Here is a 65,418-nt window from a genome sequence, read left to right on the forward strand (position 1 = left end):
GGAAAAAATATCCTTGGGTGAGGACTACCAAAACAACCCCCCCCCCAAAAAAAAAAAACAACAACAACAGGTTAACATAAATGTGTACCCAGTTAGTAGCAAGTCACAGAGAGGAGCCATACTAAGTAGGTTTAAGTCACAGTACATTGAGCATACGGGCCCAGCAGGAAAGACTGTACTCCCAAGAACAAAAGAACTGCAAACAAAACTTTAACCTGCCTTTTGTTATTCTGATACTGCTGTGCAACATGGGATAAAACCATCGCGTACCTTTGATGTTCTAATTTTACAATTCAGGATACATATGAGAACTGGGATTCTTAACATTGAGAAAAATATACAGATGTGAGAAGAGTTCAGGAAAATTTTTGAAGTCTTGAATTTGAATAGAAAATATCAATGTGTTTTATGTTTAAAAAGGTGTTTTATCTTAAAAAACATATCCTAGCTCTGTGATGTGCACCAAAAAGGCTAGAAACATGACCAACACAGCAGCAATGGGCATTCCAGATCCTAGATTTTGGTATCGCAATGCCATTCACCTCTAAAAGAAAGCAGGATTTCCCGCCTGCCCCCCTCCCACCCCAGAAATAGTCGACTCCAGATCTGGAGCAGGAAATGTACAAGGTAAGTCAGGAACATCCTATCATACTTGATAGCAAGGAGCAGGGAAGTTACCAAATACAAAAGGGTTGTATCAAAAGGACTCAGAAGCCAAACTGAAGAGGCCTCCACTGGACAAAAATAAGGACAACTTGAGCATCATTAAGTGTAATAACCGCAATGAACAAAAAAACATGATAAAGTTAATTCAGTGATCATGATGCTAACACACTAAAAACCCATCCACTGGTCACTTTGGAGGATGCTAGTAAACCAACTCATTACTTTGAAAACTGGCAAAAGGCTTGGGCATTTATCTTTTCCAATAAACTAACTCTGGGTACCAAATAACAGATGAGTGAAAGTTTCTCTTTTATAGGTATTTCGGGTATTATATGACGAAGGAATGGAATAATTAAAAGATCACATTTTGCAGCCTTTGATAAATTAATGGATCTAGGCATTTAGCTTCAAAGGCTGCAACATATAAAAAGAGACAGACATGATGTGTCTCCTGATGAAAACATACAACACTATAAAGTTTTGCCACTAAGTCTGAATGCAATTACATCTATCTTCTTAATGAACAGAAATACAAAGGATAGAGAAACCTGTTAAATGACACTGTAGAGATAAAACAGCAAAATCCGACTGGGAAACGGAGGTGAAGCTCAAAGAGATTCCAAGAAACATGCCAACCACTTGCATTATTACTATTTCTTAATTTTTACTGAATTTATTGGGGTGACAATGGTGACTAGCATTTGCATTATTTAGAACCTGTTTGAATTTTCAAAAAAAAAAAAAAAAAACAAGAAACAAAACAGGCAATTAAACTTGAGTATTTCATATTAAGGAATTAATATTAATTTTTGGGTATGCTAATGCTATTGTAATTGTTTTTTTTTTAAATATATTTTATTGATTTTTTACAGAGAGGAAGGGAGAGGGATAGAGAGCTAGAAACATCGATGAGAGAGAAACATCAACCAGCTGCCTTCTGCACACCCTCCACCGGGGATGTGCCCGCAACCAATGTACATGCCCTTGACCGGAATCGAACCTGGGACCCTTCAGTCCGCAGACCGACGCTCTATCCACTGAGCCAAACCGGTTTTGGCTGTTTTTTATATATACATATATTGATTTCAGAGAGGAAGGGAGAGTGAGAGATAGAAACATCAATGATGAGAATCATTGATCAGCTGCCTCCCGCACGCCCCCTACTGGGGATTGAGCCCACAATCCGGGAATGTGCCCTTGACCAAAATCGAACCTGGGACTCTTCAGTCTGCAGGCTGATGCTCTATCCACTGAGCCAAACCAGCTAGGGCTGTAATTGTTTTTTAAAAGTCCATATATAGCCGAAACCGGTTTGGCTCAGTGGATGGAGCGTCGGCCTGCGGACTGAAGGGTCCCGGGTTCGATTCCGGTCAAGGGCGCGTACCTTGGTTGCGGGCACATCCCCAGTGGGGGCATGCAGGAGGCAGCTGGTCGATGTTTCTCTCTCATCGATGTTTCTAACTCTCTATCCCTCTCCCTTCCTCTCTGTAAAAAGTCAATAAAATATATATTAAAAAAAAAAAAGTCCATATATAGTCCTAGCCGGGTAGCTCAGTTGGTTAGAGCATTGTCCCAATACACCAAAGTTGTGGGTTCAATCTCGGTCAGGGCACATGTAAGAGGCAACCAATGAATGCATAAATAAGTGGAACAAATTAATGTTTCTCCCTCTCAAATCAATAAAAAACAAAAAAGTCGATATATATAAACATTTATGGATGAAATATGGCAGGTTAAAGGTTTGTCTGGCCTATGTGGCTCAGTGGTTGAGCATCCACCTATAAACCAGGTCATGGTTTGATTTTTTTTATTGATTTCAGAGAGGTAGAGATAGAAACATCAATGATGACAGAGAATCATTGATAGGCTGCCTCCTGCATGCTCCCTGGGATCAAACCCACAGACAATCTGTGCACATGCCCTTGACCAGAATCGAATCTGGGACCCTTCTGTCTGCAGCCTGATGCTCTATCCACTGAGCCAAACCAGCTGGGGCAATAAAAATATTTTTAAAAAATTAAACAAGGTTGGCCATGAGTTGATAATTGCTGAGGCTGTGATAGATACATGGAGGTTAATTATATTCTACTTTTACACATACTTGAAATTTTCCATGAAAAAACAATTTTTCACCCCTAAGTCAGCATGATTTAGGCCTTCACTAGAAATGTGTGATCATGAAAAACAAGGTATCTAGGGTAACTTTCAGGTTTCTTGCTTGAGGGATGGAATGGTGCTGAGGAGTGAGGATATTTTTTCCATTGATTTTTGGGAGTGGAAGGGAGGGGAGAAGAGAGAAACATTGATGTAAGAGACACATCGATTGGTTGTCTCCTGTTTGCATCTCGACCAGGGTTGGGGAATTGAACCTGTAACTGAGGTATGTGCCCTTGACCGGAAATCAAACAGGACCCTTCACTCTGCGTGCTGCTGCTCTAACCACTGTGCAAACTGACTAGGGCAATAGTGGTGCTTTTTACTAGATCTAGGAAAGCAGGGAGGTGGGTTTGTGAACAAGATGGGTTCCATGTGGGTGCTGAGGCACATCTGCATGGGACTGCACAGGTTGGTAGAAATACTGAACTCAAGATGTGGGCAGGAGATGAAAGTGTGTCACTGAGTGACATCACAGGAGAAACTGTAGAGAAGGGATCTCAAAGGGATTTGAGGAAGATCACAGAGCCTAGAACTAGACAAATGATGTCCTAGAAAGTGGAAGGCCCAGAAAGCAGTCTAGAACAGTTTTTTTAAAAAAATACTTTTTATTTACTTTTATTGATTTCAGAGAGGAAGAGATAGTAACATCGATGAGAATCTGATAGGCTGCCTCCTGCACGCCCCCTCCTGGGGATCAAGCCCACATTAGAACCCTCATGTATCGCTGGTGGGAATGTAAAATGATGTGGGAAAATGGCCTTAAGTTTCTCAAAATGTAAACACAGAGGTACTCTATTACCCAGCAATTCCACTCTGAGGTCTATGACCACAAGAATTGAAAATAAGTCCACATGAAAATTATATGTAATACTCATAGTATTTATAAACGCCCCCAAAAGTGGAAATGATGCAAATGTCCATCACCTAACTCAGTGGTCGGCAAACTGCGGCTCGTGAGCCACATGCGGCTCTTTGGCCCCTTGCGTGTGGCTCTTCCACAAAATACCACGTGCAGGCGCGGACGTACAGTGCGATTGAAACTTCATGGCCCACGCGCAGAAGTCGGTTTTCGGCCTGGGCGAGTCTATTTTGAAGTGGTGTTAGAACACTCAAGGGGCCAAAGAGCCGCGGTTTGCCGACCACTGCTCTATCCAGTGAGCCAAACCAGCTAGGGCAAGTGACTTACTTTTTGTATGGGAATTCTTTTTGGAGTGATGAAAATATCCTGGAATTAGTGGTGATACTAAAAACCATTCAACTGTATGCTTTAAAATAGTGAATTTTATGGTGTGAATTATAGCTCAATTTAAAAAAAGTGTGGGGCTTGTGCTCAGCAGTGGTAAATGCTGCAGTGAAGCCAAGGTGAGGCCTGGAGAGCATGGGATCCGAGCATGGCAGGAAGCTTGTCCGCTCAGTTAGGGTAAGATAGCCCTTCCCCTCTTGTCCATCATCTGCCCCTCCTTTATTTAATTCCAATAGTCTGAACCTGAACAGACTCTGGTTTCATCCCTCTTGCCATGATTGGTTTAGGAGTACACAGGCAACTCAGTTATGCCTAGTGAAACTTGGGTGGCTGAGGGGCCTCTGGGAAATTAAAAAAAAAAAGATTTTTAAAATTGCTTTTTAGGGAGGGAGGGAAACATTGATGGGCTGTGGGGCATGTGCCCTGAAGGGGAACTAAACCAGCAACCTTTCAGTGCAGGAGGATGACACCAATGGAGCCACACCAGCCAGGGTTCACTCTTCTTAAGAGAAAAAAAAGGGAAAGAAGTCTTCTGTCTCTGGACATTTTTGTCAAGCTGAGGCCTGAAGCAGACTTGGTGAGGTAGGTGGACATACTGAGGTTGTAAAGAACCCTAGAACAACCCTACCTTGTCTTGAGATAAATCCTCCTTAACACCCCCCTCCCGCCCCCACCAAAGCATCCTAATGTAGGTTACTGGTGACTCTTCCTGAGATGGGTAAGAATGGGCTTGAGACCGGACCGAGAGGAAGGGAGTCCACTTCTACATTTTTCTTTCTATGACCAGACTTAGTTCAGGCCAGGGCTGGCACTGAGCACACTAAGATGGCTGTCTTAAATATCCTTACCATATTTTCATGTCTGGTTTCTTGGTTTTTAAGCCTAGGTACTCTTGTGATCCACAGCCAGTCACATCAGTAGACATTTTCCAGGAAGTAAAAACAACAAAAAGTTAAGCTCAGCCCAGCCGGCGTCTCAGTGGTTGAACCAGGTCACGGTTTGATTCCCCATCAGGGCACATGCCTGAGTTGTGGGCTTGATCCCGTGAGGAGCGTGCAGGAGGCAGCTGATCAATGATTCTCTCTCATTGTTGATGTTTCTATCTCTTTCCCCCTCTCCCTTCCTCTCTGAAATCAATAAAAATATATATATTAAAAAAAAAACTAAGCTCACCCTACCCACCCTAATTTCTAGGTAACAGAAAAAGAGGGTTACTCATGAGTTTAATCTCAGCCAATTATGAGTTTGTTTCTTAATTATACAATGAGGGTAATTTATATATGATTGACCTAAACATCAGATGAGCACATGGCAGAGCTTCTAACATAGTCCACAGGCTCACCACATTTTACTGAATCTGAATTCATACAAATATTGATAAAGCCCCATTTCCTCAAATCCTGCAACTTCTGCTCAAATACCAAGCTACTGAACCCCTACTCCTAACAGCTGTAATGGTTCCACTCTGGAAGATACCCCCCGCCCCACCAAATAAAAATTAATCATTATAACCTGAAACTATTTCAAGAATGAAGGCAAATGGCTGAAAATTACTTAAGTGGACAAATTATACTTTATACAAAGGGGCCTCCCAAGTAGAAGTCAGAAATTTTTGACACAATTGGGGGTCTGAATCCTGACTACTCATGAGATGTACACATAACCGCTACTCTTTAGATGTACACATAACCTTGAACAAGTTTCTTCATCCGAGCCTGTTTCCTCATCCATAAAAATGGTCTTAACTTACATTACACAATTGTCCCAAGACTGAAGATCAGGTAGAAAACCTACCAAGGAGGGGCTTAACTGGTATGAGTTTTGACTAAGCAGATAAAAAAAAACCCCCAGCAATGTTAAGGTATTTTTTTTTTTTTGGGGGGGGGGGTAATGTTCAACTTACTTAATTCCCTCAAAAAAAAAAACGGAAGTGATTTGTGATGAATTTATTACAAGTTCTATTTCCTAACAGATTAACTTCCTATTTCCCTGGAGGAAAGGGGTTCTCTGCAGAATCTCCAAACTAAAGCAATCCAAGTCTCCATTAATGGCTTCATTTTTGGAGCTACAGTTCACCAGTGACAAGAGTTTAATCAATTCACAGAAGACTCGAAGGTCTGCTTGAAAACAGACTGCCATCTGCGTTCATCTTATGGTCAAGTGTACACAGACACAGAAGCACTTTCTCCTGACACAGGACTATAATTGGATCTACTAACGTTAATTTTACAGAAATTTTAAACGTTAACTGTAGAGGCTATTTTGCTGTTAACTACCAGGCTGAAATCTTACGTCTACCCAAAAAGTACACCGCAGATAATGCTGCACGACCAAGTACAAAAACCCCGTCTGGGCGCCCAGCCTTGCACCACTTGTGTACTTACTACTTCTGGGATCTTTTCTAACTCCACCTCAAACTGTATTGTCACCAGAACAGCACTGTTCACTATTATAGGCTGGCTGTACATGGAACCTTTACACCTCACACCAGAATGGTCCTGTCCTTAGACTTGGAGAAACTAGGCTCCCCCACTAATGGGAAAAGATTAGAGGCAGCATTCCAAGCCAAACTGTATCCAGCTTTATTAAAGATACTTTTCATAAACAATCATGGTATTTCAGGCAGGACATGGGCAGACAATCGTTAACAGTATACAACAATTTTCAAACTCCCTTCTTCAATGAACTACCAAAATCAGAAAGCCACTATAAAACCCAATGAAGTCTTAATCTGATGCTCTGAACAGGGAAAGTTTAGAGTGAGGGTTGACATTTCACATTAAGCATGTTGTTTAACAACTTTTCACAAGCCGACCCTGACTTTCAGGAAATGAAATGAAAATGGCAGAGAATATCAATCTGTAGATCCACAATCTAAAAAGGAACTGCTGCTCTTTTGAGGAATGCCATCTCAGTGGTGACACTGGAAAGTCCAGATCGCCCAACATACTGGAAATCAATTTTTTGGGGTCAGGTCCCAATAGGTCTCTGGGCTTAAGACAGCCAAAGTCTATGCTTAAAGTGGAGAGGGAGAAAAGGACATAAAAACGAATTTTAGTTTTCCCACACGACAAAGTGTTTGTGCCAAGATGGCTAATGTGTGTCAACATCAAGAGATCCCTCCTCCCAGGAACCAAGAGGAAATTTCTCAAAACTAGAAGGGAAAGGTATTTCCCCCCCATGTCAGTCCAGCTTTGGAGACATTCTATTAGTACTATATGTCCTTCCCCCAAAAAATAACAATGAAGTGTTCTGTGTGCTAACAACATAGCTTAAAAAAAAAAAAAAAAAAAAAAAAAGTAAAACAAAATTCTGCATTTTTATAAAACTTGATAAAAAATAGTATTTCAAACTGTACAGTCACCAGAAATACACAGTTATCAAAAATGCACACACTTCACTTGGCATCTCCAGCACCTTCAGCTTTCTGTGCCTAAAAGAAAAATAGACAGATTAGTACAACACTTAAGAGTTTGAGACTATCTTCACTCGTATCCCATATATAATATTATTTTGCTCTTGGGCCAGCCAAAGTTCAGGTTTCAGATACTTTGAAACTGAGACTTAGTACTTCTTTTGAGAATTACTTGGTAGGAAACTTTGCTAAAATCAGGGTAGGGAACAAATCAGCATTAGGCCTGAGGTTATTCTCAGCTTCAAAACTCTATAGGGCAGCAAAAGTGTGACACCTAACAGGACAAAGATCAACACCCAGTGCCCTTTATTGAATAGCAAAGACTCCAGGAATCCAGGATTTAAGTGAATAGAAAATCACAAGCAAATTCTAGACTGAAAGATACACTTGGAATGATGTAGATGCAGGAAGAAGGCAACTAAGACCTCTTGGGATCAGTAAACAAAATCAAATGAGCAAGGCTTCGCAAAAAGTGAGGTAGCAGTTGTACCTGGTCTGTTTTGGCATCTCCATTTTCTGCAGGATTATTCCCATCTTTGCCAGCATCAGCTTTCCCCTTTTTCCCTTTCGGTACCTTCTCTCCCTTCTAAAAGATGGGAGAAAGAAAAAAAGCTGTTTCTCCTAATTCCATATTACCAATGTGTGGCCTACAAAGTTCTGTACAAGGCAGGATTATTTATTAAAGATAACATACAAACTATAAACCCTCTCCCACTGATAAAACTGGTCAAAACTAGGCCAAATGATTTATAATTTGCTGTGGTCCTAAGTATACAGAATTTTTTATCTGAGTATAAGTAATAGGATAGAATAAGATAGCTTAAAACTTGGATGTTAAATAATGAAGACGTACAATTTTCCCTAACTAATGATAGTTCTTGATATACAAATCTCAGGGATAAGTCAAGCTATCAAAACAATTCAGAATACCCATTAATGGAGTCACCATTATGCTGCATTAAGATACTGAAGGACAGTCCTCATTCTGTGAAAGTGAACAATTAGGGCATAATTATATAAGGCCCAGTCCTGTTAACTTTGTCATATCTAACTTTGTGCCAACAGATGAAGTTGTTATATATAGCAGACCTCCCATAAACATGAAATCCTGCTCAGCCTTATATGATCCTAGAAACACCTTGTCCCCAGTCCCACTCACCTTTGCAGGGGCCTTTTTAGGCTTGGGCTCTGGCTTTGGAGGAGCAGGTTTCTTTTATTTGGAGGAGAGAGGGGAAGACAATATTAGTATGATGAGCCAAAAAAAACCAAACTACAACCAAATCACAGTACCACCAAATTAGAGATTTTCCACACTTCATAAAGATTTTGTGGCCGACTTCCCATTAAAATTTCCAATCTTCAGAAATTCACACAAGTAACAATCAGGAGTGTTCCACTTTGACTATAAGCCATGATAATTTCCCAACCAGTGAATCTCAAATGGGTGAGAGTCCACAGTGTAGCAGCAGCTCATTTAAACCAGCCACTGACCATTACTCATGGGAAGCTAGTTTCAGGAATAAATGTGAAAATTTAAAAGCAGACATACTTACAGCTGATAACCTGGCAGATCTTCTCTGTGGCTATTTAAAAAAATAGAAAAATGAGAAAGTTAGAAATAAAATAGTCCAACCACTTAAGAAAAACAAAAGTCTTAATGCCAATCTGTTCTATACTATATGATGTGAAGAGAACTTAGGCAAATGCAGTAATAGGGGTATGGTTAATTACCACCAGAGAAACCCAAAGCTTTTTAAGACTCCAAAAGAAGAGAATAAACAAGACTTACTTCGTCCTTCACCTTGGTTTTATCTCCTTTAGCATCCCCTTCAGCCTATAAGAAACAAAACAAAAACTCAGAAACCTGCAGCCTCAGAGGCAGTTTTTAATGACCCACTAAGCTTAACCCAGTCCAAAGGAAAATTAAAAGTAGTCTTGCACACAACTTCTGTAGGATATACAAATCGTCAGTGTTTAGCACCCGTGCCTCCTATGCAAATACCCGAAGTGCTAGAAACTGTGGGCGTGCTCATTTGTGCACACATCATGCCAAATCCAGCCCAAGCTCGCGGGGTGTCGGAACCTCAGCCTTCCCAGTCTCCGCCAAGTGGCCCGAGGGAAGCGCGCTAAGCTGGAGCAGGAGTGCAGCGCCGGGCAGCGCAGCCTGCGCCACCGCGCCAGGCAGAGGCAGAAGCAACAGCTGCAGCTGGTGCAAACAAACCCGTTCGGGGGCGGGGCCCGAGCGCCGTTGCCATGGCAGCCGTCGAGGGCGGGAGACGTGAGGCTCGCGCACAGCCCGGGGAATTCGTGGGCGGCAGCGTAGCGAGTCCCGTGCGCCCCGGCCGTGGGAGGAGGCGGGGCTACACCGCGAAGCCCCGCCTCCTCTCGGCGGCGGTTTTTTTGGCGGCAGCGCGTTACCCCGCCCGCCAACCCCAAGCACCGCCTTCCCGCCTTTTCGGATTTGAATTGCCCGCCCGCGGGGAGGGGGGGTGCTGATGGGGGAGGGGGCGCGGGGCGGGCACGTCTAGCCCGAGGGGAGCGGGGTAAACAGCCACCAACATGGCTCCTCCTGCCGCGGCCGCCGCTCCTCCAATATGGCCTCTGGCGCCCGCGGGCAGCCGAGACGCGCAGGGTTACCCGGGGGCCGCCTGACACCGTCTCGAGTGCCGGCGGTGGGGGCAGAGCCTGCTCCAGCCCAGCGCCGATCCTCGCGCCCCAAAGCCCGGCAAGCGGCGGCGGCGGCGACAGCGGTGAAGGCGGCGGTAGTGGCAGCCCGGCGCCTGGGGCCCTCGCGCCACGTACCTTTCTCTTGGGCATGATGGCGATGGTGGCGGGACGTCCGAGCGGGACGCAGGGATGCAGCAGCGCGCGGGCCTTGCTCGGTCCGGGGGTCGATCTCGTCTCCTCACACTGCTAGGGCTCCGGGGGGTTTATAAAGTTTTTATAGCGCTGGGAGCCCCGGACCGGTTAGAACCGGATTTCACCTCCCGCCGCCGCTCATTGGCCCAGCTGGGGTCACGTGGGCGGGGTTTAAACTCACCTCCTCTGGAGGGAGTGAGGAGGGGGGTATAGGGGGAGGGCGCGCGAGACGGTGGCGCGCTTTGGGGGTGGGGGCGCAGTGGGGGAGGCGCGCGTAGAAGGCAATAAATGAGGGGGGGTGAGTCCGCGGGCTCTGGATTTCGGTATCTCAAGAGCCGGCTTTTGCAAACTACCAAGTTCCTTCCACCTTATGCAACCGAGCTACCCACTTCTCCAAGCTGTGCGACACTTCGAGCCATCTCAGCCGCTTTCCTTCCTGTTCCCGCTGGGGGCCCCAGAAGAAGGGTTTTCAAGGCCTGGCCGCACCGCCCGTCTCCGCCGGAGGCGGGAGAAAGCGCGCGGCTTGGAGGCACAGGCTGCAGTTCCCAAGGCCAAAGCTAACGCCGAAGTGGCAAAGAGCGGGGAAGCCAGCTTGGCGCAGCCGTACGTGCATCGTTCCAAGCTGCCACTCGGAGGAAGCTTTCCGTGCATCTCACCTGGAAGTCAGCCCACCAACATGGACCTGGAAGGTGGAGTGGGAGTTCGTAGGGAGACCACACGGAGAGGTTACTTTCGGGTGCAGTGGGGCAGGTGGGAGCTGTCCTTTCAGCACCCGTTGCCTGCTGCCTCCCCAAATATCAAAGAAGCCCCCCGCCAAAGCCTCGGGTAGCTCCTAGAGGTTCCAGTATTCCCGACCTCAGGACCCTGTCACTGAGTGATGGAGATCCGCCGCCTGCCTACCAGCACTCCCCTCCCCCTACGCTCCACCCGCTTCGGAGACAGCAAGCTCAGCTGCCCCCACCCGACGCGGCCACCAAGCCTGGGCGCTGCAAACGCAGCTGGCGAAATCCCTCCTTCCACACTGGCAGGCTGGCTTCCTTTCACTTGCGCGAGGAAAAGGAGGGTGGAGGAAAGCGTCCCGCGATTAGGAAACAAGTAGAGGAACAGGTGGTGTGATGGCAAAAGGGTTCTTCCATTGGCTCCCTTACCCCACACGCCCCCAAAAGCTAAGGATCCTGGAGGTAGCCAGGTGCACCTGAGGGAAGGTAGACAATTGCAGCAGCAAAACAAGGTGTTCTTCTGTCACACTGTTAGCAAACAAGTTTTACATCGAAGAGTTCTTAAATTCCTATGTGACACCCAGGAGAACACAAGAACACGATCAGTATCCTCAAGTGGGGGCTTAGCTCACGGGTGGGAGGATATTTAAATAGGTCCCACTTAGTTTATTGAGGCGAGGGTTGAAGCTGGTTGGTACAAATATCTGTAGAAAGCAACCACAATGCGGCCAAATCAACTATCTGCACCCCTGCTCCTGGGCAGCTGAGGCCCCTCAGTCTCTTTCCACCTCGGCAGTGCTCCTGGGGCATCCCCTGCCCATCCCACTCTGCATACCTTTCCCAGAATACAGGACCTCAGGCCAAAGAGAGATACCAGCCCCATTAATCACTTCTGCACCCCAATCATATTAGGGGAAACCCAGAAGAGACAAGACTCAGCCATGCTCACAGGGCAGGTTCCGCTTGCTGCCTCCAGTCCCATTCCCTTAATTGTAGGGCTCTGCGTTATAGCCCCATAATTCATGCCTCCCTAATTAAGGCTGTCAACTGCCCCATTGTAAAGATGCAAAATGCACAGCACCTGCTCTCTGGGAACCCTGTGCCAGGTGTGAGGGAGGCTTGCCAAAGGGTGCATCAATCCAATTCTCAATCGCAGTGTCTGCCATTTAAACTTGATTCTCTTGTACCAGGTATTTAGGTAGAGGAAGGCGGGGAGACTAGAGTATAGGAAAGTCAGGGGTTCGAGAATATACTGGCAGCACTGCTTGCAAGACCCCAACCCTCCCCTAGAGGGAGGTGGAGAAACAGTTTGCAGAAAGTAAAAAGGGAAGACTGGAGTAGCCATTGGTTGGTATTACTGGCTGGTGCTGGCTGCTCTGGGGCACCTGAAGCAGAGGTGTGCTCTTCAAAGGCATGAATCCTCTCAGCATCTCTGCAGCGAGGCCTGGCAGGAGGTAAGGGAAAGGACACAGCTCTTGACTCAACCCTCTTCTTCCTTATGGGCAGCCATGCCCTCACAAGCTGACACTTTGACATGCTAAGAATAAATGGTCTCAGGGCCTACTTAGGAAGCCAGGCTCAAAAGACAGGAGGTGGGAGACAGAGTCTGAGGTGGTGAGGGCAGGAGGCAGTCATTTGGGAAGTGGTTCTTTCTGTGTTCTTGGTTCTGATGTGTTCCAGGCAAGAGGCCTGTGCTGGACTAGATTCACCAGGGCCTATAAGGCCCTTCTTTTACCCTGGAGCCTGGCCCCGAGCCCTGCAGGAGGAGGAGGAAAGCTTGTGTGGGCTGAGTCGACAATAGGTAATTGGATTGTAATCACCCGCCAGGCTTCTGTGCCATTGGGGGCGCTGAGCCTTTCAGTGAGCAATCAGCACTGCGTGGTGGGAGGGGGTAGAGATTCAATAGCAAATCCCAGGTGGAGAGCCAAGGGGGAGGACCAGCAGATGGGCAAATTTTCTTTCCATCTCTCCTTCCTTGCCCAAATGACACTGGCTGCCCATTAGCTATTTACCAGCAGATCTGAGGTGGAGCCAAATCTTTTGTGAAAGTCGATGGAAAGCTAAGATGGATGGGTAAAGGGTGAGGGTCTGGGGAGACCTCTTCCCCACAACTGGGTGTTGAAGGATGTGCTGGGGAAGGGGGGGAGGAGGAGTGCATCTAGAAGCACAGGTAGAGGGGGCAAAGGCGGAAGGAGCAGGCAGCAGAAGACCTGGCGCTCCCTGCTCTCCAAACCTATTGGTGATGAGAGCTACATTTAGTGTATTGGTTGGAGACTCATCCTCAACACTCCCAAGGGGCCACTGTCCCAGGCAACCCAAAGGTATCTATGGCCACCACAAACTGGGCTCCCTGCCAAGCCAAAGGAACACAATTCATCAGGAGGGAGGTACCCTTCAAGAAAAGAAAGGGGAGTGGGGCCCTAGAGGTGGAGGGCAGGGCAAAGTAGCAGGAGGCCAGCCTCACTCAGGCTGATGCAGTGCCCAGACGTGCCAGCCAATCAGCCCGCTTGAGTTCCAAGGCCTGCAGGAAACCTTGGACTCGCTCTTCCCGTCTGGCTGAGAGTTTGTGCAAGCGTGTCCGTCGGAGCTGGGCGTCCCCACTGGCCTGGAGCCCCTCTTGCAGCAGCTGCTCTGTCACTGCAGCCTGGTCTCTCTCCAGCTGCTGCCTCTTCCGCTCCTCTGCATACATGTCTCGGGCCTTCTGCTAAAGAAAAGTGGGAGTTGGGGGAGATCACTGGGGAGACCATTTTTAGGTGTGGGTGGGGCACAGGGCAGGCCAAGTTAAGTAGAACAATGGGGAAACTGTACAAGATTTGGAAAGGTTAGGCAGTAGGTGTGTGATGGGTGGTGACCATGTTGTACAGGGAGGGTAGTGGAAGTTCTGGGTCCATCTTGGTTTGTTTTGGGTGGAAGCATCTGTATTTCTTGAAATTATCAGGTTTGCACTTAGGGAACCAGAAAATATGGATGGATCTGGTTTCTGGTTTCCCCAGCTAGCTTTGTGGCTTTGATTAAATCCTCTCCTAACCTCATTTCTTCATCTGTAAAGTGGGGGGTTGTGCCTACCTTGAAGAGTGATTTTAAGGATTAGAGCTAATATATGCAAAACCTTCTCTAGCATATTAGCAGGCTTTCAAACAAACAGCAATTTTACCGTTATTACTATCTATTCTCTACTGTAAGGAAGGTTCTATTTCCTGCTTGGGGCATATCCATGGCATCATTTCCTTTGGTTTCCCAGGTCACCCTAAGGGTGCCATTCTCCTAATTCTTGAAGCTATTTTTTTCAGAGTTGGGCTCCAGACTTGCCTACTGTATGGGGACCAGCTGATTCTTCCAGCAAATGACCTTTCTGTTCAGCACTCTTAAGCCACTTATTGATTTTTGCCTAGTAGAGTAAGTATTGATGTCCATAGTCCACAATCTACTTTTCCTGTTAGAAAATAAGCCCTTGAAGGTTCCATTGAGCCCTAAGGGCTCCTGGAACTCGCTCTGACATCAGGTAGGCGATCATACTCCCAGCAGCACTTCTTATACCCTGTGTGTGTCTCCAAATAAATCATAAACTCTTAGAGGGCAGAAACTGTGGCTTTTCCTCTGGCACTTGGGGCATCCTGTATGTGTGAAATAGTCAACTGACTGACCATGTGATCCCAGGAGGGCACGGAGGATGGCCGTGGGGAGGGGAAATCCCTTTGGAGCAGAACCAAGCCCCTCTGTTCCTCACTGATGCACTCTGCTCCTGCCACTTTAACGGGCTGTACCTCGTGCCAAAGCCAAGTGAGAAACTGCTTTGCTGCCAACTTGGTATCCTATACTCTGGTAACCCTTACCACATAACTCCACCTTATATTATTGTATTTTTGTACATGTCTCTGTGCTACTCAGCCTGTAAACATCTGGATTGCTGTCTTCATCTTTTAAGGAATACAGTTAAACCTCAGTTCTCGAACGTCTCCCATCTCAAATAATTTGTTCATGAAAGAAATGTCTTGGTTGTTGAACAAAACTTGGATTTCAATCTGACAGCCCTTTCATGCTAACACCTGTATGATCACTCACAGTTTTCTTATGCAACAAACAAAGGAGAGAATTCAAGAGTATGAGTCAGTTTACCACTAAACCTCCTGTTGTTAACATCTCAGGAAGTTGTGCTGTAAATATTTTCATATCTTTTTGATTTTGTTGCTGCTTATTATTATTAAATACATACAGTAAGTCACCATGGGTCCTAAGAAGTTTAGTGATAGCAGCAATGTGAAAAAGAAACTTGTGAGAGCAATGATAGAGCTTAAAAAAGGAAGTAAGCCCGGCTAGTGTGGCTCAGTGGTTGGGTGTAGACCCATAAACCAAGAAGTCACTGGTTTGATACCCCGTCAGGGCACATGCCCAGATTAGGGGATTGATCCCTGGTAGGGGGTGTACAGGCGGCAACTGATCGATGCTGATGTTTCTCTCTCACGGATGTTTCTATCTTTCTCTCTCTCTTCCTTCCTCTCTCTCTAAGATCAATAAAAACATATTTAAAAAAGAAAAGAAGTAATTGCAAGTATGACAGAGGTATTCTCATGTCTAATCTGGCTACTGAGTTTGGCATGGCAAAATTGACAATTAGAACAAGTTTAAAACATTAAGAGTCCATCAAGAGTGCTGATGTTGCTAAGGCAGTGAAAGTGCTCATGAAACAATGATCAAAAGCAATTGAGATAGATTAAAATGGAATCATTTGAGGGACTAGAATGGATTATTTCAATTCACATTATTTCTAATGGGAACTATATTCAGTTTTCAAACAAACTGCTTCTTGAACAGCCTTCCAGATCGAATTAAGTTCAAGAACCAAGGTACCACTGTATCTTCCATGTGCACAAGCACTTGACTCTTGCAACAAAGCTACAAAGGTTCTTTCTGCTGGAGACAGACATGGAGGTTGAGAATAGGAAAAAGTGGTTTGCTAAGGCCTCTCAGTAATAAAAATTTACTGCATAAATGAAAATTCTGGAATATTCTCCTCTAGGTATTCAAGGGTTCTCTTCTGCTATGATAATGAACTCATACGTGGAGCTATGAAGACTAAAACGGGCTTGAGAAGTTGCCTTGGTCAGGAGAAACCATGGGTCCTATGTACATGACCTTATGTGGGGAGAGGGAGATGCTCAGGATACATTCTAAGCAACCACGTGCTTACAGGCTGATTAAGACACAGATCTCTACACAAAGTCCCATACTATAGGTAGGATGTAGTAAGGGCCATCAAGGAGGCAAGAGAAAAGGCCATGCAGCCCAGAGGAGAGAAAAATTGTGGCTATGAAGGTCACGGAGCAGTGAAACCTCATGGACAGGCAATATTTGAGCTGCGCTTTAACCAATGGGAGGAATTGGATAAAGATGGGGTGTGTATGGTTGGGGGAGAATATCAGGTAATGGAACAATGAGCAAAGACACATGAAATTGATTGAAGAGCTTGATCAGGCCAGAGTGAGTCCTCCTGGAGCTCTGGGATTCAAGAAGTTCCTATCCAAAGGACTCTCACTTCTAGGCCTAATTCTTTTTTTAAAAAATATTTTTATACGAGTTTTCACTGAGCCAAATGCTTTTGTCTAAGCCTAATTCTTTATCTACAAAATGGGGATGACAGTATCCACCTCACAAGGTGGTTTGAGGAAAAATGAGATAATATAGGTCCAACCTGGTGCCTGCTATTAATGTTTAGCTGTTCTTCTATCAGTACCACTTGTGGCTATGGCTAAATGAGCTATGTTCTGGCAGGACAGAAAGGATGTGGCCACCCAGCCACAGAGGGAAGGAATACAGAGCTGGTTAAAGTTGCTCTATGAAGCTCAGACGTCTTCCAAATAGCAGCCCCAGTCTGTTTTTGGGGAGGCTCAAATAGGAGGCTCCAGCTAAGGCAAAGCCTGGCCCCTATGTGCCAGGAACCAGCAAATCAATGTTAGGATGATGGAGTCAGGGGAGATCCTAAAGGATCACTTCAGACAAGGACAGTAAAGGCTGAAGGGACTTGGCCTAGGTCACACAGTGGGTTTAAGTTCCCTTGGTGTCTCCACAAAGGTAGCTTCTTGAGATGAGTCAAATAAGAAAACTCACATGAAAACACCTAAGTAGACCCTCAATATGTTAGCTGCCACCACCATACACACTGCCATTATTATTAAGAGTCCTAATCAGATGCCTCCAAATGAAACCTGTTTCAAGATCTGGTGATCAAAGCTAATACCTTCAGGGAATAATGGCCTATCTCTCTGAGAAGTCTTTCCTGGGTTGCTGTAGTAAAGAGATTAAAGACTTGTAATTTGAATCTAAGTTCTATCTCTTATTGGTTGTGTCCTTAGTAAAATCATTTTGATTTGTACATTTGCACAAATGGAGCTAATAATACCTATCTCATTGGGTTCTTGGGAGTATTAAATGAAATAGTGCATATAGCCCTAACTGGTTTGGCTAAGTGGATAGAGCATCGGCCTGCGGACTGAAAGGTCCCAGGTTCGATTCCGGTCAAGGGCATGTACCTTGGTTGCGGGCACATATCAGTGGGAGGTGTGCAGGAGGCAGCTGATTGATGTTTCTCTCCCATCAATGTTTCTAACTCTCTATCCCTCTCCCTTCCTCTCTGTAAAAAATCAATAAAATATATTAAAAAAAAGAAAAGAAATAGTGCATATAAAATATTCACAGTGCCTGACACATAGTAAATACACAGTAAGTGAAAGCTACTATCATCATTATTAACATACTTATTAGCTGGTGTCTGATATATATCTAGTATATGGTCAATCCATGCTCACCTTTTCTTCCATCCCCTCCGTCAGGCCAGCCCTGAAGCATGCTTTGGTTCCTCTAGAACCATACCTGATGAATGCTATGGTTCACCTGGAACTAACCTGAAGCATGCTATGGTTCATCTGGAACTGCAGGATGGCTTCACAGAGGTTCCAAAACATGTATTCTGGCCACAGAACAGGCTGGAACACCAGGCAGGAGTGGGAGGTCTGGGAAGAGGGAGGAGGAAGATAATTTAGTTTAGTAACATGTACCTGGGCAGGGTTCCAAAGGAGGAGGAGGCTGAGCAGGACCCAGAAACCCAGAGATGAGATCGCACAGGCATCCTGAGCTGCAGCTGCTGCCACCAGCCCTGATTCACTCACTAATAGGGGAGGAGTCATCTGAGGCAGTTAGATCACCTGCCTGTAGCAAGACTGAACTAAAACGCTAGAGCAGTGGTCGGCAAACTCATTAGTCAACAGAGCCAAATATCAACAGTACAACGATTGAAATTTCTTTTGAGAGGCAATTTTTTTAAACTTAAACTTCTTCTAATGCCTCTTCTTCAAAACAGACTCTCCGAGGCCGTGGTATTTTGTGGAAGAGCCACACTCAAGGGCCCAAAGAGCCGCAGTTTGCCGACCACGGCACTAGACCAACATTTTCACCAGGATTTTTCTAGGAGCCAAGTTTAGGACTATGAAATAACATCTGGATTATGTTATTTTGGCTCTTGGTCCTTAGAGGTGATCTGGGAAGAACACTGTCTGGTAAAGTCATCAGTGAACAATTGGCAGCTGCCATTGTTATTTTTATTTTATTTTATTTTAAATATATTTTTATTGACTTTTTACAGAGAGGAAGGGAGAAGGATAGAGAGTTAGAAACATCGATCAGCTGCCTCCTGCATGCCCCCCACTGGGGATCAAGCCTGCAACCAAGGTACATGCCCTCGACCGGAATCGAACCCGGGACCCCTCAGTCCGCGGCCCGACGCTCTATCCACTGAGCCAAACCAGTCAGGCCATTGTTATTTTTAAAAAAATATTTGTTTGTTTGTTAATCCTCACCCGAGGATATTTTTCCATTGATTTTTAGAGAGAGTGGAAGGGATGGGGAGAGAGAAACGTCGATGTGAGAGAGGTATTGGTTGCCTCCTGCACGCGCCCCATCCAGGGCCGGGGATCAAGCCTGCAACTGAGCCCTTGACCGGAATTGAACCTGGGACCCTTTAGTCCGTAGGCCGACATTCTATCCACTGAACGAAACCAGCTAGGGCTGCCATTGTTATTTTTAAGAAGCAGAATGTGGCACAGTGGTTAAGAGCATGAGCTCTGGGGCCAGACTACCTGGCTCTCCCATTTACTTTCTATTTGACTTGAGGCAAGTTACTTAACCTCCCTGGGCCTCAGTTTTCTCAACTATAAAACTGGGTAATAAAAATACCTGTTTGTTTTTTTTGCCAAAACCGGTTTGGCTCAGTGGATAGAGCGTCGGCCTGCGAACTGAAAGGTCCCAGGTTCGATTCCGGTCAAGGGCATGTATCTTGGTTGCGGGCACATCCCCCGTGGGGGGTGTGCAGGAGGCAGCTGATCGATGTTTCTCTCTCATCGAGGTTTCTAGCTCTCTATCCCTCTCCCTTCCTCTCTGTAAAAAATCAATAAAATATATATATAAAAAAAATACCTGGTTTTTAAAGTACTATTAAAATTAAACAAGTTAACATACAGAAAGCAGTCAGAGCACAGAGCTGGATGAACTTTAATAACCTCCACTGATGTGAGAGTCCCTTTGGAACATTCTTGACAGCCCCTGTGGGAGACCTTTAGGGCATCCAGGAATTCAGTGCCTCAAGGGGGATAACTTTAGTTGTCGGATAGCTTGTGATGCTAAACCAATGTCACCTTCCCTGGAACTTCTACCTGGTCTCAGATCTTTCCTCTGGAACAAGTCTGTTCCTTCTTCAAAGTGACATTCTTTCAAATATCTGAAGGCTAAGTTAGAGCTGCCTATTATTATCTGTTGCCATGGTTGTAATGACTTGTTCACTTTGTCTTTGCCAACAAACTATAAATTTTAAGATAGTAGGGATTATTTCTTACTTGGTCACTGTAACATTCCCAGCACAAAGCAGGAACTCAATCTTTTTTTCCCCCAAGGGAAACAACTGTCATCATGCTTCCCTTTTCAGAACACTACCCTTCACTCATTCTTTGTAAGATGTGAGTTCCAGATTCCTTGCCATCCAGGTTGGCCTCTTCTGGTAAGTCCTCTAAGCTTACCGAGTAGTCTCTTAAAACTCAGTGCCCAGAAATAAACTTTCCAGACATGATCTGACCAGCAGAGTAGGCCACAGAACCATAAGCAGCACATTATACTTCATTCAATATAGCCAAACACTGAAAGTATCTTCAGTAGCTAAATCTCGTTATTTCACTTTTAAGACTATGGTTCATTAGGATTTCTAGAATTTTATCATGTGAATTGCTTCCAAGCTGAGTCTCTCCCTCCAACCTCTTCTTAAACAAAGACTTTCCCTGTGATGTGTACCCAGGAGCCGTTAACAAATGATAGAGACTTTTGAGCAAAGGCAAACTTATTTGACTCTGAGCTTTTGGGGGACTACCTACACTGGGGGAACTGGCCTGAGAGACAGTGGCCCCTAAGAAACAGTTTGCATTTAGCTTATATCCCCTGTGGACTATGCTTGAAAGATGCAGCCCTTTATTCTGAAGGAGACAGACAAGTAACTGCAAAGCAAGGTTCTATCCCAGAGGAGCTGGGGTACCAGGGAGGAGATTATACTCAGGAACAAGAGTCAGAAGTTCAATTCCTTGAACATGGGCACGGGTGAAGTTTTCATCGCAGTTGACTAGCCTTGATTTTTGTCCTCTAGGAACATTAGAGTGTAAGAACACAGGTTCTCATAGCCAGGGATAGATAAGAAAGGGACAGCAAACATTAGCCTTTCTCCAGATTTTAGGTCTCCTCCCCCACAAGGTTCTCTGTGCCTGCATGGCTGGAAGTGGGGATGAGCCCCTCTAATCCATTCTGTGGGTGCAATGCAGTTTTCAGCTAACACTAGCAGAACGGTGGTTAGAAACTACCTACCTGCCAGAGCAGGAAGTCGCTGAGCCTCACTTCCCCAGAAGTCCGTATCAAGATGTCGGGATTGGGAGAGTGGTTGGTATAGAGGCACTTATCAAGCAGAGACTCAGAGACATCACTAAAGTGAGTGGAGAAGAGACAAAGGTAAGCACACACCTCTTTTTGGATTTTTCTCAGGGTGACATAAGGCTTCCCAGCTTACAGAATACCATCAAATATATTAGTCAATACTACCTAGTACACAGAGGCCCTCAAAAAATGCTTAATAAATTAATTAAGGAATCTGAGGCTCAAAGAAGATGATTAGTTTGCCCAAAGTCATTTAGCCAAAGGCCTAAAACCAAATGCACCCACTAGAATGTGCTGTCTTCACTTAAAACATCTTGTTTTTGCCTGGCCAGTGTGGCTCAGCGGTTGAGTGTCGACACAGGAACCAAGAGGATGCCCGTTCAATTCCAGTCAGGGCGCATGTCCAGGTTGTGGGCTTGGTCCCCAGTAGGGGGTATGCAGGAGGCAGCTGATCTATGATTCTCTCATCATTGATGTTTCTATCTCTCGCCCCCTCTCCCTTCCTTTCTCTGAAATGAATAAAAACATACTTAAAAAAACAAACACAGCATAAACTTTGAAGGTAGATATAGTTGACTGGAGTCCAGGCTGTTCCATTTAACAGCATACATTACTTTGGGTGGGTCAACTAACCTTTTTAAACCTTAGTTAACTGAACTTACAAAATGGGGCAAATAATTGTCACTACCTTATATGAAAATGAAATGAGAATATGTGTAATAAACTCTTAGTCTAGTACCTACCTCATAATAAGATCCAATAAATATTAGTAACTTTTGTTTTTATATTGTATTTTTGTTCATGTTAACTTTCCTATATATGGCACTCTAAGTACACCATCTATATATATAAAAGGCTAAGTGACTGGCTGACCGTTGGACCGGTAGCTATGACGCGCACTGACTACCAGTGGGCAGACACTCAAAGCAGGAGCTGCTGAGCTTCGGTGACTTGGCAGCGGAGGTTCTTGGGTGACGCACCCGGAACCAGAGAGGAGGGAGCCTGATTCTGGGGTGCGTTACCCGAGAACCGCCCTCTCACAATCTGGGACCCCTCAGGGAATGTTGGAGAGCTGGTTTTGGCCCAATCCCCGCAGGCCAAGATGAGGGACCCCACCAGTGCACCGGGCTTCTAGTAGTGAATGAAAGAACAAGGCCCTGGAGCCAGGTTGAAATCCTGGCACCAAGCTGTGTCAACTAGGTGGGCTTGAACAAGTTACTTAACTTCCTTGTATCTCAATAGTCTCATCTTAAAAATGGGGATAAAAACAGTATCTACCTCATAGCCTCTAATGGGTTAAGTAAAATAAACATATATGGAGTACCTGGCAGATGCCTGGCAAAGAGTAAATGCTCAGTAAATGTTAGCAATTATTAGTATTATTAACACTATTGTTTTAAGAGAAACACAGAGACCTACAGTGGGTCAAGTGACCTGCTCAAGGTAACTCAGTGAAAAAGAGTTTATTAACTATCCTTTATGCTCAAACTAATCCCTTTTCTGTAATTCCAGATTCAAAAACCAATCTAACATTAATACCTATGTTTTTAAAAAAAATATACCCTGGAAGAAAGGAAAATGAAGAGTTGGATGATGGTAATGAGAGAATAGAAAGGTTATAGCTATTGGAAGGGTAGAGCCTAATTGTAATTAATTCATTGACTCTGTTATAAATGCAGATTTGTCTAAATTTAAATAATGTAAAGAGCACTGCCTCAGGTCCTGATTAGACCCGTCTTAGCTGAACACCAAGCTTCCTGAGCTGGTGGGTGGAGACATCAGACTCCTTACACTGGTGACCCTGCCCAGCCTACACCATGTCTGCATGACCAACCCCATATAGGCAAGTTAGTAAACCATGCAGAGAAAATGGATATGGGAAAACTTGCTGGACAAGAAGCAGAAAGAAGATAAAGGTCAGTAGTTATTGGAATGTGGTATGAGTATAAAGTGCACTGAATTTAGGAGTTAAGATCAGAACGCTAGTCTTAGGCAGGAATGCATATTACATCTGTTTGCTAAATAGCTTTCTTTCTAGCATAAACATTTGTCCCTTACTATTTTATATATATATATATATATATATATATATATATATATATATATATATATATATTTGTTGATTGATTGATTTCAGAGAGGAAGGGAGAGAGAGAAAAATCAGTGATGAGAGAGAATAACTGATTGGCTGCCTCCTATATATCCCTACTGGGGATTGAGCCCGAAACCCAGGCATGTGCCCTGACCAGGAATCGAGCCATGACCTCCTGGTTCATAGATTGATGCTCAATCACTGAGCCACACCGGCCATGTATCCCTTACTATTTTTAATATACAGTTGACATATTCCACATATAAGTAGACCTGCATAGTTCAAACTCGTGTTGTTTAAGGGTCAACTGTATTTTCGAACCATGGTTAGGAATCCAAGGTTGTGGAGGGCTGACTGTAATTATATATGGATTTTCAACTATGTGGGTGGTAGATGGCCCTAACCCACCAACACATTGTTGAAAGATCAACTGTATTATTTCACTCACACAAAAGACTATATGAAACATCAATTATAAAACAATATTATAATGAATAATTATGAAATCACCCCCCACGCCAAGAATTAGAAAATTACCAATAACTTGTTTCTACTTATATATCTCATCTTCTTGCCTGGTCCTAACCCTGACAACTTACTCACTATCTCAATTTTTCCCCCAATAGTTCATTTTAATTTCTTTTTTTAAAAAACATATTTTATTGATTTTTTATAGAGAGGAAGGGAGAGGGATAGAGAGTTAGAAACATCGATGGGAGAGAAACATCTATCAGCTGCCTCCTGCACACCTCCTACTGGGGATGTGTCTGCAACTAAGGTACATGCCCTTGACCGGAATCGAACCTGGGACCTTTCAGTCCGCAGACCGACGCTCTATCCACTGAGCCAAACCAGTTAGGGCTTTAATTTCTTTTTTAAAATATTTTTATTGATTGATTTTTGGAGAGAGAGAAACATTGATTTGTTGTTCACTTATTTATGCATCATTGGTTGATTCTTGTATGTGCCCTGACAGGGGATCAAATCCACAATCGTGGCATATTGGGATGATGCTGTAATCAACACCAATTGAACTACCCGGCCAGGCTGAATAATTTTCAATCCACATCTTAACTGACTTCCTTACAGTATTTGAGTTTTCCCCACCAGTGCCCAGGCCCCTCCTGACCCACACCTGACCCTCTTTTCTTGGCTTCTGCAATACTGATTGCCTGGCTTTTCTTTCTACCTTTCTCTCGATCTAAAAATCAATGGAAAAATATCTCGAATGAGGATTAACAAAAAAACAACAAAAAAAGTCTCCTTTTCTCCTTATCTAAATCCATTCTCACTGAGCAACTTCTTGATTTTTAATTTCATTTCCCAGGTAAATTGAACTATACCTCAGAAGGGGATCAGAAAAATTCGTCGGTCCCAAAATCCCATGTAATAGAGGTAAAGGACAAGAACTCTGGAATCAGCTTTAGAGATGAGTCCTGGCTCTGGTATTTATTAGCAGAATGACCTTGGGAAAATAATTTCAAGGCTGAGCTCAGTTTTCTCATCTATTACATGGAGAAAAGACTCAAGTCTCTCACATATGAGATTAATGACTTAATAAAATACAAATAACAGATTGCCTGGGTTATTTTTTGCTTCCATTATTTTACTATTGCTCTTATTAGTTTAATAATATGAGAAGAACTGAGTAGCCAGGTGGCTTCTAAAGTCTCTCCAAGCTCTAATAATTAGGATTCTATTATGTTGCTAATGATTGGCAATTTTCTTTTTGAAAAATAACTGAATCTTGCATAAAACTGTAACACGAGAGACCCAAGAGATTATTCCCCCAACAAACTGCATTCCTGAAAAACAATTTTGAAGAAACACTGCCAAAAGAGCCAGGAGGGTATCATTTTTTATCGAATACCACAGAGTTCTACCTGTTATGCCATTTTTCTGGGGCTTCCTGGTGTGCAGTGAACACAGAGAAATTCTGAGGCAAGGGGACCCCCCAATCTTTCCACATGCTTGCCTGATTTGACTTCTGGCCCAAGTACACGGCTCAGGAGGGATTTCATGGTTTGGTGCACGCCTGGTTTCCCTATCAGTGACCATGCTAAACTAGGGATACCTGGGATCCAGCAGACCCTGCTCCACTCCCCAGGCCATCTCTCTCACAGCATTGCTGATCTCGTGACGGGACGTGTATGCAAAGCAAACGTTCAGGAAACACCTGAGAAGGAAGAACAGAATAATTTACCAAAACAGGACAGAGACTGAGGATTGGAACCACTTATTCCAGAGCACCCTTTCCCTGGAAGAAAACACAACACCAAATGTTAACCGTAGACACCTCTGAAAGGTCAGATTATGAATTTTTGAAAATATATATATTTTATTGATTTCAGAGAGGAAGGGAAAGAGAGAGATAGAAACATCGATGATGAGAGAGAATCATTGATCAGTGGCCTCCTGCATGGCCCCCCACTGGGGATCAAGCCTGCAATCCGGGCATGTGCCCTTAATTGGAATCGAACCCAGGACCCTTCAGTCCACAGGCCGATGCTCTATCCACTGAGCCAAACCAGCCAGGGCAGATTATGAATTTTTTATAATTTAATTTATTGGGGTGACAATGGTTAACAAAATTATACAGGTTTAGGTGCACACATCATCTGTACACTGTATTGTGTGTTTACCACCCCAAGTGAAGTCTCCTTCCACCACCATTCATTCTCCCTATAACCTCCTCCACCTCCCTCTTACCCCCAAGATTATGAATTTTTTTCCAAGTTTTCTTGAAATAAACATGTTACTAGCTTTGTAATAAGACAAGTACTAAATGACTTATTACCCTTCTAGTCCTCTCCCACTTCTACTACCAACCAGCTTTCAGAGGAAGGGAATCCACTGTGATATTAGCGGTCAAGGGCACGTACCACAAACAAGGAGATCAGAAAGGAAATTTGATGCAAAACAAATCCACTACCAAGCATACACTATATTCCAAAGCAACACAAAATGAAGTCTGGATTCTTAAACTCTGTTCCCCTCTGCATCTGCACCACCTCCCAAGGTCATCCTATCTGTGGTTAAAGGAGTGGGACAAAAAAAGAATTTCTTGAAAGGAATTGTCTTCAGAGACAGAGATAAGGCTTGCTGCATTCCCACCCCATCCCTTGGAGGGGGTTGGGGGGAAGAGGTACATGAAATGAAGGAGGAAGAAGATGGGAATCTGTACGAGTTGGTATACACACATACAACATAGTACTGCAGAATCGTCTCTAAGCATCCAAAACCACCCCCTCATTGTCTGTGACCAAGGATGTCTCCCAGTAGAGGGAGTCAAAGACTAATTCAGGTCCCCAAGGGGCAATCCGAAAACTTACTGGTTGTAGTTCTTGGTGGCCTGCACAGCTTGTGCAATCAGCTCCTGGAGATCCAAGGGCAACAAATGCAGATCACCTAGGACCCGGATACATACTCCATGCTTCTTCAGTTTCTCCCTGATTGGGGAAAAGGAGGCAGGGTTGGGACACAGCACCTGCTGAGCTGGAGAGAGCAGGGTGCTTAGATGATACTCAATTAGCAGTTTTTGAGTGCTTTCCTGCATGTCAGGCACTGTCCTACATGTATTACTTCACTGCATCCCCCACAAGAACTCTGAAAGGAGTTCGCCTCATTCCCCATGCTACAGAGGGAAACTGACACTCAGATAGGATAGTCAGACAGAGACTGCCCAAGATCATACGGACATCAGTGTTGTGTCAAAACTGAAACCCAGGTCTGTTTGATTTGAAAATCCAAACTTTTTTTTTTTTAGTATGTTTTTTTTTTAAATTGATTTCAGAGATAGAAAGAGAGATAGACACATCAATGATGAGAAAGAATCATCAATCGGCTGCCTCCTGCACGCCCCCTACTAGGGATTGGACCCAAAACCCAGGCTTGTGCCCTGACTGGGAATCTAACCGTGACCTCCTGATTCATGGGTCCACGCTCAACCACTGAGCCACACCGACCAGCCGAAAATACCAACTCCTTACCACACAGGACGTCGCCTCACGTGTCCTTGTCGGCAAGTTGCATTTGACATATTCTGTGCTATGTTTGTCCCATTTTGACAACTAAAACTTCTCAAGGGCAGGAGCTGTACTATTGGTTACTTTTGTATCTTCTGGCAATATATGGTAATAATCGTGACATCTAAAATACTTAGATGTTTACTATTGCCAGTCACTGGTCTAACCACTTTCCAGACATCTGCACGTTCCATCCTTACACCAAGCTTGGAGGCAGATATCATTGTCATTCACCTTTTACAGATGATGACACTAAGGCACAGGGAGGTTGGGTGATTTGCTCAAAAGCAGAAGCTGGTGAGAGGAAAGCCAGAATTTGAACCTAGGGAGTCTGGTTCTAGAGCCTGTCCTCCTCATCTTCACATTCCACTGCCTCTAAACAGCAACTCCCAAAAGGCAGTGAGCATGAACTCCCTGTCACCCAGCCAGCTTCTCTACCGGGAAGGTATGGAGAAACTGAACAACTAATGTTTGGGAAATGGAAGCTCAATAACAAGAAGTATACTGTAGAGTGGAGGTATCCGGCAGGTCCTGGAGAACCCTGATCCAGAGCTGAAGGCCACATCCACAGCCAATGCATCCTTTAACCCTCAACCACATTTCTTTAAGGGTGAAACGAGATCTAATCACCTATTTTTGAGAACCCACTGGAGCTACAGTACGCAAATGTATACACAAATCAAAGCAAAACGTGAATAAAAATACCTAGATTTAAGTCCTAGTGCCAATACTTATTAGCCAATCTTGCATAACTACTTAGCCTCTCTGAGCCTGTTTCCCTCCCTTTGTAAACTGGGGTAACCATCCCTGCCATAGTCTCAGTATCGGCTTGTGTTGAGTGAGAAAAAACACACGAATGTGCTTATTCTCAGGCACCAGGTGCATGACTTGAGCGAGGTCTATAAAGCAGAGGTTACTGCAGCCTGGCCACAGTGATTCAGTTGGTTGAGCATCGTCCTGTGCACAGAAAGGTTGCTGACTCGATTTTAGGTCAGTGCACATACCTGGGTTGTGGGTTCAGTCCCCGATTGGGGCACACACAGAAGGCAACCGATCAATGTTTCTTTCTCACATCAATGTCTGCCTGTCTATTTCTCTCTCTCTCTTCCTCTAAGCGTGTCCTTGTGTGAGGATTAAAAAAATAATAATAATAAAGTAGAGGTTATTGCAAAAGCCCTGGTGAGGAACCTGGAGACCTGGGTTCCCAATCTGGCTCTACCACTAGTTTGCTGTGTGACCACGGGCAAGAATTTCTCTTCTCTTCACTAGGGTTTAGCTTCCCAACTGATGAAGCTGAACTAGGCCAGTGGTTTTCCAACCTTCTTTTAGCCCAGGGGTGGGGAACCTTTTTTCTGCCAAGGGCCATTTAGACATTTATAACATCACTAGAGGCCCGGTGCACAACATTCGGGTACTGGGGGGTGGGGGGTGGGGCAGCCCAGCCTGCACCCTTTGGCAGTCCGGGAGCCCTCAGGGGATGTCCAACTGATGATTTAGGCCCACTCCCCTGCTGCAGTTGGACATCCTTAGCCCTGCTGCAGAGGTGGGAGCCACCACCGCCGCAGTGCTCACCAGCCATCAGCCCGGCTTGTGGCAGAGCGGGGGAGTGCACGGACCACCAGGGGGCAGCTCCAGCGTCGAGTGTCTGCCCCCTGATGGTCGGTGTGCGTCATAGCAACCAGTCATTCTGCCATTCAGTCAATTTGCATATTACCCTTTTATTATATAGGATTCGCTTACTATAATTCACTTAATATAAATTTATGTTGCTATGAAAAAAGCTCCTAGATTTATTGAATTTCGAGTCTGGCCTGTGGTTGCCTTGGCAGGGCCAGACCAAATGATTTCACGAGTCTTCTACAACCTGCAAGCCAGATGTTCCCTACCCCCATTTTAGCCAAAGTACTCTTTCTTCAAATCAAATCATAAACAGAACCAAACCAGCACTCCACACCCCATTCCCTCTGGGTTCTTTACACACCCACTCCTAGAACTCTGGGGTTCTATCTCACATTGTTGGAAAACCACCACTAGGGCTTTTTCTTGCTCTGTCCAGGACTTCGTAACCTAAGACTGTTTTTCCTACTACTGAGTGATTAGAATAATCTCAGTAGCACCTCTACCGCCATGCATTTGATCTTTCAGGAACTGTAAGATTGCCTCCTAACGTAGACAACAGCTTAGCGCTAGAGTCAGAAAGATCCTATCTGTCCTGGCTCTGCCTCTCCAACAGCTGTGTGACTCAGGATACACACCTAAACTCCTCCAGGCTTTACTTCCCTCCTCTTTACAATTGGGGTGATATCGTTCTCACAGGGTAATGTGGATATTAAATGAGAATACATGTTAGGTTCAAGGCCTTATGAGTACTTTAAAAAGCTAAGATTAGTGTGCAGTACAGAAAAATTTGAACACCTGGAATCTGCCCTCATCCCTCCATCTCCAGCCCCTTGAGTGTGAACTCTGAGCCACAGGGACTCTGCTGAGAACCAGGGAGCAACGCCTGTGGCCCAGAGTCTCACCATCCTAAAATGGACACAGAGAAGCCTGGCTCCTCTCCCCACCACACTGAGTCACACAGGGACAGAAAAGACAGAAGTGTTCTAGGCCCAGCTTCACTGGAGCTCATTGTCCTGGACCTGGTATGGGAAGGAGCTGGGCAGAGAATGATTATAATGAAGACGTCTGGGCAGTCTGGCTGGAAAGGGCTCCATACTTTAAAGCAAACAAACTCTCTCAATCTTCTGTGTCCCTTTCTGGCTCTGCTCCCTAAGCTTAAACTTAATGACAGCTAACAGTGGTAGTGATGCTTCCCCATAAAGACCTCTTATGGATCATCCCATGCCTCCCAAGAGAATACAGTAACTTTTTAGAGATGACTGCACAGCAGAAAATGACTCTTTCAATATTTCTCTCACTCTACTCCCCTGGCCACAGCTTATTGGTCTTGGGGTGGAAATGTGATCTAAGGTGGGCTAATGAAAGGATCCAGTTCATTCTGGGCTATTCTCGTGAAGCAAGGAAAGCAGGTCTGTACAGAGAAGGAAATGTACAAAAAGGCGCTACCTAATGGATATCAATCCTGGTTTCAGTTTTGCTTGAGGCTGGTTTTACTTGTTCTTGAATTCTGTAAAATTCCTCTATATCCTCAAGTAAATGCTTGCTTTGGAAAAAAGGAAAAAGAAAAACTAGCTTGTCATATTTGCCACTCTAGAGATCTGACTAACATTGAAAGGGTGCAAAGTTCCTTAAATAAGCCTCAGATAAGAGAACTGAGGGATATTAGCATAATCAATGGACACAGATATTGGGGCGGAGGGGGCTTGTCCAGGGGGGTGGCAGGGGCCGGGGGGGTCAATCAGGAAAAAGTAGACATCTGTAATACTTTAAACTATTAAAAAAAAGAGAGAGCTGAGGTTTAGGGTAGGCTGGAGGTCCTGGAAGAACACCCTCCCCCACTGACAGCATCTTACTGCTCTTCCAGCAAACGGCCGAACTTCTGCCGGGCCATATCCATTAGCCCGTCCACTTCACTTTTGGAACGTTTGAAGTTCTCAATGCTGAACGCGTACACCGTCACCTCTCGGATGCCCAAGTTCAAACACCAGTGCAGAGTCTGAGAAGGGAGAAGACAAGGAGCTAAGGTGCAAGGAAGAATAGGAAGGGAAACGAGATGCCTCGGCCCTGCTCAGGAAAGCATCAAGCTAGGATAACACCAATGCTTCTGTCAGAATAATGAACTAACTAAGCAGAAAGCCACCACTAGAGAACCAAAAACTGTGAACTTAATGAGTACTACTAGGCTGATGCCACTGTGGTCTACTGGAAAGAACTCTCCACTGAGAGAATAAAAAACCAGGTTCAAGTCCTTGGCTCCATCATGCATTTACTATGTGAGTATAGGCGAGTCATTTAACCTCTCTGGGCCTAAGTCTCCTTGTCTGTAAAAAGAGCCTGGCTAGCCCTAGCTGGTTTGGCTCAGTGGATAGAGTGTTGGCCTGCGGACTGAAGGGTCCCAGGTTTGATTCCAGTCGAGGGCACATACCCGGGTTGCGGGCTTGATCCCCAGTAGGGGGATGTGCAAGAGGCAGCCAATCAATGATTCTTATCATTGATGTTTATACCTCTCCTTTTCTCTCTGAATTCAATAAAAAAATATATATATATCTTAAAAAAAAAAAAAGAGCCCAGCTGGCGTGGCTCAGTGATTGAGCGTCGAACTATGAATCAGGAGGTCATAGTTCAATTCCCAGTCAGGGCAATTGACCAGGTTGTAGGCTCGATACCCAGTAGGGGGCGTGCAAGAGGCAGCTGATCAATTATTCTTTCTCTTCATTGATGTTTCTATCTCTCTCTCCCTCTCCCTTCCTCTCTGAAATCAATAAAATATATTAAAAAATAAAAATGCAAATAAAAAGAGATTACAATCCATCCCTCACAAAGTGGCTAATGAACAGTATAAAAACACAAGGTACTATTTCTCACAATGTAACTTCATTATTCTGGTAGACAGAGAGGCCAATGGGTTATAAGAAAAAAAGCAACATTTGAGTCTGCAAAGGGTTTTCACATATGCTATTTCAACTGATTCTTCAAACAACCCCCGGAGACTGGCATTATTGTTTTCATACCCACTGTATAGATGATAAAACTGAGGCTCAGAGATGAAGAAATGTGTCAAAAAGTCCACAATGAATCCATTATATGAACAAAAACTAATGTATAGTGATACCTCTTCAGCTTTGTTTCTTTAGTTCTGTTTAAATGTCTTCTACCCCCTACCTTTAACCTCAGGGTTCCCTGTCTTAACACTAATCCCTTCATAGACATACACACAAACCAACTCATTATCACCTTAGGAAGATCACCAGTGAGAACACTGATACTTGAATAGGGTCAAGCTATAGACCTTACAGGGTCTTCGCTGGTACATCTGGGTTGGCATCCACCACTGACCTCACTCAAAATAGATGTCAAAAGGCTGCTCACCTGTGGAGTAGCCACTCTGTCTCAGTGCTTCACTAATAAACTCTCTTTCACTTAAAAAAAAAAAAAAAAAAAGATGCCAATAGCAACAGCTTCAATTTTTTGAGCACTTCCCTTTGCCAGGTTCTGTGCCACATGCTTTTCATTTTACCGTCTTGTTTAACCCTCACATAACCTCCTGAGGTAGAGGTGATTGCTCTCCCCATTTTGCAGATCAAGAAACCCTAAGGGTAAGAAAAAGGGAACGACGTAACTCCCTGCAGGTCAGAGAGCCAGGAAGTGGCAGAGCAGGGGTGCCAAGGAGTTCTGAGTGGCTCCAGAGCTTAAGCTCCTAAGCACCAGGCAAAACGGTCTCTTAACTAGTCACAAAAGAGAAGCTGGGGTCAACAAACCTACAGACCTCCACACAGTATTAAAGAGAACCCACAGCCACTTGCTGAAGGCAAAAGATATCACTGCTCTAGCATCAGGCCATGTTCTTGTGCCCGGAAGCTAGAGGCCATGCTTCTACTCTTCTTAAAGTTAGTTTCACAGGAATTAACATATTCCGATCTTACTGTTAGACTCAGTGTTTTCCAATCTGCAGCAGATATTAAGAACCATAAAATATCCATGACCTTTGCTTACAGTGATGCCCCAGTTTGGCACTTTTCCCAGTTTGAGCACTGAAAGAATTGTGTCCTGAGAAACCCTCAGACTCAGGTAAACTAGAAAGAGCAGTCACTTTACTATTGCTCCAGAAATGTCACTTCTTAGAATTTATTCTAAAATAGTACTATTCATCATGTCCAATAATAGTGGAGCAGCTAAACAAATTGTCAGCTTTCTAGGTTGATAACAGGCTCTACAGTCATTAAAATGTATAGTTAGAAAGGAGATATATATATATATTAACCTAGAAAAATACTTGCAAAAATGTCAAGTAAAAACAAGGTTACTGAAGCTACAGATGGAATTTTATAAATGTTAGGTCATGTTAGAACAAGTTACAAGGACTCGGATCAGGCACAGAAAAAATAAACTGTTGATGGGTTAAAGGTGGTGAGAGATGGCAATTTTGTTCTTGTTTCTAATGTTTTGTGATGTGTCTGGAAGATTCAGTTTTTTATTGATGTTGATATAAGATCTATAGCTAGTAAGCAAGCAATAAAACAAACAGCTATACAAAACACTCTCAAAAAAATAAATAAAAAGAAAAAAACACTCTCAAACCACAGCAAACTCAGGTTTTCTAGCTGTAATCCAATTTTCCGCACTGTTCACCTTGGGTTTGCCACCCACACCCACCTCAGCCAGCTTGTTGAAGCCCTGTGAGTGGCCCTCCTGATGCTCCACTTGGCACTTCTTGGCATAGCGACGGTTCCCATCCATTATAAAAGCAACATGCTTGGGTATTGGGCCTGCCTGTGAAGTAAGAAGACAAATGGTGAACACATCACATACTCCTCAAAGAAAAAGGAAGACATTACACCCTGAGCTGACAGGCTTGAGCTAGATGATAAAAGCCCTGAGGAAGGGAATTGGGTATTAAGCAATCTACTTACTTATTTATTTGTTTATTTTTAAAAATTGATTTTAGACAGGGAGAAGGGGGGTCAGGGAGAGAGAGAAAGAGAGAAACATTGATGTAAGAGAAATACATGAATCAGTTGCCTCCCATATGCACCCCGACAGGGACTGAACCCGCAAAGTGGTATGTGCCCTGACCAGGAATCAAACCCACAACCTTCCGGCACACGGGATGATGTTCCAACCAACTGTGCCACACCAACCAAGGCTAGTTATTATTATTTTTTAATATATATTTCTATTAATTTTAGAGAGGGAGAGAGAGAAGGAAACATCAATGATGAAAGAATCATTGACCAGCTGCCGCCTGCCTGCCCCAGTAGCCTGAAACCTGGGCATGTGTTCTGACCGGGAATAAAACCGTGACCTCCTGGTTCACAGGTCAATGTTCAATCACTGAGCCATGCCGGCTGGACCAAGGTTACTTATTTTTATTTATGTGTTTATTAAGCACTTATTACATGCCAAAAACTGTTCTAGGCTTTTTATACCTCACCTTAGTCTTTTTATCATACAAAATCTATAAAGCATATATATATATATATATATATATATATATATATATATATATATATATATATAATTATTATCTTTATTTTACAGGCGAAAAAACTGAGGCTCAGAGCGGTCAAGTAACTTGCACAAGTCACACAGCTAAAAGGCAAAGTGGGGATTTAAACTCAGGTTTCGTCTTTTAACCATATGTTCTTAACCACCACTTTGGTTTCGTTAGTCTCCAACTGGAAGGCCCAGGAAGGATATTGACAGTGTGGTTGAATGGAGACATTCACTCCTCAGCTCTACCTGATTGCTGACACACAGAAATGGGGCCTAATTTTGTTGGATCTTCTAATTTTACAAACGATGCCATTACTCGGGAATTTTATAAAAAAATAAATGTCAGGAGCCACTTCAAAGCAAACAAATGACATTTTGGGGGCCAGAGAAAACTTGGTATCTGGCTCACAGCAGCCTTTTGTTGTCTACACAGCAAAAAGTCACTCCGTGGCCTATTTTTGTCACTGGAAGGGCTCTTCACAAACAGCTTCCCCGACACCTCTCCATCATTTTCTACTTTTGTCTCCACATGCAGCCCTTTTTTTTAAAAAAAATGTTTTTATTGATATTAGAGAAAAGGAGAAAGAGGGATGGAAACATCAATGATGAGAAGGAATCATCAATCGGCTGCCTTCCGCTCGCCCTCTACTGGGGATCAAGCCCACAACCCAGGCATGTGCCCCGACTGAGAATCAAACTGTGACCTCCTGATTCATGGGTCATACCAGTGAGCCGCACCGGCTGGGATCCACACGCAGCCTTTAAAAGAAATGCCCATCAAGTCAAGCAGCTTGTTCTTCCCAACACATGACTGCAGTGGTTGCCTGAGGAGATATTTCCGTATCTTGGCCTGCCTGAGTAACCTTGGTATTTGTGTGTTAGTGTGTGAGTGGGTATAAGGCTTACTGACTCATAGATTCATTGCTACCCACTACTTGACAGTCTGTGGCTGAAAAACAAATCCAAGCTGACTAGCTTCCATCCCAAACCTATCATATGCGGAGTATATAACATTGTTGTGAATCTTAAGAGAACAGGCTGAGGGAAGATTTAGGAAAGCAAGGGAGAGTATAGGAAATAGAGGGATTGCAGTCTTCAGATGGCTAAGAGTCAGCCCCCGGAATAGTAGTAATTAAGAACTGCTATAGGCTCTCTCCCTCTCGGGAGCATGCCCACGCCTTTCTCTCCGAGTCTTCTTCCCCAGGCGCAGTACCTTCACCCTTCTCTCTCCTAAGCTCCAAGGACCCGTGCTTTTGCCTCTATAACTTCTTTCCTGAGCCCATTTCTTCTACTGTTCACTTCTACCTCTGTGACTTTCCAAATAAACTTTCTCTTATAGTTTGAAAAAACACGTGCACCTGCTAGACACTGAGCTTAAATGCTTTCTATGTATGTTTCACTTAATCCTCAAAAAACAACAACATGTAAAGTCACATGGTTCATAAATAATAGACTAGGACTTCTGTTGTTGTTTTGTCTGTCCCCAAAACCAAAACACAATCATTACAAAGAAAGATTAGTTATTTTCTCTAAATCCAGAGGATAGCATTAGGAATAACAGTTAAAAGTTTCAAGGAAATAAATTGCAGTTCTCCATAAGGAAAACCTAATAGTCTATGCTGCCCAATGATATTAGGACTTGGGTTTCCTGAAAATGTGAGTTAGGACAATAATCTGGCAGAAATGTAGATGTAGAAGTTACCCTATATTGCTAAATTCTACTCAGCATCGTGGGTTACGCAATTTGAGTAACAGGTTATGATACAAGATGACACAACTGACCAGGTCAACCGGTGCTGTGGGCTCACCTTTATGATGTTGGCACAGAACCGCTCCCACAGCGTCAACTGTCCTTCTTTGATCCATGACATAGTCCTTGCCCGAGCGGAAGATAAGCCCAGAATAATAAGATATCAACTGGGTAACCTTAGATAAACAAGAAAGAGAAACAGAGGTCACCAAGGCTTGCAAACAGCCGCGGCTGACTTGTAGGGACTCACCCGGGCAGCGGAGAGCAGCCAGCATTAGAATCCAAAGCCTGGCCTAAGCCTCCCATCTTTCACCACCCGGAGCTGACAAATAAGCCAATGAATGGGACCTCGGGGGCTGAGGGCTTTCCCTGCTTCTCCTGGCTCGGTGGACCTTCTTCCCGTCCCCTCTTCCTCGGCACGTGCACTGGCCTTTTCCGATCCTCTAAGTCTGCTTCCTGCCGTATCACAGTGCCTACACGCCGATCCTTCCCCGCTGCTTCCTTCCCCATCTTCCCCCAGGCCGTTTCCCACTCTCCGCGCTCCCACGTACTAACCCCTTTCACTGTCATCCCCGTTACCTCCGACCTCAGGGGTCTCCCCGTTACTTATCCCCTCCCTTGTCTGTCCCCTCTCATTCCCACGGCTGCCTCCCCGTCCAGTCACCTCTCCTCTCGGTAACCGCCAGAACACAGAACCTGCTCGGCTCTGCCGGCGCCTTCCAACTGCCCCAGCGGACAGACACTTCCTCACGACGTGGCGCTGGAAGATGACGTCATCGCATGGACGGACACGCCCCTTAATGGGCGTGGTCCTGCCGGGCGCCAGCTGGCTCGGGGGCGGAGCAGCCCCAGCGTGCGGGGCCGCAGTTCGCGCTCCCCCGGAGCCCGGAGGAATGCGCGCTCACGTGACCGCGTGGGGTGGGCGGCCGGGCTGCAGGCCGCGCGCTGGGGGAGGCGGAGTCGAGGCCCCCGCGGGGAGCGGAGAGGTCGTTAGATCTACACTGGTAGGCCGCAAGGGGGCTCCGCTCCACGGCCAGAATTCAGGGTTTCTCAGCTGCTGGTGGCTTTTAGGCCTGCTGAGAAATGGTGTGAGGCAGCGTCCTGCTCGTTGGGAGGCCGCAGAACTGGGCTGTCGAGCCCCTTGCACAGGTCTAGGTGGATTTCATCGTTTGGGAAGTTCCCAGCCCTAGGCAATCGCACAGACGCACTTTATACCAATCCATTTGTGCTGATGTCGGGCACCCAGTTTTCAGGATATGCAGATTCTCAGGACCTACACAAAGCAAAACAGTTTTGAAGCCAGAAAGAGCTCTGCTTTAAGGGCTCTACTATTAAACAACAGAAAGGCCATCAGTTAACCCTAATAGAAAAATCAAGGGCATTAGCTCTGTACCAGATCTTTCCGGGAAACTGACAAAGAAATTGGGAGTTCAATTCTCTCAAAATTAAAAAAGCAGCAAAAAGAAACCTTTACAATTTTCAAAGAACCTTCTTGTAGTTTCTCTCACCAAGGAATCAAGACAAGAAACATGGCACTAGTAATCCCCAGTTCACCGTGCCTTCCACTCTTTCTGATGAGTTACTTTTACCAGGTCCTCCAGATGAGTAACCCCCCATGAATAGTAGTATTTTAAGTTGTTAATTCTCACCCGAGGATATTTCTCCAAAGTGGGAAGAGTGAAACATGGATAGGAGAGAAACATATCTATTGGTTGCCTCCTGCATGGCCAGACTAGGGTCCAACCTGGGAGGAGCCTGCAACCAAGGTACGTGCCCTGTGCCCTTAACCTGAATCGAACCAGGGACCCGCAGGCCAACGCCCTATCCATTGAGCCTGAGCCAAACCGGCTAGGGCAGTGGTTGGCAAACTCATTAGTCAACAGAGCCAAATGTCAACAGTACACTGATTGAAATTTCTTTTGAGAGCCAAATTTTTAAACTTAAACTTCTTCTAACGCCACTTCTTCAAAATAGACTTGCCCAGGCCGTGGTATTTTGTGGAAGAGCCACATTCAAGGGGCCAAAGAGCCGCATGTGGCTCGCGAGCCGCAGTTTGCCGACCACTGGGCTAGGGCAATAGTATTTTCCATTCTTTCTGCTTTGCTTTCAGCCTAGCTGGCTTCAACAGCCTGCTTTAAGACTTTTGGTACAGCCCTGACCGGTTTTCTCAGTGGTTAGAGTGTCGGCCCACAGACCAAAGGGTCACAGGTTCTATTTCCTGGTCAAGGGCATATACATTGGTTGCAGATTCCCCAGCCCCCGTAGGAGTGGGTGTGTAGGCAACCAATTGAGGTTTCTCTCTCCCCCTCCCTTCCACTCTCTAGAAATCAATGGCAAAAATATCAAGTGAGGATTAACAAAAAAATAAGACTGTTGGTACAAGGTCCCTGGAGTGGATGTATAAAACTTATCCTTGTTCTCCTGTTTCTGTCACTTTCAGGAATAGATGGTATGCCTTCGAGTAAAATATTTCTTTTTCCTTTTTAAATTCTTTCCGTTAGGGGAAGGCTAGATGTTTAAAAAGCATTGTTCATTAGCGAGCTAGCAAACTTGGGCTCAAATAAAATGTTAACGTGTTTTCTTATGGCCTCAATTTCCCCAGTTCCACATTATTTGCCTCCCTGGGGTGCTTCAGGGGGTTAATTAATTAAGATTTGTAAAGGGATTTGAAGAGCAAGGGACAAGGTATTATTAGGGTCTCATGCCCCAAGGCATGGCCCCATCCTTTCATCCCAGCCAGTGGCATAGACAAACCCATTCTTATGCATGCCATGCTCCTAATCCCCTCTTGAATGTGGCCACTTCCAAGGGAAGGACAAGAGGCCGACCGAGAAACAAAAATCCACTGTAATGAGGTGCTAAGAGGACTGAACTTTCAAGATTCATTCCTATCAAATCAAAATGACTGAACGAAAACTTAATGGTTCTTCTGTGACTTCTGAGTCCCTATCCAAGGAGGTGAGAATTATGGGAGGAGAAAAGCACCTTAAATATCTTAACAAGGAGATGACAGTTTCAGTAGGAATAAGTCTTTATTCATTCATTTTATTTTCCCAGGGAAAAGAGGGGAAGGGGAAAAGTCAGCATGTGTTTTACAAAATGATAGCAAGTGGAAGTACCCGGCACAGCAAAATCAACCATCAAATAAACAATCCCCAGTGATGGAGGTCACCAAAGCCCAAGGGGGCTCAGTCCCCTGCAGTTTAGAAATGAGAAGGAATCAGGGAAAGAACAGACAGGTACATGCTTTCCTACCCTCCCTCCCTCCCACCCCATAAATTCAAGATTTCACACAAAGCTTTGGTTTCTAGCAGTAAACATGGAGTTACATTCGTCCGTCTCCTATTAAACAATCTTGTGGCTACTTTGACATACGTTTTTTTGCACCGGCATAAAAGTTCCTGAGCGACTTGGATATACATTCATCTCCCCTTTCTTGGTTTCCTAACACCATTTTCAAAATGAAAGGCCCCGTCATTGCTGCTCTCTACCGTAGGATTAGAAATTAAAACATAGCAATCTGAATGTTTGGCATGACTCACATATCAAGGAATGGTCTTCACTCAGGATATTGGGAAGAAGGGATGGAGCATTCTTAACTTCTTCAGGATTTTTGCACAAATCATTTAAGAGATGGGGTGACACCCCACACATTAAATGTGTATGCACGTGGGAAAAATGGGCTTTTTTGGGGTGCGGATAGAAGAGGGTCAGAGTCAAATTTTAAGGACAGAAGATCTGGTCCAAAATAGGAAATAGGGGAAGAGAAAGCAAAAGAAAGGATGGTTCAAGATCCCCACTTCAAGAAGAGGTGTTCCCAAGCTTATGTTTCAGATCCTTTTTGCCTGGTGCAGAACTTTTTGTCAAAGATGCTTTGGCTATTTTTCTCAATACAAAAAAGAAGGTTGTAAACAATAAAACCCCAAAAGAACATGGAGAAAGACCAACACATTTACACAGACTAGGCCACCTAGCAATCACCAAATCAGCTACTGTGAAGTCCTACAAAGCCCAGACAAACACAATAACTAGAGGGGGCAGCAACTGGGGGGACAAGAACCCAGGATCAGACACACATCACCCAATGCATTCTATTGCATTTGCCCCGTTTCAACACAGTGAGGTAGGATTTCAGTGATCTCACAGCATGTTAACGACACCCGCTTTTCTCCTTTAGCTACTAAGACACTAATCATTGCTGCAGCAGGGAAGGACACTGGCTCTGAGCACCACAAAGAAGCCATTGCTTATGGTGTCTCTGGAAGCCAAAGAGAAAAAGCAAAGAGTTTTTAAAGGTTAAGGAATGTAGTCATTGCTTCCTATATCCGCCCCTGGGCAGCTCAAGATGGGTAGAGAGGTAGTGTTCTTAAAAGCTCTCTTTATCCACACACACATACACCTTGTTGTGCCTGGTAGGCCTAGCCCAATCCAGTTAGGGATGGATCTGGTATGTAATGTGAGTCCCAAACCCCTGGGATTACAGGTATGGGACAGGAATCCTTGGTTACGCATATATAGACATCCTGCATCTAATCTTGGCTTCCCCTCTGTGCCTTTCACCTAGCCCAGCCTCTCCTAACCTTTGCACCAACCACTGATTCCTGTTCAGACCAATTTCCAAATCTTCTAGTAGGAGATCAAGTAATGAGGCTACCCCATGAAATTCTAGTCTTCCACAAAGCATTGAAGGTAGAGGGGTTTCAAGAGGATACTATGGCAGAAAAGCCAGCTCTAATTGGCAAAAATGAGGTAGTTCAATAGACTATACACTCCAAATAGGTGTTCTCCCTGATGATAAAGCAAAGTATTCCTGCTGTGCAGACCCGGAGCTCCTGCCCACTTATCCCTGAGATTGCTCATGTACCTGAGAACACAGTGCAGGAATGAGGGCTGTAGATTAAAATACACAAAAATACAAACCCAGAATATTTATATTACGAAAAAAAAAAAAAAAAGTCTAAATGCACAAGATACGTCATTCGCACACAGCTAGTGCAGCTGCATCCTGGAGAAAGTGGGACCCAAGGTGCAGTTATCCGAGGGACCAAATAAATAAAATTGTATTGGTCCAGAAATGGGGTGGGAGTCTGCAGCTGTTCCCCAACCATCCCTTTTGCCTATCGTCACAACCCATTGCTTGGGACAATTCTCAGCACCCTATCCCAAGAGTGGGTTACGAGGAGACAAGATGTGGAAAAAACCCTGCCGTACCCCTGAGAGATTCCCTCCCACAGAATGCAGTTGTTTGTGGTCTGGGTTCTGGTCTCCTGTTCATCTTTTCACTTTGGCAGGGGAAATATTATTATTACATATCCTTCTTTAAAAGGAAAACAACTTCCCTAGATCCAGGCCACTTTCAAAAGCTGGAGATTCTGGGGGTGGAGACTCAAATAAAGCATGTAGGGAGGGAGCTCCCCCAAAGCCCTCACATGCAATTGGATCGAGTGTAGTTGGAGTTCCTTTGCCTCACCCCTCCCCCCCTGCCAAGAGGGAAGAGGGGGTGATGCTGTGGAACCCGGCCAGAGATACATGGCAGTGCCTGCTGCCCCCTACCCACCCTGTCCCCACTTTCTCCGATCTGCCGATTGATGCCTGCTCCTTGAAACTTCCTGATCACAAAAGCATAGCCCCCAGCACCCACTGGGGCTCAATTCTGGGCATCTGGGAGCAGGGCAGGGCTATGGATCTCTTCTTCTTCATCCCGAAAGTAGGCTGGCTTTCCCTGTGAGCTGGGGGCCTGCTGGGCCTTCAGTGGACAGGAGGCCACCATATGGCTGATGCTTTGGCAGAAGTGGCACTTCTTGGGCTGGGGCGGGAGCTTGCATTCCTTGGCATGATGGTCTAGACCTCCACAGTTGTAGCACCTGGCAAAAAGCAGGATGGTAAAGTTGAGAAAGGAGTGAGAAGAGATCAGAAGCCTTTCTCTGAGTGAGGATACTTGGGCTTTTCCCTTCCTGGAGACCAATTTCTCCACTTATAAAAGGAGAAATCTGACTAGACGCTTTTTAAAAAAAATCCTCAACAAGGATATTTTCCAATTGATTTTTACAGAGAGTGGAAAAGAGAGGGACAGAGAGAAATATTGATGTAAGAGAAACACATCGATTTGGTTGCTTCTTGCATGCGCCCAGACCAGGGCCTGGGCCGGGGAGGAGCCTGCAGGCCAACGCTCTAGCCACTGAGCCAACCCAGCTAGGGCTGACTAGATATCTTGAAATCCTTTCCAAACGTGCAATTGTCTGGATGATCTTCAGATTCATGTCATCTTGAAAATACTGAAATACCAAGAATAGAAACCACAGACCCCAACTGAGCACTGCAATTTGGGGGACAGGTAAGACTCTAACATACCCTTAAAAAAACTAAGGAGTCAGATTATAAGATCTGTTCGAGCACAAAGCTAAGATGAAGCAACAAGTACAGACACACCGTCTTGTCCCCACAACTTACTATTTCATATTCTTCTTCTTTAGTTCTAAAACAATCATGTGAGGTTAATATCACTATTCCCATTTAGTAATTGAGTCTAGAGCTCACAGAGCAAAATTACTTCTCCAATGCCCTCTTCTCGTCTTCCACATCTATAGCAGGTACCCCAACCATCTAGACGTTGCCAGGGACCATAGGCTTCGTTTTATTTTATTTTTTAAAGTATATTTTTATTGATTTCAGAGAGGAAGGGAAAGGGAGAGACACATAGAAACACCCGTGATAAAAGAGAATCATGGATCAGCTGCCTCCTGCACGCCCCCTACTGGGGATTGAGCTCAAAACTCAGGCATGTGCCCTTGACTGGGCCGAACCCAGACCTCCTGGTTCGTGGGTCAATGGCAACCTGGTCCAAGTAATGAGACAAGATCCAGAGAGCTCTCCCCATCCTCAGCATGTCCACACAAGCCACCTTCCAATCCATACCTGTCTCCCTTTGATCTGCGCTTCTGCATGTTCTTCCCTTTTGGCCGCCTCTCACTCCCAATACAGAATACCCCACCAGGGCCAGTGACTCGGATAGATTCCAGGCCCTTGGCGGACTTCTTAAAGGTGAACTCCACCGCCTCACCCTCCTTCAGGCTCCGGAAGCCCTCCATGTGCAGTTTACTCTGGGGAAGGGGAACACGGTAGACTTTAATGTTGAACAAGAAATCTACATTACATTAACGAAGAACAATTGTTAAATAAACAGATGCCATTACATTTTATACAGCTATTCTCATTTAAACTTCTAAGTAAAATAGAAGGGAAAAATTTAAACATAGCATTTAAGAAATCAACAAATATAAAAATCATAAAATAAAGCTTATATGGGAATTTTTAGTGTTCTTGCAACCTCTTTCCAAGTTCGAAATTATATCAAATAACTAAAAGCTGAAAGAAAAAGACAGTATGACCCAAACAGATGGGTCAGAAGATTATAAGGGAAAGACCACTAGGAGAACCAAGCATATGCGGGGAAATCAACAGATGAGAAAAACAATTCAATAATACTGTTGAGAACATTAGCTCTCTATTTGGAAATTAAGCCAGAATTCTGCACCTTGTATCATATACATGCAAAATACGTTCCAGAACTTAAATATCTAAATGCTAAAAAAAGGACCAAAACTATAAAACCAAGACAGATAATTAGACTGATAAAACTACAAAAAGCTACTATAAATCAGAAAGAAACAAGTACCACAGAACAGACTATAACTAGGTAATTTGAAGGACAACATGACAATCTAATTGGTTTGAAAAACACAACACCCTGACCAGTGGGCTCAGTGGTTAGAAAGTCAGTACTGAAGAGTGGTGGGCTTGATTCCAGGTCAAGGTCAAGGGCAAGCACCTGGGCTACAGGTTTGATCCCCAGCCCTGGTGTAGGAGGGGGAGCATATGTGGGAGGCAACCAAATGTTTCTCCTTTCTTTCCTTTTTTTCCTTCCCTCCCTTCCTTCCCTTTTGGCTGCCTCTCACTAAAAAAAAAAAAAAAAAAAAAAAAAAAAAAAATCAATGGAAAAATTATCCTCAGGCCGAAACCGGTTTTGCTCAGTGGATAGGATAGAGCGTCGGCCTGCGGACTGAAGGGTCCCAGGTTCGATTCCCGTCAAGGGCATGTACATTGGTTGCAGGCACATCCCCGGTAGGAGGTGTGCAGGAGGCAGCTGGTCGGATGTTTCTCTCTCATCGATGTTTCTAGCTCTCTATCCCTCTCCCTTCCTTTCTGTAAAAAAATCAATAAAATATATTTTTTTTAAAAAAGAGAAAGAAAAATTATCCTTAGGTGAGGATTAACAAAACAAAAAGTTAAAAAAAAAACACACAACAACAACCATGCAGCCATTTAAAAGAATGTCAAGTCCCTGTTTTGTTCACTGCTGCATTTTGCACATAAATAATGCCTCACACAAGCACTTAAAAAGCAACCAAGTTTGTTGCTCTGTTTAAAAGAAAGAAAAAGGTTTTTAAAAGAAACTCCCTAGAAATTACTCTGGGGGGGGGGGGGAAATAATAATGCCTCACACATTTTTGGATTAATGAAAAAGGAGGAGATTTTAATTATTTGACTTGGAAAAATGACCAACTATTTTTAAAGGAAAAACGATTTAGAATAACGTATGGAGCAATCCCATTAAACACTGCATTTTTGTGGCAGAGCGGCTCGCCTACGGCAGGGCCGTGGACGTCTGGATGGTTGATAGCCTGACGTTGAAAAAAACAACAACCAACAACAACAAAAACTGCATTTTTGTACCAAAATTTAAAAATATTGACACTTGCAAAGAACCTAGCAGCCTTCAAAAAAAGAAAAAAAGAAAGAAAGAAGTGGGAGTTATTCGCACAGCTAGTTGAGTGGCAAAGCCCGGTGTGAGAAGAACCTAGGGCTCCTGATTGGAAGCTCACAGCCCAGTTTTAATCTACATGGTATTGCTTAAGACGAAATTTCCATCGAAGTAATTTAGAAGTAAATTAAGAGCACAGGCTCAGGTCCCAGACACATCCTGGTTCATGAAATGCTGCTTCTACCAATATCTGGCAGAGTGACCGTGGTCAACCATTCACCTCTGCCTCAGATCCTCGGCATCTACCAAAAGGCTCTACCGTTGCACAGTGACTACCCTGAATTTGAAGTTAGACTTGACTTGCCTTTTACTGAGCTGGGACAAGCCAGAGAGAATGAGGAGATACTGGAGGAGTTGAACCAAGAGCACTCTTGGCCCAGGCAATACCAGCTTCTCCTAGGCTGATCCACCCCCAGGCCTGGCTGTGAGTCAGCAGATAAGTGATTAAGAACAAGTCGGAGTCCCTGTTTCCTCCTTCCTAGCCTACAAAATAGAAGTAAATGCTAATTTTATGGTAGTGCTGTGAGGTTCTATGCATGAGAATGAATTAACACATAAATCTCCACGGAGCAGCAATTATTATCAACCTCTTCAAACTGGATCAGGGTAGGGGAACAGTGGGAACCCAAGTGTCAAGAGGCTGGGAACTGTAACTGGGTTTTTATCACTAACTAGCAGTAGAAATCCAGAAAACTATCTCCTCTGAGCTCAATTCACCGAGGACAAACTCTCCTTATCTATGCCTCATAGGCTTAAGGAGATAACATAAATGGGGACAATATGAAGTTGACTGGTCCGCTCAGGTCACCCACTCCATCACTGGAGGATCTGGGGTCTATTTACTATTTAAGACTTTCAAATAGTTAAAAACAACAGCAACAACAAAAAAACCCTGCAGGCACCTCACCATAACCGGTCTTGGACTGGAGGTCTCTAGGGGTGGCTCCCTGCCCCCTCTGCCCCTTCCTAAAACACATACTTTGAATTCCTCTCTTATCAGATAGGTAATCAGCATGCAGCCCCACCGAGCCAGCCTCGCAGGGCCTGCACCAGAAAGGAGCCAGAAATTCTTGCTACCACCCCCTCCCCGCCCCCAACCACACACAAAGCAGGGCCCGCCTCTCTCCCCAGCCCCTCCAAAAACAGAAGAGGCTTGGGGGGAGGGGCAAGGCTGGAGCGGCCCCAATAAAGCCCAGCCCCAGGAAACAAAGAGTTGACACTGGTTGGTTCTGGTGGTCAGATTCCTGGAGTTCCAGAGGCTGCAGATTCCACACATCACCCCCACCCCGACCCCCACCACTCCCACCCACCACATTCACCGTCCCTTCCTTCCTCTTCATGTTGGGGTTATGGTCACTGTGAGAAATGGATGGAGAGATACCTACCTTCCCTAGGCAAGCTTTTTGGGTCTGCCCAAGTCACCACCAGCAGCCATCTTTCCCTCTCCGACCTGCCACCCCACACTTCCAGGGATGGAAATAAACAGGATCCCTTCTCTTCCCTCTCCTCCCCCACCCCCCATTCAGTGCCTTCAGTCAAATCCAGAATTAGGGCTACTTATTCAGATAAATTATTTTAAAAGCGACGGGGGAGGCAGGTCTCCAATCTTCCTTTCCCAATTTGTTGAACGAGGTCCCTGCCAGCTCTAACATAGCCCTCTTTTTGTCACACCACTCCTTTCTTATTTTTATTAATTCTTTAAATTAAAAAATAGTTTTTATTGGTTTCAGAGAGGAAGGGAGAGGGAGAGAGAGATAGAAACATCAATGATGAGAGAGAATCACGCCAAGCCTGTGAGGTAGGCCTTATTATGACCCCGGTTGAACAGCTGACATCATGAAGGCAGAGGGGCTAAGCACCTTGCCCAAATCCTAGCGAGGGGCACAGCTGGACTGATTGCAACTAGCCTGACTCTAGAACTAGCGCTATGCACTGTAATGCAAGTGACACAGACATGTTAAAACTTTCTAATAGCCACGTTTAAAAAGTAAAACGCAGCATGGCTCAGTGGCTGAGCATCGACCTATGATGATGCCTGGTCAGTGTTTTGGGTTCAATCCCCAGTGGGGGGCATGCAGGAGGCAGTTGATCAATGGTTCTCTCTCATCATTGATGTTTCTACCCTTCTCCCTTCCTCTCTGAAATCAGTAAGTAAGAATATATTTTTTAAAAACATATTAAAAAAGTAAAAAGCAGGTGAAATTAATTTTAATGACTCAGTCCTGTGGTGTTCTCAGAGTTGGACCTGAGCTTCATTTCTGAAAGTAGAGGGTTTGGTGGGGCTAGAACAAGCCAACTGGTTCTCCAGTTTATGACAGTTTATTTGTTAGGGAGGATGAGGAAAGATCCGTCCAGAACCCCCCACATCATCACTTCTGCTCAGACACAGTAGCCAGGACCACAGCTCCTGCCTGGAGTTCTCCACCAGATGGTGCTGCTCATCAGCCCATTGGTAGAAAGGCAGCCAGAGGGAGACCAGCAGCAGGAAGGAGCTGCCTGTGAACAGAAGTGTTCGCCTAGATTTCTCTTCCCAGTGACTTTGGGTGCACATCTCTTCTGTCCTCAGGAAAATGGAGTGTCAAGGGGACTGAACTCAGATGAGGACCCGTCCAGGGTGAGTCCCAATTAGGGGGGTGCTTACTCCTCACCCTGCCCCCACCCTCCCACTCAGAGCACAGAAGAGAGAAGCTTGGAGTTTTAAGCCAGTAACCCTGCTCCTGTGCCATTTACAAAAGCCATTAACTTGGATTTCGGACTCCTATCTAAATTAAATTAACTCCAAGATGAGATAATTTAAAATTAGCCTGTATTAATTATGTACGATTCTTTAAAGTTTCCTCTTCCTCCTCCACCACCTTCTTTGACCTCCCAAGACTTAACACATAGTAATTAAGCAATTACTATTCATTCCCGCAGGAAGGAGGGGTAGAGGTTTTCCCTCCACCCCACCCCCAAATTTAACCCAGAAGGATGGTTAAATTTATACTTTGATTAAAAATGTTCCAGAATCTATCTGCCCTGGGGAAAGTCACTGAAAATGACATACAGGGCAAGTAGTAATGTCACCAAATACAAGTTCTAAATTTGTCACAGTGGAAGCTTTGCTCAGCCTTTACTGGGGACATTGTGTAGTAAGCATGCCTCCTCAGAGAAAAGGACCCAAGAAAACCCATAATGCTCAGACTAACCCAGGTACTTCTCTACCAACTTCCTTGAAAGTCAAAATCTGTTTTAACCCTATTAAGATGGAAATGAAATAACTAATGAATGACCACCAAACCCATCCAGAGAGCAGCCAACAGTTAACATCCCCTCCCCATTTCCAGTCTTCTGCTCCAGAGGAAAACTTCTGCTGACCAGGACCCCAAACTGGTTGTGTATCAGATTCCTCAGGAGTCCCATGCTTCTTTGCATTCATTCCTTCAGCCTACCAACTGTGAACTAGAAAACTAACCAGACAGCTAGCGGGTCCCTCTCTTTGAAGAGCTTACAGGTTAGGCGAGGGGATAAGACATGTACATCACTAACCTAGATATGAGGTGAGTCATCAGAGGCACCAGAAATGTTATAAACCACAGTGAAAGATCTCTTTACACACATACTACCCTCCCCCCCAACCCAAACTCAGTCCCTAGGTCAAATTAGGGCTCTTCTTTTGCCTTCAAGTCTTCTAATACAGCCCTTTAGCCAGAAAGCTATTTCTTAAATATTTGGGCCCTGGCCTGTGTGGCTCAGTTGGCTGGAGCATCATCCCATACACCAAAAGGTGGTGGGTTCAATCCCCAGTAGGGGCATGTGCAGGAGGCAGAGCTCCAGATCCAAATACCTGGGGCTGATGAGAAATCGCTGCTTTCTTTTTTTAAAGGCTAAGGCTGGATTTTGTTTCTCACTCATTCACACCTGGGGGGCACAAAGTGAGAGGCAGCATAAGAACAGCAGCGGTGAGGCACTAAATAGGCCCGCTTGGAAAGGGAGAAGAAAATGTTAAATTGCTTTCCCCCTTCCTCTCTCCTTAAGAAGGGGCTCCCAGACCACCTCCCCGGCAGATGTTTCCTTAGAACAATCATATCCTTCTCACCACCTGCACCCCAACTCCAGGGTGCCCACCACCAGCAGCCAAAGAAGGGGTGGTTTTCTTCTTAAAGAGAAATGTCTTACCCTTCCTCCACTTTGGGAACACTTTCCTCCCCCATGGCAATATTTAGGGATCATCCTACAACTACTTCATTCCTCTATACTAGATTTCCACAAAAATAATTCCAATTTCTCAAGTGCAGAGACTGAAATCACTAGTCTAACTTACTGCTATGATAGGGTTTCAGGATTAATTCAAGCCCGGGCAGTGTGCTATCAAGACCCATCAAGTAAGGCTCAGTCACTGTCCCATGACTGTTGGTCATAAATTCTTGATTCCTTATCCCAGCTCAACTCCCTCCAGATAACTTATTCAACTGTGGAATGTCCTTCCAAAACTCTGAAGTTCAGGTCATCTCCTGAATAACTCTTCTGAAACGGATGGCGTGGGCTCTACTCCCTAAACCTGAAGGTTCCTGCTTTCCTCAACGGTCAACTAATATTTCCAGTTGCTTTCATCCTAGGGTTAAGTGCCTTGAGGCATAGATCCATTTGCTCAGGAAAACCTTCCCCGGGCTTTGATTATCACTGTGGGAGTTCAGAACTAGTCACACCAAGATGTGCCTCTGTGGGATGTGGATTGTTTTCAAGATTAAGCTATAGGCTCAAGAGAGACTTCTGTCCCTACCTATAAGAGCTTGAATTAGGGCCCTTGCCCATAGTAAGAGTTTATCAGAGATGACCTCTACAGAGCAGGACAAACTTCTATTTACTAAACATCTGCTTTTATTGTACTGCAAGAACCCTTTGAAGCTCCCAGGGCACCTTACCTCATCCCTAGCTCAGAATGTCTTACACACCCATGTTCCCTTTATATTTTTAAACCTCTTGTGAATGTGGGGTCTCTGACTCTCCTATATGCGGGGTTCCCATACATATATATTAAATTCAGTTATTCTGTTTTACTAATCTGTCTAATGTCTACTGGATTAGACCAGCCAAAAGAACCTTGATGGTAGAGAAAAGTTTCTTGATGGGGTTACATTCCCCTAAACCCCTCCCTATTTAGCAGCCTTAGGCATGAAAGCAGGAAAATGTTGGTTCTGACTCTTACTCCAAGACTCCCAAAATTGGGGAAGCTGTCTAGTCCATCTTCAGACCAGGAGGGATTATAATCTCTTTGTGATTGTATAAATGGCAGTGGGGGGGCTGGCACCCTGCTGAGGAGGGCCATTCAAAGCTGGTTCCTGTAATAAAGTGATTTAATAGATCTAAAGAGGACAATTCCCTTCTTTCTCCCACAATTACTTCCTGTGGTTATCAAACACATATGTAAATGAACAGGAAAGGTGGCAATGTCACTAGCTAGAACTAGTTGTCTGGTGGGGGGTGGGTAAGAACGTGCTATAAGGGGGTAGGTAAGCATCCTGTTGCAGATGCTCCTGGCAGATGTTCAAGCAGTCCAGTGACCCCAAGTCACCAGCATTAACTGGCAGGTCCCCATCTCCTTGCATCCTCTATCCCCCTTGTTCCCCTCACTCTACATCCTCGATGAGGACTTCCAACCAGTCCACCCAGTATCTCCCTTCTCCACCCCTCCCCCTCCAGAATACCATCCCTCAGGCTCCAACTCTTAATCCCCACATCCTCCTTTCCCCTCCCCCATGGCTCCTAAAGCCAACCTTCCTGAAGTAACCCCTCCCTGCCCGGCCTCGGTGCCAACCTACTTGGTCTGGGATTAGCAATTTCTTTTTCTCAGGCCCAACCCCAAACCTCCAAAAGTGAAAGGGACACAGGCAGCAACTTCCTTTCCATGTTATGGGTAGCTGGTGTCCCAGGGCCAACCGGAGGCTTCTGAGATATTTAGGAAGAGGTGAGAGGGAGGCCAGGAAGGAGGAATCCTGAAGGCCCTGGCTCCTTGTCTGAGGCTGGACATGTTCGGACAGCATGAATGGCTGTCTGGGGCCATAAATGACAAGTTGAGAATAGGTCCAGAGGCTAGCCTCCCTCGACCCCATGCCCTGCGACCCTGAATTTCACCCCCACCGTGCTGCTTTGCTTTAACTGAGAACTTGGGGTTGCGACCTAACTCCCTCCCAGCCTGGCCCAGGAATCTAAGGCCTGGGCTCCTTAGCTTTCCTTTCTGGTAGGAACTGGACAGCAAAAAGCCCAGCTGGTAAGCTGTATGCCTGAGACTGGTCGTCTGGAGAAGCTTTCAAGCCCCCAAACAGACCCTTTTAAGGATCCGACAAATCCACCGAGGCCGCAGGGACTGAGTTTTAGGAGATCGGAGTGACTTCTCGTAGCTTTACCTCCTTGGGTCCCAGAGAGGTTTCCCTCCCTCTCCGCGGGGGAGCTCCACTCACAAGTTAGCGAAACGCGCTGGCGCTGAGGGCCCCGCTATGGCCGGGCATGTGCTTCCTTGGCCGGCCTGCTCGCCCTCCCCCCACCGGCAAGCACAATACAACCTTAGTTTCTGCCACATGGGGTCACCTCCCTGCCCCTGCTCCTTCCCAGGGGGAAGAGGTAACAAACACGTGGTAAGCCAGAAGGGTTCCCGGAAGGGGGTGGGAGGTGCTGATAATGGGCTCTGCCCCTCACTCTCGTCCTGTAGGAGTTACCAGGACTCAGGTCGGGGGCACCACTGCACAGATGGGGACGCACAATGAGGGCCCTGGATCTCCCTCAGCCCAATGGCCCAGCGTGGCCGCCCACCCTTGAATATGCGCGCCAATATCCCCTTCCCGCTGAAGTTACCAGAATCGGTCTCACCTGGTGCACAAAGACATCCACGGGCGGGTCGAGCGCGACCCCCGCGCGGGCGGTCATGGACAGGAAGCCGAACCCCATGCGCACGTTGAACCACTTACAGATGCCGGCTCCGTGCAGCAGCTGCGGCTCCTCCGCCGCCCGGGCCGCGTCCTCCCGCGCCTCCTCTGGCGCCTTGGCGCAGCCACCTGGAAACCGGGAGGGCGCTCAGCTGGGGGGCCACGGAGTCGGAGGACCCCCTCAGAGTTCCGGCTGGGACACCGGGCTGGCCAGCCCGCGGGCGCACACCCCGGAGGCTGCAGCTACCAAGCAGCCGGCGGTTCAAGACCTGTCCCGGCTGCCTCCCGCGCTCCCCAAGCTTACACAGCGGCCAGAGGTGCCCCGAAAGTTTTGCTCCTTTTCCCACAACACGTTGCCCGGGACAGACCGCCGGACAGGCCCCTCCTCTTCTCCCCCTCGGCCCCCGCAGCCCGTGTGTGCACGCCACGGGGACACCAGCGTTCTTTGCTCCAGGCACGGCCCCCTGAAGCAGGAGGCCACACAGACTTGGGGTCCTTCGGCCAGCCCGGAGGACACTTTCCCACCTCCCTCTTAAGTGGTTGCTGGGCGCCCCTGCGGCCTAGGGTGTCCCCAGTAAGTACCAAGCTCGAACCTGCAAACTGCTGGTTTGACACGGAGCCCATGGTAGTCGGCTAGGCCCGCGGCCCGGGCCCCAGGTCGGGCGGCTGCTGGCCCCAGAGAAGTCCGGAGGCAAAGGGGTGGCTCTGAGAAGAGGCTGCTACATCTTCCCCAGCACAATAGCGGTGGGAGGGCCCACGGCTTTTCAAAGGCTCCCAAATTCTAAAAGACAATGACCCAACCCCCCGCGGGCAGCCCCCTCCCCTCTCCTCCCTCGTCTTTCCCCTCCCTCTCCCTCCGACTCCAGCTCCTGCCCTCCCCCACTCTGCGTCCCCTGACACCTCTGGGGTGTCCCTTCTCAGAACCTGGAGGGTTGACACCCCCTCCCCACACACATCTGGAAATAGGGGCCGTCAGCCCTAGAAGTACGGAGTACCCGGAATTTGAAATTCTTCACTTTAAGGACTCATTGGGGGTGGGGGTCCCCAAAGCAGCATACAGGTGAGGGTACTGTGTGTGTGTGTGTGTGTGTGTGTGTGCCTATGTGTGTGTGTGGGGGGGGTAGTTTTAAAACCATGTGACTGCTCCCACACACACTCACACACCACCCCCACCCCCCGCGCAGATAATTATACATTCCAGAGAGTTGGGGGAGGGAGGTGTGAGCCTGGCAGCGCTGGCCAATCAGAGACACAAACCACCTGTCAAGGGAGAAATGGATGAGCCCTCCCCCTCCCCCAGCCCTCTAGCGCCCCTCCCCCTCCCTTCCCCTTCGGGCCTCGGAGCTGACCCGGCTGCTCGGCGCTGACCCGCTCTCACCCCCCACCCCCGTGTGCTGCGATAGACCTGGAGTTCACGATACTAGGAAGCCTGGGATGGGGAAGCAGGGGGGGCGGTGCGGGGGGGAGGCTGGAGACCCCGAAGGACTGATCTCCAGTCCAGACCAAGGCGCTGCCTCTCAAAGTCTGTTGTCTCTGTGCTTCCCTGAGTTACCGAGTGAGTTTTTCTGAGTGTCTCAGAGCGCTCCTAACTGATTCTGTGTAAAGAATCCTCCCTTCTTTCCTTCCAAATCTGTAAAGTTGACCCCACGTGGAGCTCTCTGACAGAGCAGGAGGAACCCAAAGAGGCTTGAAGTGTGTTCCTCTCTCCACCAGCGGCCCTCATGCTACCCCCATCCCCATCCTCTCCCTAACAGCTGCCGGGAGAGGAACTAGGTGGGTACGTGGGTCCAGGCATTTCCTCCAGCCTCCGGACACTCAGCTCCCAGACCATCCGCGTTTCAGTCCCATCCTAAAGCGTGCTCCCTCCCCACAGTGGGGTTGGTGGGAAAACCAGAGTTGGGGCTCTCCTTGTTTTAAGACGCAGCCTCCCCTTGTAGGAGATAAAGAGGGTTGGCCAGGGGGGTGGCTAGTGCCCTGGTCGGAGATGGACAATGGCCCGGGGCTCAGTGCACGGCCCTGGCCCTGCCCCTTCACTTCCGGTGCTCAGTTCAAACTGGACAATGCCAGCTCCGGCCAGTTCCCCTCCCCCACTGCTGCAACCCATTTAAAGGGACAGAGCCTGCTTTCGGGGGCTTCCGCTTGCTCTGAATTCAATTTTCTCCACTAAGTGTGCAAAAACTCAACTGCTTTTCACCCTGCGCCCTTGTGCTCGCGCGCACGCGTGCATTTGGGGAAGAGAAAGGAGATGAGTGGTGGTAGGGAAGGGGTAGGTGGCGAGGAGAGCAAGGGACTGCGGACAGATTATTTCTTTCCTACATGGGGTGCTGCCCAAGAGACTAAAACTTGAGTGAAAGAGATGGGGGAAGGACTTTGGGTGATAAAAAGGACAACGGTGGCCCTTGGTTATTCAGCCTAAAAAATACATACCATTAACAAATATCACAGCAACCCCCCGCTCTCAGCTGAGAACCCTAATTTAGATCTTGCAAGCGTTTTCTGAGAACATCAGCCTAAGGCTTCTTTTTTTTTTTAATTTTCCTACTCCTCCCCACCTAACAGTCTTATCTCCTCCGGTTACCAGCGCCCTTAAAAAATATGTTCACTCTCTGTACCTCTGTTCCTAATATTCAGGAGTGAGTGGATTCGGTTAGCTGAAGAAAAGAGACTCTGAGAGTAGGGAGTTGTAGTGTTCTGGTTTCCCTTGATCCGCTCTCACGTGAGATTCGTTCTCCCGGCAGTCACCACCAGTTTCTCTGTCCAGGGTCCTGAGGACTCCGGGAGCTCTGTCCATGGTGCTGAATTAAGCCTCGCTCTGCTGGCTCCCAGCTTTGAGAATGCATTCTTGAGTCTCCACCTCCAAGTTCTTCCCAGAAAACCTGATTCTCCTCATCCCCCCCCCCCCCCCCCGTGACCCTGATAGACTTGAGACGAATGAAGGGTTTCTCCTGAATGCTAAAGAGGGCATTTCCATCAATACATGATCCTAAGAGGGCAGTACAGGTATCTCAAGCTCCCCTCCAGAAAAATGGGTATAACTGAACATGGCCATAAGGGTGAGGAAAGAGGTGATATTTTCTGATTCAAAGTAAACTAGAGCATAAGAAAATGAATCCTGTTTTCAAGTTATTTCCCTAATTATTAGCACTTTTCATAGGAGCACAAGCATTGAAGGCATCTTGCCCATGTTTAGTGATCAGCTTTACTATTTACAGCTCTGTAACATGGGGTAACTTCTTTAACTTCTATATGCCTCCATTTCCTCCTCTGTCCAATGGGGATAATGAAAATATTTTACTCTCAGAATTATTATAAGGATGAAGGTAGATTGTGTAGCCCAGCAGGTGTGGTTCAGTGGTTGAGCATCAATCCAAGAACCAAGAGGTCACCGGTTAATTCCAGGTTTGGGGCTCAACCCCTGGTAGGGGGCACACAGGAGGCGGCTGATCTCTATCCCTCTCCCTTCCTCTCTCTTTAAAAATCAATTTTTAAAGAGATAGATCTTGTAGATAAAGCTTTTAAAATAGTGCCTGACAGCCCTGACAGGTTTGGCTTAGTGGATAGAATGTCGGCCTGCAGACTCAAGGGTCCCAGGTTTGATTCCAGTCAGGGGCATGTGCCTTGGTTGCAGGCACATCCCCAGTGGGGGGTGTGCAGGAGGCAGCTGATTAATGTTTCTCTCTCATCGATGTTTCTAGCTCTCTCTCCCTCTCCCTTCCTCTCTGTAAAAAATCAATAAAATATATATTTAAAATAGTGCCTGACATATAGTTACATCTTTTTAAATATATATATTTTTTATTGATTTTAAAGAGGGAGGAAGAGAGAGATAGAAACATCAATGATGAGAGGGAACCATTGATCAGCTGCCTCCTGCAAGTCCCACACCTGGGACCGAACCCAAAACCCCCTGATTCATTGGTTGATGCTCAACCACTGAGCCATGCCAGCTAAGCTAGTTACATCTTTTTTTTTTAAAGCTAGTTACATCTTAATGTAAATAATTACTATTATTATAGCTGTTGTGCACATACTTGTCTCTATGATCTAGGACCTGCTGGATCATTTGTTCCCTGAGGACTGGGACCATGCACGTGTTATTTCTTTCTGCATCATCTCCCACATCTTTACTGGTACCTAGTACAGTGCCTGGCTCACAGAAGGTACCCAAGAATTGTTTCCTGAATAGGCTTTAATTAAAATAATAAACATTGTTACAATAGTCATAATACTTATTTTCCTAGGCTGCTTCTCATGAGTCTGAACAATACAAACTCAGTAGGGGGTGAGGACCTCATAAATTGCATATGTAGAGGCAAAGGATTCTTTAGGAAGAAAGACATGGTTCCCAACACAACTGACTCTTTATCCCCAATGGATTGTTTCCATGTGGGAGATGAGAACTCCTGACCAAACCTTCTGCCTCTCTTGGGTCTCTGTCTCAGTGAAAACTTGTTAGGTATCCACTGTTATCCAGCCATTGTACGATATCACAAGTTTGGTGGAGGAATCAGATAAATAATATGTGTTAAGTAGCATAATGTCAAAAATTTACACCTAAAGAAGTAAAGAAGAAACACTCTCTGCCTTCCAAGAAGTTACAGTCTATTTAGGAAGACAAGACCTGATATAGTTAAGCATTGCAAGTTCTTGTGTATTTTTTTTTAAAGTAATATCTAGGTAAAGGGTGGGGGAGAAAGGGAGACACTTTTTAGACAAGACAAAGATGTCTAATATCAACACAAATAATATCTCCTCTTAAAGTACTTGGCCAAGTTCCTCTTGTGTAGGTTTACATCTCCATAAAAGAAAGAGATTAAAGAGGTCTTAGTAATAATAATTACTCATTCAACTCATTGAGCACTTTCTCTGTGGCAGACAATGTTCTAAACATTGGGAATACATCAAAAAACAATACAGCCCAGCTGGTGTGGCTCAGTGGTTGAGTGTCGACCCACGAACCAACAGATCACTGGTTTGATTCCCAGTCAGGGCACATGCCCAGGCTGCAGGCTTGATCCCCAATAAGGAGTGAGTGGAAGACAGCCAATTGATGATGTTTTTCTCTCATGAATGTTTCTACCTCTCTATCCCTTTTCCTTCCTCTCTCTTAAAAAAAAAATCAATTAAAAAAACATTTTAAAAAATACAAACAAAAATTCCACCTTTGTGAAGTTTATGTTCTGATAAGTAATAACAATAACAACTATTTATCAAGAATACAGGCACTTTTCTTATCACATTCAAGGCTGTCAATAACTCTGAGTGATAGGTATTAATATTCTCACCTTACAGGAGAGGAATCGGAAGCTTAATGAATCAATGTAGTTTTCCTAGTATAGCTCAGTTAATACATGGCAAAGGCAGATTTGAACTCACATGTGCTGACATTGTTTCCACAGTTCAACTATATTGTTAATCATGACTGTTACTGTCCCTGTTTTACCAATGAGGAACAAGATGTGTGTAAGCAAAAAGTGTGATGACCCACGTCCCACGTAGTTCAGGGTTCAGACTCTGGAGAAGGGCTGCAAGCAAATGACAGAGATGAGACAAGAAATGATAATTTGGAAATTGGGGGCTGAGGCGGGAGCCCAATGCAAGAGGAAGGAATCCACTTGTGCTCAGGCCTTGCCATCCTTTTATTCAGTTTGGGATACACCTGCAGCCCTTAGGCAGGTGATTCTAGTAACAGACAGACTATCTTATCAGTAAGGATTTACATAACTATCTGGTCAGGAAATTGTTTCAGCTACCGTTGTCTCGACTAAACAGTCAGTGCATAGCTCCGACCTATGCCAGGGCTCAAGGTTCACCAGCGTTCTGGGCTCCTTGTCCACATCTCTCTGCTAGTGAAGACAATGGGCAGCTTCCAACAAAAAAGACTATAGAGGGAGACCATGTATTCAATATGGTTAGTAAAGCTTTTGATTCCTCTTCTCTGGGCCAAAGATTTAGTCTGCCATTTCTATTGATAACTTTCTCAAAAACTCCTTGGCTTTCTAAATCAAAGAGCTGGCCCTAGCTGGTTTCGCACAGTGGTTAGAGCACTGGCCTGCGGACTGAAGTTGTCTCAGGTTCAATTCTGACCAAGGTCATATAACCTTGGTTGAAGCCTCGATCCCTGGCTGTGTGGGAGGCAACCAGTGGATGTGTCTGTCTTTCTTGCATTGATGTTTCTCTCTCTGTGTCTCTCCCCCTTCCTTCCATTCTCTCTCTCTCCCTCAAAACAAAAACAAAAACAAAAAACAATGGAAAAAATATCCTACTGTGAGGATTAAATAAATAATTAAATACATACATGCAGGTGCTCTTGGGGGCAATTATCCACACCCAGCTCACATTTATGAAGTGTTTTGAGAACTCTGTGGTGGGGTCCAGGGTGGTTATTTGAAGTTAAAACCCTGACCATCTGGTAACATAAATGATGTTGTGTATTTAAGAAAACTATTGCCCACAATGTGTCCCTTAGAATACTAGTTCCATGGGATGATTAATACATCTCACCATTTTTTAAAAGGTTTCTATAGAGAAATAATTTGGGAAATGGTGTTAACTAGGCTTCCTCTGCAGGACTTTTGAAAGTCTTTAGTATGGTAATCTGCTCTGATTCATCAGGGTGTGTGCAGTGTTTCCATTCACTCATTTGTTCATTCACTCAGTCACCTAGCAAATATTCATTGAGCATCTGATGTGTTCAGGTGGCACTGTTTGAAGCACTAGGGATACATCAGTGAATAAAACATGAAATCCCTGCCCTCATAGAGCTTACATTCTAGAGAAGAGAAACAGACAATAAACAAATAAGTAAAATGTATAGTATATACAGTTTTAGCCTGTTTATTTGTGCTATGATCTCAAGAAAGGCACCTGGTTCTACCCTTTAAGGGCAAAATGACAGAACTGGATTAGTTGTTAGACAAATGTTTCTTCCACTTCTGACATTCTAAAGCCATAGTGTGTGTGTGTGTGTGTGTGTGTGTGTTTGTGTGTGTGTGTGTAAGATAGAGACAGAGAGAGAGAGAGAAAGGAGAGAGAGAAAGAGGAAAGAGAGACCCCTTTACTAATTACACGGAGAAACAATCAGGTTTTGCCCCATGCTGTCATCTTCATCCCTCTCTAAGGACTAGAGCTTCCTACATCAAGCAGAATTGTGTGCCTCTCACTTCTTAGGCCTGCTGAATTGGCAGGAGGAGGATGAGCCAGGGGAGTCCCCTTCCTTCTTTCAGTCATGCTCCCCATGCGGGCCTTGCTTCACAGAGCAAGATGCTGGGCACTTGCTTTCACCAATAATGGCTTCATTACATTGAAAGGAGAAGAGAGTGACCTCAGTGAAATAGACTTCCTGACCCCAGCTAACCTCTGACCCTCACCCTGACAGCCTCTAAATCTTTTCCTTCTGACACATCCCCCACAAGGTACAGGCAAGAGGAGGAAATGGTGAGCCTGCGATCGCACCCTGTCCAGTGACTGTGACTCTCCAGGTGTCCTCTCGCAGTGGAACTTGTCATGCCCAACCATCGTTTCCCTCATGGCTGCTGATCTTTTCAGTGATCCTCACTGTGAGTCTACTCGGGCCCGTGGGTCACAGCTCATCCAGCTGTCACTCACCTGGTGTCCATTCGTGTGTGTCCAGTGATTGTCATGTACCATGGAGGCAGGAGGCAGGGTGTCTAACCAAATGCTGTCATTTCCCAAATGCTGTTTCAGTCTAGCTCTGTAACCTATCTTCCCTGACGGGGCGCGCACTGTTTACTGAGAGTCCGTTATAAACCAGGCATGCGCTAAGTGCTTTGTGTGTGTTGCCTCTTTCTGTCCTCAACTGTACTGGAGAGGGAACTGAGACTCACAAATCACAAAGGGTGCCTTGCAGTCTAGCTCATTCCAATATTCTTCTTCTTTACTTTTTTTTTTTAGAGTTAAAGTAATTAATGCATGTGGTTTAAAAAAATCAATCAGTATTGAAAGAATTATAATGAAAAACAACAGTCTCCTGACCACACCACCCCCTCCACTCCCATGAGGCAAATACTCTTTGAGTCATTTCTTCTGGAGGATATTTCCATATCACTAAAAAAAAGGGGGGGGGGGGCATGTACCTATGTTCCTTGATTTATCCATTTTAGATATCTATTGATTTCCTGTTATGGTAGATGAGAACTTACCTCTCTTACAGGGCCACCTCCTCTCTCCCCTTCCTCCCAGTACAGTTAAATCACCATTTTCAGCTAAGCTGATAACCAATGTTTACACTGTCACGACTACGGAAATGTTTACTGCATTGCCAAGTAGTGTCCTAGGAAAAAATTTCTCTTCTTACACTGTGTTTTCTTTTCCTGCCTTTCTCTCTTTCCTGAAATCTTTGTCATTGAAATACCCTGTTATTTTCAAGGGCTTTATCATATTATTGGTTCCACTAAGCCCTCTTTTCCCCCAGAGCTTCTTTCCTGAGGCCCTCCCTCCTGGTTACCCTCTGGGCTTGCTACCCAGCTATCAGTCTGGGGCTTCCTCTCTCTACAGTGGTTAGAGTCACTGTTTCCTGGATCCCGGGTCAACCTCTTTCGTGGTTCACTCTTGAGGAGCACATCCTAAGAAAGGGTGCATGGGAGGGAAACTTTCTGGATCTTATAAGTCTGAGCATGTTTTCTTGTTTGTTTGTTTGTTTTTACCCTTACTCTTTTGATGGTTTCAAAGCCAAACTCTTTACCTTCTGCTATGTTGACTCCTAGCAAGATGAAGAAAGACACTTGACTTGCTTTGAGAACGTTGAAGTGAAGGTGCTTTTTTTTTTTGCTTTTTTCAAATTCTCAGGTGTAAACACAGAGTTATCAGAAGAATAACAATTACAATAGTCATCCCAGCCAGCGTGGCTTAGTGGTTGAGCATCCACCTATGAAGGGTCCTGGGTTTGATTCCGGTCAAGGGCACATGTCTGGGTGGTGGGCTTGATCCCCAGTGTGGGGTGTGCAGGAGGCAGCCAATCAATGATTCTCTGTCATCATTGATGTTTCTATATCTCTCTCTCTGTCTCCCTTCCTCTCTGAAATCAATACAAATATATTTTTAAAAAATTACAATAGTTAATGCTTTTTTTAAAAAAAATAGAGGCAAAGTTTATTGAGAGAAGCCAGTACTGAAAAGGTGCAGCTGAGGCTCCAGGCCAGGCCAGTGTCCAGAGCTTCCTTCCCACGTTACAGTCTGGTGTTCAAGTCCACTGGTCCATGTGTAGAGTCCCACATGGCCATAGCCATTTGGGTGCAGTGAAGCATGTCTCCTCGTAATGCTCTTTGAAGGTTCATCACGTGCCAGGCACTGTGCTTAATGCTTTGGATAGATAACTTATCTCACTTAATCCTCACACCAAACTTATGAGATAGGCATGGTTATGTTCCCATCTTCCAGATGAAGCTGAGCACAGAGGGGTTAAGTAACTTGGTGAAGGTCACAGAATAAGTAATAAAGTCAGGATTCAAACCCTGATAGAATCAGCATTCAAGATCCCATAATCTACACTTCTTCCATTAAAAGAGGCTTGGTCAGAAGTTAGTATCCTCAGACTTTAACTTCCACCCCACCCCATTCTGTAAATATGGAAATAAAACCTAAAATCCAGGTGACTTGTCCAAGTCCCATTGCTGGTTAATAACAAGAACTAGAAACGCAGGTCTCCCAGGATCCTCCATTCAATCAGGGAATAGGGGTTCCAATTCAGAATTGGCTTCTGAACCTTGGTTTCCTGTCTGTTTAGTGGAAAGGACAGATATAGAAGATATATGTCCTATCAGATTGGGACATTAATAGAGGCATGTATAATGCACTGTGAAACAAGGAAAGCTGACTCATCTATATATATAAAAGCCTAAGCAACCGGTATGACCAGACGACTGGACAACCGGATGACCGGCCAGTAGCTATGACACATACTGACCACCAAGGGGCAGATTCTCAGCACAGGAGTTGCCCCCTGGTGGTCAGTGCACTCCCACAGCCAACCTCCCTCAGCTGGCCAACCTCTGGTGGTCCCTCCTCCCGGCCGGCCGCCCCAATCAGCCCCGATCACTGGCCAGGCCAATGGACCCCACCCGTGCATGAATTTGTGCACCGGGCCTCTAGTGTTATATGTTATAGAGACTTCAAAGGGGAGGTGACATTGCATTGGGCCTTACGTAGGATTTTGAAAAACAGAGAAGGCAAGTCATTCCAGAAGAAAAGAAACAGCAGAGCTGAAACCGGTTTGGCTCAGTGGATAGAGTGTTGGTCTGCAGACTGAAAGGTCCCAGGTTTGATTCCAGTCAAGGGCATGTACAGCAGCTGGTCGATGTTTCTCTCTCATGGATGTTTCTAGCTCTCTATCCCTCTCCCTTCCTCTCTGTAAAAAAATCAATAAAATATATTAAAAAAAAGAAAAAAGAAACAGCAGAAATGAAAGCAAGGAGGCTTGAAAGTGAACAGCTGGTTTGAGAAGAAGCCACAAAGTTTGGTTCCCAAATTGCAAGTCCTTCACGTCCCTGGGGAGACATACAGAGAGATCTGTATTCCTTTCATTCAATCTTCAACCACACATTCATTCAACATTTTATCAAGAATTGAGATAGAATAGCATGGTACGAAAGTTCTGGGTTTTAGTCCTAGCTCTGACACTAACTCGCTGTGTGACCTTGAGCAAATCTCTTCTCTGGGCTTCAATTTCCCCATCTATCAAATGGGAGAGGAGACTTATGACCTCTAAGATCTCCTCCTGCTTGCTGCAGTGATGCCATCTGAGAGAGAATAAAGCAAAGGGTGCCGAATAATCCTTGACTCCCCTCTGTTAGAGTATGGCGGAAAATAACACCTGGTAATTTCTGCTCTGTGCGGGACATAGCCCTCTTTAACCATCCTATGAAGGAGGTGCTGTCTCCCCATTTAACAGAAGAGCTCAGATGATTGGAATAACATCCTTGAATTCTCCCAGCAAGTAACACCAACAAAAGCAAAACCACAAATGAATGCATATGCCAGACACTCTGTCAAGACCCTAAATGGGGTCACGTAATGCCCCACCAACTTCATTATGTGGGAGTTCTTGTCTCCATTTTCAAGATGAGGACACAGGAAGTGTCTGATGCTGTAGTCTGTGTTCCTAATTACTAAGCTACACTGCATCTCAGCGAAGCCATCCAAGACAGCACCAAACTCAGATAAGCCCCTCTGGAAACTAGGCCTCCAGATGACCGGGGCCTGTCCTTTTCCTGTCCTCATCACTGGGCCCTGTGGTTTGGCCATGGTGAGAAAGGATGACAGGACAGACGCATGGAAGCTGTCCCTTCTCCCCTCCAGCCTCTTCCAAATGCAAGCAGCACTGAGCTTCTAAGAAGAGATGCCTCCACGGCTAGTCTATTAGAGGGGATACAGAGCCAAGAGGAGGGAGACCCAGGATCCTGATTCCAAGATTCTTAGAGTCAAAAGGGACCTTGTGGATCAGCTGCTTCCTTCTGAGATCCCAAGCTTGATATCGACCACTTTCTAGACTCAGCTTACAAATCTCCAGCAACAGGGAGTTTATTGCTTCTGAAGCCTTGTCCAACCCCTGATAATTGCGATTATTAGAAAAGTTATTTTTCCCATTGAATTGAAACTGACCTCTATAGCCTTTATCCACTGGGTTATTTATTTATTTATTTTTAAATATATTTATTGATTTCAGAGAGGAAGGGAGAGGGTGAGAGAGAAACATCAATGATGAGAGAGCAATCGATGTGTTTCTCTCACCTTAATATTTCTTTGTCTTTCCCTCTCTCTTCCACTCTCTCTAAACATCAATGAAAAATATCCTTGGGCCCTAACCGGTTTGGCTCAGTGGATAGAACGTTGGCCTTGCGGACTCAAGGGTCCCAGGTTCGATTCTGGTCAAGGGCATGTACCTTGGTTGCGGGCACATCCCCAGTAGGGGGCGTGCAGAAGGCAGCTGATTAATGTTTCTCTGTCATCGATGTTTCTAACTCTCTATCCCTCTCCCTTCCTCTCTGTAAAAAATCAATAAAATATATTTTAAATAAATATCCTTGGTTGAGGATTAAAAAAAGAAAAAATGATGAGAGAGAATCATTGATGGGCTGCTCCCTGTACACCCCCTACTGGGGATCCAGCCCACAACAGGGGCATGAGCCCTGACAAGTCATCCAACCACGACTTCCTGGTTCATAGGTCCATGCTCAACCACTGAGCAATGCCTGCTGGGCCCCACTGGTTCTTTAGAACAAGTTCCTTCCCTCTTCTACAAAGACTCTAGAGCCAAGCTTTCTGTTTAAACCCTAGTCCCACGTTCTTTAGTTGTGTGACCTTGGACAACTTTGTTAGAGGCTCAATGGCTTCAACTCTAATTAATTTCCCACTGTTCCTGTGAAAATGACCGAAGGCCAGATTTACCCAGCTTGATCGTCAGTGTTCCACAATCTCTTCCATCGTCTGGGCATTACTTTGTACAGTGCTTTTCCAACCACAGTGTTTCCCATGCATTTCTCACCAGACCCTGGGAAATGGGGCTGCTGGAAAAGGAAGGAGGCGAGAGGACATGGGTTTATCTCAGTTTTGCGAGTTATGCAGGCCTCAGCTTCAAAACCAGACTTACTTCCCGAGGTAACACTCCTTACTCATGTCTCCGTTAGCATTCCAGGGCCTCCACACGCCTGGCTCTTTCTTTATTCCTGGTGCCTTCCTCTGCTTACCCCTCTGCCCCAAAGCATTTCTCTTACTTTTTATTTTTTGTGCCTGCGACTATTTCATATAATCTTTCTTTAAAATTTTTTTGTTATTGTTGACACTATTACAGATGTCCCCATCCTCCCTCTTGCCCCCCTCCACCCTGCTACTATTCATTCTTTTAAAAATATATACTTTTTTTTTTTTACTGATTTTAGAGAGGAAGGGAGAGAGATAGAAACACCAATGATGAGAGAGAATCATCAATAGGCTGCCTCCTGCACTCCCCCTCCCCCACTGGGGGTTGAGCCCATAACCCAGGCATATGCCTTGACCAGGAATCGAACCTGGGACCCTTTAGTCTGCAGGCCAACCATCTATCCCCCGAGCCAAACCAGCTAGGGCTACTATTCATTCTTTAGGCTCCAACATAGATGCCACTTTGTTCAGGGATCTCTTTGCCTCCACCCATTCACTTACCCAACACCTTCTCACATGTTCTTATATACCCTGCACTTCTACAGTGGAGTATTTGCCTCACTTTATTATATTTACTTATTTGTCATTCTCTCCCACTGGCTACTAGAATGTAATCTCCATGAGGCCAGGGACTATGTCTGTCTTGTTTATTGGTTGCCAGCACATATCACAAAGCTTGGAATAGAGTAATTGCTTATTAAATTTTTGTTGAATGAATAAATGAATGACTTGCCACCAGTCCATGGTTAATGGTGGCTAAAATTAGAATCCAGGTTTTCTTTCTCAGTCCAAGAATTCTTTTTACAGTCTTCTGAACTTAAGCTAATGCCTGCCCCTAACTGTACTGTCAGCACCTGTCCCCACTTAATTCCCTAGAATCTTAGATTGTTTATCTGGAAGGAATGCTAGAGCTCATCTGATTTAACCCTTTCACTCTATAGATAAGAAAACGAAGATGCACAGAGGTTAAGTGGTTTGCCCAAGGCCATACAGCACGTTGTGGCCGGTCCTTTCTGACTACCAGATTGGTGCTTGCCCCCTG

At 45.4% G+C, this 65,418-nt stretch overlaps 3 protein-coding genes across 4 annotated transcripts; all 3 read right to left on the bottom strand.

Moving 5' to 3' along the window:
* Positions 1-6,634: 6,634 nt before the first annotated feature.
* On the bottom strand, positions 6,635-10,423 carry HMGN2 (high mobility group nucleosomal binding domain 2). The gene is made up of 6 exons (XM_079776071.1): positions 10,284-10,423; positions 9,271-9,315; positions 9,035-9,064; positions 8,641-8,691; positions 7,972-8,067; positions 6,635-7,499 (listed from the first exon to the last, which is right to left on the bottom strand). The coding sequence occupies exons 1-6, from the start codon at positions 10,296-10,298 to the stop codon at positions 7,464-7,466; spliced, it is 273 nt and encodes a 90-aa protein (XP_079632197.1). The 5' UTR covers positions 10,299-10,423; the 3' UTR covers positions 6,635-7,463.
* Positions 10,424-11,413: 990 nt separating this feature from the next.
* DHDDS (dehydrodolichyl diphosphate synthase subunit) lies at positions 11,414-36,750 on the bottom strand (the record flags this gene model as incomplete). 2 transcript variants are annotated; one of them, XM_079776069.1, is made up of 9 exons in its annotated part: positions 36,661-36,750; positions 36,055-36,172; positions 33,407-33,523; positions 30,607-30,749; positions 26,441-26,557; positions 25,183-25,284; positions 20,951-21,065; positions 17,959-18,066; positions 11,414-13,760 (listed from the first exon to the last, which is right to left on the bottom strand). In XM_079776069.1, the coding sequence occupies exons 2-9, from the start codon at positions 36,115-36,117 to the stop codon at positions 13,524-13,526; spliced, it is 1,002 nt and encodes a 333-aa protein (XP_079632195.1). In that variant the 5' UTR covers positions 36,118-36,172; positions 36,661-36,750. The 2 variants fall into 2 exon arrangements, with proteins under 2 accessions (XP_079632195.1, XP_079632194.1); XM_079776068.1 differs by having other exon boundaries at positions 13,524-13,763.
* A 4,893-nt stretch (positions 36,751-41,643) lies between these two features.
* LIN28A (lin-28 homolog A) lies at positions 41,644-52,343 on the bottom strand (the record flags this gene model as incomplete). The annotated part of the gene is made up of 4 exons (XM_079776070.1): positions 41,644-41,860; positions 42,912-43,096; positions 51,664-51,848; positions 52,313-52,343. 4 exons carry the CDS (start codon positions 52,341-52,343, stop codon positions 41,644-41,646), a joined length of 618 nt encoding a protein of 205 aa, XP_079632196.1.
* Between the last annotated feature and the right edge of the window lie 13,075 nt (positions 52,344-65,418).

Source organism: Cnephaeus nilssonii (genome assembly GCF_951640355.1).
Source record: "Cnephaeus nilssonii genome assembly, chromosome: 7".
NCBI lineage: Eukaryota > Metazoa > Chordata > Mammalia > Chiroptera > Vespertilionidae > Cnephaeus > Cnephaeus nilssonii.

Bases quoted from the DNA above. Each gene is read 5' to 3' on its own strand.
- HMGN2 (XM_079776071.1), bottom strand. The intron at 8,692-9,034 runs GTAAGTATGTCT...TCCAAATAAAAG, and splicing joins GATCTGCCAGGTTATCAGCT to AAACCTGCTCCTCCAAAGCC. The intron at 8,068-8,640 runs GTGAGTGGGACT...CCCATCTTTTAG, and splicing joins CTAAAAAGGCCCCTGCAAAG to AAGGGAGAGAAGGTACCGAA.